This window comes from Castor canadensis, chromosome 15, assembly GCF_047511655.1.
Source record: "Castor canadensis chromosome 15, mCasCan1.hap1v2, whole genome shotgun sequence".
NCBI classification, from domain to species: Eukaryota; Metazoa; Chordata; class Mammalia; order Rodentia; family Castoridae; genus Castor; species Castor canadensis.
The window spans coordinates 78,785,219-78,852,751 of NC_133400.1; the positions used below are offsets into that span (position 1 = coordinate 78,785,219).

At 38.3% G+C, this 67,533-nt stretch overlaps 1 protein-coding gene and 1 pseudogene across 1 annotated transcript; one reads left to right on the top strand and one right to left on the bottom strand.

The window, feature by feature from the left end:
• Nucleotides 1–10,919: 10,919 nt before the first annotated feature.
• Nucleotides 10,920–49,731, bottom strand: Tmem236 (transmembrane protein 236). Its single transcript, XM_020180981.2, has 4 exons — nt 47,549–49,731; nt 33,682–33,754; nt 29,962–30,103; nt 10,920–14,037 (listed from the first exon to the last, which is right to left on the bottom strand). Exons 1-4 carry the CDS (start codon nt 47,803–47,805, stop codon nt 13,484–13,486), a joined length of 1,026 nt encoding a protein of 341 aa, XP_020036570.2. The 5' UTR covers nt 47,806–49,731; the 3' UTR covers nt 10,920–13,483.
• LOC141417753 (small nucleolar RNA SNORA48) lies at nt 42,632–42,775 on the top strand (annotated as a pseudogene).
• Nucleotides 49,732–67,533: the final 17,802 nt, after the last annotated feature.

The following is a 67,533-nucleotide window of genomic DNA, read 5'->3' on the forward strand; positions in this document are numbered from 1 at the left end:
TTCTATGCTTTCCATGACTTGTTTCTGTTTAGAAATCTGTTGTTATTCTGATATGCCTTTATATGTGACTTTGTGATTCTCTCTTACTTCTTTTAATATACTGTCCTTGTTCTGTATAATTAATGTTTTACCAAAATACTCCTTGGAGAAATTAATTTTGGTCTTCTCTGTTTAGTGTCCTAAGAGCCTCCTGCACCTGAATGACTCTCTCTCTCTCTCTCAAGATTTGGGGGAAATTTCCGTTTTTTACTTCATTTAAAATATTTTCTATGCCTTTAACTTAAATCTGTTCTTCTATGCCAATGACTCATTAGCTTGGTCTTTTAATGGTGTCCCGGCCGTCTTGTGTGTTCCATTCATATGTTCTTCTTTATTTTTATCTGAATTTGTCATTACTCTACCTTGTCTTCAGCTTCTGATAGTTCATCTTCAGCTTGATATTGTATGTTGGAAAGGCTTTTGACTGAGTTTCTTTTTTAAGAAAACGACATTTATTTTAACTTATAAACCATATCCACTTCACATAATAATCACAGAGGCCAGAAGATCATTTGGTATATAACAATTATGGGATATATGTAAGTTGCATATGAATGCATCAATAAGAATATTTTGTTTTTTAACTGTTTCATGCATTTACCATTTTATAAAAGCTGCAATATGTGATATAAAGGAAATTATTAGATTCATTTGGAAGATAAGGAAATTGAGCTGCTGTTTAAATAAATATTCTTGGGTGACCTTTTTTAAAATTTTATCTTAAATTAGCATACATTAAAAATACAAGGGGATTTCATTGTGATAATTCCACACATGCATACAGTGTACCTTGAACAAGTCCCCCATATTTCCATTCCCAACTGAGTTTTTTATTTGAATTATTGAGGTTATTATCTCTAGAATTTCTATTTTATTTTTTCATGATTTCTATATCTTTATTGAATTCCTCTTTCATATCTTCTTTATTTAATCGAGTTTCATATGTGTTCTCTTAGAAGTCATTCAAGCATTTATTTGTGGTCTGTTTATTTCCATTGATCATTCTTATAATCATTCTTTTGAACTCTCTGAGATGTCAGCCTCTTCCCTATCATTGGTATCCATTACTGTGCAGTTATTGACTTTGGGAGGAGTCATGTTGCCTTCTTTTTGTCATATTCCTTGTGTGTTTTCTGTTGGGATTTGCACATCAGACACCAAATTATTGGCTGGATTTTTTTTTTTGGTTAGAACTGGGATTTGAACTCAGGGACTCATGCTTGCGAAACAAGCATTCTACCACTTGAGCCACTCCTCCAGCCCTGGCTGGATATTTTAATCACCCGTAGTCTTTCAATTCCAACTGTTTGGGCAGGAATGTGTAGTGGCAGGGTTGAGGTGCAGTTTCTCACCACTGACCTGGGGAAAAGGGGAAATGTGTTGCTCGGTAGCCAACTTCACCCACATGTTCTGAGCATCAGGCCTAATCTCCACTACCACTCAAATAGAGAAAACCAGTTTGAGTCATTTATAGCTCCTAGTATGGGTTGGTGCTATGTATGGGTTGGTGCTATGTATGGGTTGAGGGTGGAACCACTCAAATGACATTTTTCTCTTCACAGAATACATATTCTTCTCTTCGGCCCATGTAAGTTTCTCCTAAATAGATAATATTTTTGTACTTAAATCAAGTCTTAACAAATATCAGAATAAAAAACTTCTTATATTTCATTAATCCACCATTGAATAAAACTAGAAACCAACAGCAAAAGAAACTATGGAAAATATTCAAACACACAAAGACTGAGCAATATACTGCTGAATGTTCAGTGGATCATTAAAGACATAAGGGGGGAAATAAAAAAACTCCTAGAGTCAAAAGAAAATGAAGACACAAACTATCAGAATATTTGAGACGCAGAAAGTGTAGTGCTAAGAGGAACATTTATAGGTATGCACTCCTATATTAACATGATCGTTCATTGTTTTTAAGTCTTCAGAGTAAATCACTCTCTCAAGATGTTACCTCATTATAACTCTGAGATGTGAGGAATGAAAAAATGTTTTACTTCTTTATTCTAGCCTTTGTGATGCCACTGTCACCAAAACCCCACACTGGATTTAAGACTTGGGGGGAAGTGTGGGTTTCTCCTGTAGGTACTAGGTCTGCCATTGTTATCTTGTGGCAGAGGCTTCAACTTCTCCTCCCCTTTGGGAGCCAAAGCTGGAGCTTCTGATTTTGCAGACTTACTGTGTCTACTTTTTTTTTCTCCATAATTTTTTTATTCATATGTGCATACAATGTTTGGGTCATTTCTCCCCCCTCCCCCCACCCCCTCCCTCTCCACCCCACCACCTCAATACCCAGCAGAAACTATTTTGTCCTTATCTCTAATTTTGTTGTGGAAAGAGTATAAGCAATAAAAGGAAGGAACAAGGGTTTTTGCTGGTTGAGATAAGGATAGCTATACAGGGAGTTTACTCACATTGATTTCCTGTGCATGTGTGTTACCTTCTAGGTTAATTCTTCTTGACCTAACCTTTTCTCTAGTTCCTGGTCCCCTTCTCCTATTGGCCTCAGTTGCTTTTAAGGTATCTGCTTTAGTTTCTCTGTGTTGAGGGCAACAAATGCTATCTAGTTTTTTAGGTGTCTTACCTACCCTCATTACCCTCCTTGTGTGCTCTCACTTTATCATGTGATCAAAGTCCAACCCCCTTGTTGTGCTTGCCCTTAATCTAATGTCCACATATGAGGGAGAACATACAATTTTTGGTCTTTTGGGTCAGGCTAACTTCACTCAGAATGATGTTCTCCAATTCCACCCATTTACCAGCAAATGATAACATTTCGTTCTTCTTCATGGCTGCATAAAATTCCATTGTGTATAGATACCACATTTTCTTAATCCATATGTCAGTAGTGAGGCATCTTGGCTGTTTCCATAACTTGGCTATTGTGAATAGTGCTGCAATAAACATGGGTGTGCAGGTGCCTCTGAAGTAACCTGTGTCACAGTCTTTTGGGTATATCCCCAAGAGTGGTATTGCTGGATCAAATGGTAGATCGATGTCTAGCTTTTTAAGTAGCTTCCAATTTTTTTTCCAGAATGGTTGTACTAGTTTACATTCCTACAAGCAGTGTAAGAGGGTACCTTTTTCCCCTGCATCCTGGCCAACACCTCTTGTTAGTGGTGTTGCTAATGATGGCTATTCTAACAGGAGTGAGGTGGAATCTTAGTGTGGGTTTAATTTGCATTTCCTTTATTGCTAGAGATGGTGAGCATTTTTTCATGTGTTTTTTGGCCTTTTGAATTTCTTCTTTTGAGAAAGTTCTGTTTAGTTCACTTGCCCATTTCTTTATTGGTTCATTAGTTTTGGGAGAATTTAGTTTTTTAAGTTCCCTATATATTCTGGTTATCAGTCCTTTGATGTGTAGCTGGCAAATATTTTCTCCCACTCTGTGGGTGTTCTGCTCTTTTGTTGAGCAGAAGCTTTTTAGTTTTATGAAGTCCCATTTATCTATGCTATCTCTTAGTTGCTGTGCTGCTGGGGTTCCGTTGAGAAAGTTCTTACCCATACCTACTAATTCCAGAGTATTTCCTACTCTTTCCTGTATCAACTTTAGAGTTTGGGGTCTGATATTAAGATCCTTGATCCATTTGGAGTTAATATTGGTATAGGGTGATATACATGGATCTAGTTTCAGTTTTTTGCAGACTGCTAACCAGTTTTCCCAGCAGGTTTTGTTGAAGAGGCTATCTTTTCTCCATCATATATTTTTAGTTCCTTGTCAAAGACAAGTTGGTTATAGTTGTGTGGCTTCATATCTGGGTCCTCTATTCTGTTCCACTGGTCTTCATGTCTGTTTTTGTGCCAGTACCATGCTGTTTTTATTGTTATTGCTTTGTAATATAGTTTGAAGTCAGGTATTGTGATACATCCAGCATTGTTCTTTTGACTGAGTATTGCCTTGGCTATTCGTGGCCTCTTGTGTTTCCATATAAATTTAATGGTAGATTTTTCAATCTCTTTAATGAATGTCACTGGAATTTTGATGGGAATTGCATTAAACATGTAGATTACTTTTGGGAGTATCGACATTTTTACTATGTTGATTCTACCAATCCATGAGCATGGGAGATCTCTCCACTTTCTATAGTCTTCCTCAATCTCTTTCTTCAGAAGTGTATAGTTTTCCTTCTAGAGGTCCTTCACATCCTTTGTTAGGTTTACACCTAGATATTTGATTTTTTTTGAGGCTATAGTAAATGGAATTGTTGTCATATATTCTTTCTCAGTGTGTTCATTATTAGTGTATAGAAATGCTAATGATTTTTCTATGTTGATTTTATATCCTGCTACCTTGCTATAGCTATTGATGCTGTCTAGGAGCTTTTGAGTAGAGTTTTTTGGGTCTTTAAGGTATGGGATCATGTCATCTGCAAATAGGGATATTTTAACAGTTTCTTTACCTATTTGTATTCCTTTTATTCCTTCTTCTTGCCTAATTGCTCTGGCTAGGAATTCCAGTACTATGTTGAATAGGAGTGGAGATAGTGGGCATCCTTGTCTGGTTCCTGATTTTAGAGGGAATGGTTTCAGTTTTTCTCCATTAAGTATAATGCTGGCTGTAGGTTTGTCAATATATAACAATATATAGCTTTTATAATGTTGAGGTATTTTCCTTCTATTCCTAGTTTTCTTAGAGCTTTTATCATGAAATGGTGTTGGATCTTATCAAAGGCTTTTTGTGCATCTATTGAGATGATCAAGTGGTTTTTGTCTTTGCTTCTGTTAATGTGGTTTATTACATTTATTGATTTTCATATGTTGAACCACCCCTGCATTCTTGGGATGAAGCCTACTTGGTCGTGGTGAATGATCTTTTTGATGCGTTGTTGAATCTGGTTTGCCATTATTTTATTGAGGATTTTTGCATTAATATTCATTAAGGAGATTGGCCTATAGTTCTCCTTTTTGGAGGTGTCTTTGCCTGGTTTTGGGATAAGTGTAATACTGGCTTCATAAAATGTGTTTGGCAGGTTTCCTTCCCTTTCTATTTTGGGGAACAGTTTAAGGAGTGTTGGTATCAGTTCTTCTTTAAAAGTCTGATAGAATTCAGCAGAGAATCCATCAGGTCCTGGACTTTTCTTTTTGGGGAGACTCTTTATTGTTGCTTCAATTTCATTTTGTGTTACAGATCTATTTAGGTGATTAATACCCTCTTGGTTCAGTTTTGAGGGATCATATGTATCTAGAAATCTGTCCATTTCTTTAAGATTCTCGAATTTATTTGAATATAGGTTCTCGAAGTAGTCTCTGATGATTTCCAGGACTTCCATGGTGTTTGTTGTTATCTCCCCTTTTGCATTCCTGATTCTACTAATTTGGGTTTTTACTCTCCTCATTTTAGTCAGGTTTGCCAGGGGTCCATCAATCTTGTTTATTTTTTCAAAGAACCAACTTTTTGTTTCATTAATTCTTTGTATTTTTTTTTTTTTTTGGTTTCTATTTCATTGATTTCAGCTCTTATTTTTATTATTTCTCTCCTATTTGTTTTGGGATTTGCTTGTTCTTGTTTTTCTAGGAGTTTGAGATGTATCATTAGGTCATTGATTTGGGATCTTTCAGTCTTTTTAATATATGCACTCATGGCTATAAACTTTCCTCTCAGGACTGCCTTTTCCATGTCCCATAGGTTCTGGTGGGTTGTGTTTTCATTTTCATTGACTTCCAGGAACTTTTTAATTTCCTCTTTTATTTCATCAATGACCCATTGTTCATTAAGTAATGAGTTATTCAGTTTCCAGCTGTTTGCATGTTTTTTGTCTTTACTTTTGTTGTTGAGTTCTAGTTTTATTGCATTGTGATCAGATAGAATGCATGGTGTAATTTCTATTTTCTTATATTTACTGAGACTTGCTTTGTGCCCTAGGATATGATCTATTTTGGAGAAGGTGCCATGGGCTGCTGAGAAGAATGTATATTGTGTAGAATTTGGATGAAATGTTCTGTAGACATCAAGTACATCCATTTGATCTATTGTATATTTTAGATCTTGGATTTCTTTATTGATTTTTTGTTTGGATGACCTATCTATTGATGATAATGGGGTGTTAAAGTCTCCCACGATCACTGTGTTGGAGTTAGTATATGCTTTTAGGTCTTTCAGGGTATGTTTGATGAAATTGGGTGCGTTGACATTGGGTGCGTACAGATTGATGATTATTATTTCCTTTTGGTCTATTTCCCCTTTTATTAGTATGGAATGTCCTTCTTTATCTCATTTGATCAATGTAGGTTTGAAGTCTACTTTGTCAGAGATAAGTATTACTACTCCTGCCTGTATGATGAAGGTCTTCCAGGCTTTCATCCTAAGCCTATGCTTATTTCTGTCAGTGAGATGGGTCTCCTGTAAGTAACAAATTGTTGGATCTTCCTTTTTTATCCATTTCACCCAACTGTGCCTTTTGATGGGGGAATTAAGTCCATTAACATTAAGTGTTAGTACTGATAGGTATGTGGTGATTCCTGTCATTTAGTTTTCTTAGTTGTTTGAAGGTTTGATTGTGTGTACCTAAGTTGGAGTTACTCTCTATTTTCTTTCTTTTTCTTTTCCTGTGGTTTGGTGCTGCCTACCCTTTCATGGCTATGTTGCGTTCCACTTTCTGTGTGTGGAATCCCTTGAAGAATCTTTTGTAGTGGTGGCTTTGTGGTCACATATTGTTTTAGTTTCTGCTTATCATGGAAGACTTTTATTGCTCCATCTATTTTGAATGATAGTTTTGCTGTGTAGAATATCCCAGTTATTTTCATTCAGTGCCCAGAAGATCTCACCCCAAGCTCTTCTTGCTTTTAATGTTTCTGTTGAGAAGTCTGCTGTGATTTTGATGGGTTTACCTTTGTATGTTATGTGTTTTTTCTCTCTTACAGCCTTCAATATTGTTTCCCTAGTTTCTGTACTTGTTGTTTTAATGATGATATGCCGTGGGGTAGTTCTATTTTGATCTGGTCTGTTTGGTGTTCTGGAGGCCTCTTGCATCTGTATGGGAATAGCTTTCTCTGGATTTGGGAAATTTTCCGTTATTATTTTGTTGAATATATTACACATTCCCTTTGCTTGCACCTCTTCTCCTTCTTCGATGCCCATGATTCTCAGATTTGGTCTTTTGATGGAGTCAGTGAGTTCTTGCATTTTCTTTTCACAGGTCTTGAGTTGTTTAACTAATAGTTCGTCAGTTTTTCCTTTAATTACCATTTCATCTTTGATTTCTGAGATCTGTTTTCTGTTTGTTCTATTCTGCTGGATTGGCCTTCTGTTTTGTTTTGCAGTTCTGTTTCGTTCTTTTTTCTGAGGTGTTCCATATCCTGGCTGTTTTCCTCTTTAATGTTGTCTATTTTCATCCTGAGTTCATTTATCTGTTTATTCATCGTGTTCTCTCTTTCACTTTGGTGTTTATACAGTGCTTCTATGGTTTCTTTTATTTCTTCTTGTGCTTTCTCAAATTCTGTATTTTTGTTGTCTTGGAATTTCTTGAGTTTCTCCTGTACATTTTGGTTGACCCTATCCAGTATCATCTCTATAAAATTCTCACTGAGTACCTGTAGTATGTCTTCTTTTAGATTATTCTTGTGGGCTTCATTGGGTCCTTTGGCACAGTTTATCTTCATTTTGTTGGAGTCTGGGTCTGAGTATCTATTTTCTTCATTTCCCTCTGGTTCCTGTACTAATTTTTTGCTGTGGGGAAACTGGTTTCCCTGTATTTTCTGTCTACCTGTCATTGCCCTTGGTTTTGTTATTATCCCTATACTGTGTGCAATTAAGTATTTTCTAGCTTGCAATAATAACAGTGGTGATATTTAGAATGGAAGGGTGAGAGGAGATGGAAAGCAATGCAGTGAAAGAAAAAGGGAAAAACAAATAAACAAACAAGTAGAAAAAAGAAAACAAACAAACAACAAAAAAAGCTTCAAAGATATAAACAGGGAGAGATAATGTACTAATCAACAGTAAGCTGAACAGGCATTAGAGAGACAGAGAGAGCATTGAAAATAAAAAATAAAAAATAAGTAAATGAAAAAAATTAATAAAAATAAATATTAAAAAAATCTCCAAGTTCAAATGCAATAAAGATTCAGTCGTAATAATTTTGGTGTTTGTCCCTCAGCCTCCAATCCTGGAGATGGTGTCTCAGAAGTAGTTTTGTTGTTGTAGCATCAAAGGGGAAAAAAACTAAACAAAACAGCACAAAACAAAAAAAACCCCACAAGGTGTCCCAAGTTCAAATGCAATACAGTTTCAATAAGTTTTTCAGCATGCAGGTGTAGTTTGGTTGTTGTCTCATCAAAGGTAGGGAGAGGAAAAAAAGAGTCTGGAGACAGTTCTGTGAATGGTATCTGCACTGTGGCTAGCCTGCCCGCTGCTGTCAGCCTGCTGTTGCTGGAGGCGTTATTTATACAGATCTCAGGAGTGAGCTTAACACTAGCCTAGCCCCTCAGGCTTTATTTACTCAGAGTTCTCCTGTGCACAAGGCACTTCTACAAGCTTTCCCCTTTCCAAGCACACTGGGGGAGGTGACACTGCACCAGCTTTCTCAGGCTTGCGTGTTTATTTACAGTTCACATGGGAAGTGTCCCTTCCCCCCTCTCCTGTGGAGTTTTCCTCCCACTGCCACTTTTACAAGCTTCCCTGCTCCTGGTTGCTGGGCATGTGCCACCACCCCTGCCTTCTCCAGCTGGCTTTTGAGGCATTTCCCCTCCCCCACTGTTTGGCACTCAGGGCACCCCACCCTCTTTGCTACATGTCTTTTTGTTGTTATTGCTTATTATTCAGTTTCTCTTTTTACCCTGGGTAAAGGTCGGTCTGTCCAGGGGGCTATGCTGATCTAGCCCAGGGTTGTCTGTGGGAGTATGACATACAGCTTAGCTCACCTTGTGGTCTGTGTCTTCCCAAGCCATCTGGGTGCTGCCATCTGGCAGCAGCGTGGGAGCCCTCCTGGTTTCTCCATTTAATGTGAAGTGGAGATGCTATGCGCAGGCTGGAGGTGTGGAGGGCTCAAAGTTTTGCCTCTTCTCAGTGGTTTTTCCTGTAAGGTGTATCTCCAGCGTCTCTCCAAGATTTTACTTTAGGAGGCTCGCTTTCTGCTTCCTCCCTCTAGCCGCCATCTTGGAATCCCTTTCTCCATAATTTTCAACTATCCTGTTCTTCATTCATTGCTCCTGCTCTCCCTCTCTCTTCGCATTCTGTGACCCTTCTTGTGGTGAGTCAATAGAGAAAGCTTCTACTCCACCATCTTGTCCCACCTATAGACTTGCAAGTTTTACAGTTCTATAATCGGTGTTTTATTTTTTTGTCTGGCATGGCACACAACTTCATAATATACTCGCTTAGCTTTACAAAGCAATTTAATTAGGTTATTTGACCCACTTAATACTTGGGAAAAAATGAGGATAAATTTTTAAAATGTATTTATAATCAATAAGCCATTGACACTTTCTGACCCACTTAATACTTGGGAAAAAATGAGGATAAATTTTTAAAATGTATTTATAATCAATAAGCCATTGACACTTTCTAGACATTAACCAATACATAAGTGCATAAATGCATAATGTTACTTATATTTTTTTAACAATTTGGAATGCATATTTTGTGTTTATTCACTTATATATTCTGAAACACCTATTTTGTAAGGCATCTAAAAATAGATGTTTAAAAAGAAAAAGAATATTTTGTAAAGAAGGAAGGCATTCCTGGAAATTCCATTAATATTCCACTCTCAGTGTAGAGAGGTTTTTATAGATATATGCTGGAAAATTAAAATTTGTATATATGTCAACTTTTTACAGCAAGCATTATTTATTATAGTAAATATTATCCTAAATTCATAAAAATCAATTTTTTATATATTTAAGACTAAATAACTTTTAATTTTTCTAGTCTTACTAAGACATTTTTGTGGATTGTTTATTCATAAAAAACATAATCTAATCTATAACAGGCACTCAATTTTGTCAAAGGAGTGAGTAAATGAAAATGTTCAAAAAAATCTCCAGAATAAATATAGTAATATACATACAAGGTGTTCAAAATAGTCAGTTGTTTACAAATCTTTTGTGTTCCTAAAATTATTAACCACAGGTACTCTTGTTTCATTTCCTAGAGAGTTACAGGTTAGGCTCTGCCCAACCTGAGGGGTGTGGTATCCTCAGCGGCATCAATCACCTGGCAGTCTTGATAAATACATGAGCAAGTATAATTTCAAGTTCATGAAATAATGACTTTTATGAGTTTGAAACACTTTTATAATACACGTGGATTTGGTTGTCAGTGTTTCTGTGTACACCTCTCTCTCTCTGTTTCTATTTTCTCACCTCCTGCTGTTTGTGTGTTAGGACCAGATTACTAAAAAGCCCAGTAGATGGATGACAGACAGCCAGGAAAGTTGAGTAAACACTTTTTCTCGTAAAGAAACAAGTGTCATGGCAAAAGATTTGCTTAGACATAAGGTTATAATTAAAGGTAAAAATAACCACTTTGGAAAATAAAGTGGTTCCAGCTGTAGATAGTGTATTTTTTTTCTTTTACTATTTACTGTATTCTATATGGAGTATGTAGCTATTTTTAGGCACTAGACCTTCTAAGCAGTGTATTGTTCTTTTTGAAAATGTAATCCAATATATTTTAATGCTTATGATGAGGAAAGGCTATTAATTTGTTTGCTAAGTCAAGTCCACTGCACAAGATGATCATTTGTTCAGCAAACAGCCCAGTGCCCAACACACACAGCAGCCATTCAACAAACTAATTTCTCTTTCCCTTCCTATACCTTATTGTAGTTGTCATTTAGTGAAATGGGGTGCTTATAGGAAAAGCAAGACTATAACATTCACACATTGTAATATCAAACATCAACATTTGGAAAGAATGCACAAAAAAATCCATCGAAGAATTTTTATATAAAAATTTTTAGATGGTACAATAATAATCTGATCATAGATAAACTATTTTTCAACAACTAATTTCAGATGAACTTGACATTTAAAAAAGACATAATTTGGCTCCAAATTTTACTTGGAATAAAATATAATATAGCTTCTTATAGATTTGGTCTTTTTTTTTTACATGCATACTTTTACATAGCAGAAAGTAAACTACTTATTAGGACAGAAAACTTATATGGACCTTAGTACCAACAAACATTATAAGCTACGAGAATTGTAATATAATTTAGTAACAGATTGTAGTCACACTGTAAAACTACCAATTTCATATCAGCACATTTGCTATGATGTCTACCACGTACCAAAGACTGGAAGTTCATAAACATGTGTACACTTAAATTAAATTGGATGCCTAACACTTTTCTTCTGATACACAATCTTTCATATGTATCTTCATTATTTATATCAGGTGTTGCCACTTCCCAAAATATCCCACACATTCAATTTCAAATAATAGCTACAAAGTGCCTTCTAAATCCAGATAACAACACTGTTTCTAAATTCCTATGTTAAGATAAATATACATTTATACAAAATGTTTTCATGCTTAGAAATATTACAAATTGATCACTTGGTTATAGACATTTCTTGATTAAAAAAAAGACTATCCTAGAAGAATTTGAAAGAAATTATTTGTTATATATACATTTTTTAAGTTATAAATATTGTTAAGTACCTGTAGAATTGACAGATGGAGAAAACAAGATATTCACAGGCTTTCTTTTAAAGATATAGATCAATGAGGAACTCAAGAAAAGTGAAAATGAAAGTCTTTTCTAAGGGAAAGGGCTAGAATTCAAGTTGTATGGGTTCCCATAGGAGGGGTTCTCAAACAATTGATGAATGGGTGATCACATTCACTTTAATCTCTACATTCAGCAGGGTGCTCAATTTTGAACACAATAGTACTTGATGACAAGTTAGAGCATGAGGTAATCTTAATATATTACATACTACTTTTCACAGATGCAAGGTTTAAAGTATTACTCCCAAAGTGTGGGCAAATATACACAAAAGAACAAAACAGGAAAATTTAAGTAATGCATGCCAGTTACTTGTTTCTTGGGAAAGTAGTACCATTAAAATACTTAGCACTCATCAAGTTATTATTGTTTGCCAGACAAGGTGCTGAGAAAGTTCCTTATCCAATAATCCTCTTGACCCTCTCTACTAAAGTCCTAGTATTATGTTCTTCTTTTACATGTAGAATCTGGGGCTCACAGTGGTCGAGGAACTTGGCCCGAGTCAGGTTTGGTAAGCTTTAAATATATGTGAGTGGATCTTGTCTTACAGTGTGAAAAAGACCACAAGACAGGGCATGAAAGGGAGCTGGGTGTGTATGGGGAAGTAGGGGAACACACAAGGTCACTTGTTCGTTCTTAAGCTATTTATTTCCACATATCATCCAGAAGACTGGCTATGGAAATCATTACTCTGTACACATAGTACTCTTACAAATCTCTCTTATCAATTGAAGATTCCCTGCTGTGAATATGAGTGTAACAATATAATGAAGACAAATTACATGATTTTATATATATAATTATTTTAAATCATCAATATATTCATGATAGAGTACCACACAAGGCAATTTTGACATTAGGGTTTGTACTTTTATATTACTATTATGATGGTTTCAAATTCCACCAGAAAAGTATTCTTATTCTTTGAAATTTACACCTTCAATTTATAGTTTCTGTTATAATAGTTCTGAGGTATCATGGATGTACCTTGACTTCATTATTCAAATAAAATTCATGTTACTACTGCAGTGCTAGCACAACAACTAAGCCTTAAACTGAGCCAGATATCTGCTAAAGTAAATTGCTTTACACACTAAAGCCAGTCAATAAATAAAAGTCACTTGCAATAGAATTAAGAATACAGTTGCAGGGCTGGAGTTCAGTGGCAGAGCAGTGGCCTTGTATGCCTGAGGCCCTGGGTTCTATACTAATCACTGAAAACAAAACAAACATACACCCAAAAAGAATGTAACTCCTTGCTTAAAGAGACCCTAAACTATGCTTTTCAGATTTTTGAACAAGTATAATTTAAAAATTATTCAGTGTCTTCAAGTGTTATGTCCCCAAACTAATTTTAATTAATTAATTCATGCAAGGCTCTTTAATTAATGTGATAAAAATCTCTTTCATCAGCTAACTTTTAGGGAAAACACATTCCCATTTTTTAAAAGGCTTTATTAAAAAGCGTTTGTGAAAAAAATGCAGTGTACATAATTAACTAAGAATGCAGTATACATAACTAACAGAAATTAAATTTGCCCATGGGAGCCAACCTGTAAGACTATAACTTTGCTTAAATTTAGCACCATTATTATATATAAAAGATGGATATGCTACAGTTATTAAAAATGTTTTCCTCTGCAATCAATTCATCATTTCTTGATACAGTGTAAAAGGTTATACTCCAGAAAAAAAATATATTACAAATGTGCATATATGCGTAACGAAGAGGTCTTGCTACCTTCACAGTTTTCTTTTTAAAATGGTGACATTTCAAAGGATGAGAAAAGCCTGAGTTTGGTTAAGTAACTGAAATAAACATAAGAGAATGTCACTAGTACATTTTTACAAAGGCCCAGTACAGGTGTGATAGTCCCTAGGGCAATGATTAAACTAAGTCTAACAAAAATAAAGGGTAAATCCTGCAGCAGAATGCCCAGAAAACTGAGAAGAGGGTTTTTGGGAGTGAATATCATTCGGAGGAGAGAAATAAAACTGAAGATGTAGACTGGGTACAGCCAGCCTGACTTGTACACAGCAGGGTGACCTGCCACACGCACCATTTCTACAGTGTCAGACCACAGTAAAAAGCCCCACAGGAATAGCTCCGCCCTGACATCTCTGTGGGACATTGTCCTCAGAATTCTCGAGTGAAAGGAGGGCTCCTGAGGCCCCACTACAGCGAGAACCTGGCTGTGTGGTCGCAACCCAATGGTGGTTTTGGCTGCAGGGTTTTCTTCATTTTGTCTCACTTGCTCCGTCACCGTTTTTATCTGTTGCAAAGACGTGTGGCTGTGCTCATCTTCGAAACCTGCAATGAATTGATTCACATGTATTTTAATGTGTAAAATTCAAAATTCTTAATTCAGTTGTTATTAAGCCAGGCCTGGTGGTACATGGGTGTGATCCCAGCACTCAGAGGCTGAGGCAGGAGAATGGTGAGTTTGAAGCCAGCCCGGGCAAGGTCTCAAAAACAAACAAATAAGTAAATAAATGTTGTTAAAGTGTAAAATTCTAAATTCAAGGTAAAAATAAAATTCTAAGTGTTTTCTTATTTGACACATGAACATAATAGGCTAGCACACTGAAAAAACAGAGGTGCACATGGTTCTTGGTGCCTTGGTATTTTCCTGAGTATGCATCCTAAGTTGCCTTTGCCATTTCATAGTAACAGCCATTATTAGTTAATGAGCTAAGCACTACTACACAGATTATCCTACAAATACAGAAACTGAGTCCTGGGAGAATAAATGAGAGTGAATTCACATACACAGGAAGGGGCAGAGCTGGAACTCACATCAGATTTATTTGACTCCAGCTGACTCACCCTTAATTTTAAGCTGCTATTACCTAGAGACAAGATATCGTGTGCTAATTACAAAGCATGCAGGTATGGTAAAATTAAATGAATCTAAAAGTCCACCAGTCAAACCTTGTCATTTTGTAAAATGAAACAGACTTGTGGGATCATTATACGCCAGTTCTCTAAGTGGGTTGGTGCTGAGAGGAAGGGAATCTATTTGACCACTAAAGAATCACAGTAAAGAGCAATATGCTGAATTCACGATTTGTAAACCGTTCTTTCCCAAAAGTTTTTCAAGTGGTCAGTAGTATTGATTAATCCCTGTACATGACTTTGAGACTGTACACAGTCAATACACCTGTCATCTAAATGAGGAGGACATTTGATTTACAGCCATTGCTCTGTGTATGTGTGTGTCTGTGTGGGTGTTCCTCCCTAAGTATTCATAGGGCATCAAGGTTGGAGATTAAATCTCCAGACCTACAAATCTCAAGACCTACAAATGGTGTTAATATCACTGCTTTTGTTGATAGTCATGGTGGTTTTTTTGTAGAGATAAAACTCAGTGCCTTGCACACACTAGGAAAGTGCTACGCTGAGCTATACCCACCCCCAGCCCAATGGCATTGTTTTTTATGTGTGAAAGGTAAAGCTTTCTTTTTCAAACATTTATCCACTTAAACACCACTTTGGTTGCTAAGACTTTATCAGCCTTGACTAAGTTTACCCAGCGAACATGCTGAGCTGTCATACTGCCTGATAAGATGGAATTTAAAGGCGGTCATTAGATTAAATAGTTCTAAAGGTCAAAGACACAAAGTCAATACAAATGTGTTGAACTGTATTGAGCTGAAAGTGAAAACATTTTAAAATAAATTTTGATTAATGACCAAGAAATAAGCGATTTTTAAAATGACACGTTGTTTTCCATACAATTCACTAGTTGTTTTAAAAACTGGGTATCTTTATAAACTCAAAAGATTACATTCTTAATAAAACACTGCTTACTTGCTTTGAATCATTCACAGGAAAATGCCAGCACCCATGACCCTTACATACACTTTTATCCACCTTCGATGGCACTGTGGCTTGAGTGAGTACCACCTCCACACAATGTTTAAGTAAGAGAAAAAAATAACATACTAACTAACTATTATTTTAAGATGTATAAAATGATCTCAGATGCTCACTTGCATCTCTCATTTATATTTTAAGAACATAATACAGAAAGTATGTACTTTTAGCCAGATGAGGTGGTACATACCTGTAATCCCAGCACTTGGGAGGCAGAGGCAAAAGGATTACAAATTCAGTCAGCCTGACCTACATAAGAAGTCTCAGCCCAGCCTGGACTATATAGTGAAACTCTGTCTCAAACAAATGAACAAACATATACAAAAAAAGAAGAAAATGTATTTTTTGAATATTCTAGGATCTAAAGAACTCTCTCGCTTCTTTTAGTAGAAAAAAACTATTTAAATGAAAATCCAAATTCCTTTGCCAACACTGAGCTCACGTTGATATAATGGGGGCTCTTAAAGAAAGATGGTAAATTCAGCATTGTTTCAAGACCAGAAAGTATCAGTCAAAGAAGTGATACACTGGTGTTTTCTTAACAGACAGTGAGTTATAATATCTGAAAATGAGAGCTATTAGTATGAGCAATGAATTCTTAGCTCAAATTTGATCTTGATGAGATACTAGGTCTCAATCCATGTGAATTTGACCAATTCATCTGGGAATTTTTTATGACTTCATAGCTCAATAGAGACTAGTTCAGATTTGGGGGTAAGGGGAATCTGCTCCTGTCCTTTTATCCAGTGAGAATTGCTATAACTTCTAATTAGAAAGCTTTACTGGCCTCCCAAAGGAGAGTTAAGAGCCAAGACATCTTTGGCTTGTGGAGTGGACCAGCAAGTGAATCTCTGAGCAACATAAAGGTTGTGTATGAACCCTATTCCTTTGACTCCATCACTGGTTTCCCCAACAAATTAGTGCTTTTTAAATTCCCATGTATAGCTGGGATTCTTTTTCTTAATGTTAGTTGTTAATTGTTCCATTTGGGTAAAACAGTATTTATTTGTGCAAAAATCCAAAAAAGATACAAGCTGAAAGAGAGCAAAACACTCACTTCCGGAGAGGCTCCCAGAACCCTGAAACAAGCAAAAATCTCAGTCATTCTGTGCAGTTCCCCACATCTGTGCCAGTGACTCAAACAACCTTTTGTTTTACTGTGTAAACTAAATAATTAAGAAAACACTGGGAGTGGGCATGGTGCCTCCAAGCTACTTGGGAGGCAGAGGTAGGAAGATCGATGTTCAAAGCTGACCTGGGCAAAGTTATGGAGGCCCCATGTGAAAAATGAAATCAAAAGATGGCTGGAATGTGGCTCAAGAGGTAGAATGCCTGTCTAGCAAGAATGAGGCCCTGAGTTCAAACCCCAGTGCCACAGAAAGAAAATATTATTGCCATAACAAATATTTAAATAAGTAACCCCTACCTAATTTTGCCTTATTATTTCCTTCTATTGATTTATTTCTATCTCTAACTTGTTCCCCAAAAGTTTTTGATTGCTTGCAGGGAGAAAAATATAACATATTATAACAAATCTATAGTGAGGCAGTTTTTAGATGACAATAAGAAAGCTATAAATAGAATGAGGAAAGACAAGATGGAGGAAACACAAGAAAAGGCGCCAAAAACACATTAGGAGTGAAGTTGATATTTGAAATGTCCTCATTAGACCTCTCACTGTCTTCATAAACAAACACATATTAAAGTGTTACACTCTGCCTAACCTAGGCATCAGCAAATGACATCACAAATAGCAAGGAAATAGTCCCCACCTTTATGACTCTATGTTTCCTGAATTCACACCAACATATGTAGAATAATAAATGGTGGAAGGGCTTTAAGAGGAAAGTACAGTCATCCCTGAGATTGGTTCTTGGGACACTTATGGGAACCAAAATACACAGATGCTTGAGACCTTTGTTTTAAAAAAGATGTATCATTTGCATGTAAACTACACACATCCTCCTCTGTACTGTAAATCATCTCCACATTACTAACAACACCTAATACAGTGTAAATGCTACATAGTGTATGCTATGCTATAACATTTAGGGAATAGCAATGAGAAAAATGTCTGTATGTGTTTCTATACAGATGCAGAAATTTTTTTCTGATATTTTTGCTCCATCATTGGTGCATCCACAGATGCAGACACTGGGTATGGAGGGCTGACTATAAGTTCTGTGATGAGAGACTGTCACAGAGGATCCAGATTAGCCTAGGAAGTCAAGGGCAGCTAATCTGAGAAGTGACAATAAAGCAGAGGTAAGAAGAATAAGTAGGAATGAATCACATGAAGAATGAACAAGAAATTAGTCAGGTTGTACGAATAGCATGAGTCAAGCAAAATCCTGCAGCTAGCATGAATTAGAAAAGTCTGAGGAGTGGTTAGGGAAGCCAGGAGGGAAGAAGAAGCTGAAAGGAGCTGACAGTTATTAAGTGGATTCTATATACCAGGCTCTGTTCTAAGCCCTTTAGATGCATAAATTCACTTATACAAACCCTGTGGTTTAAATGGTATTATTTTCCCATTTTAGTGATGGATAAACTGAGACAGAGGTCATGATGCTAGCAAGTTGAAAAATCAGAACTTGGGTTTCAACCCCTGAAACATTGTCTGTCACAAGGACAGATTAAATAAAACCTTTAGGACTAGGATAAACATTTTCAACTTTGTTCTATGTTCCATAGAAAGTCTTTGCAAAGACCTGAGCAAGAGAAAGACCCATTTTGAGAAGGGAAGACAGTGGCTCAAAGAGAACATGGTGAAGTCAGCAAACAGGCAGCTGATACTCAAGAAGCTGCTTACTCAATTCTCCAGAACAGGAGCACAAAGTTCTCAGAAAAAAAACGCGACTAGTTTTCATTAACAGTCTCTGGATTCTAGTTTTCCTGAGAGTAAAATATTCTAAAGGAAAATAATGGTTCAATCATAACACTGAAAGGAAAAACTCTACAGAAGATAATTAATGATCCTATTAAAGTAAGTTTTAAGAAAACAAATGAAGGACAGGAAGCTCTTTCAGTCATAACGCTCTGAGAGAGCAAGAGAAAAACCTGGCAATACATTATAACCCAGTCTAAGGTAAATATGAACATTATTATTTTGCCACTGTATATCTATGGGGGTAAGACAAGTAAGTTTTAAAATTTTTTTTGTTATCTTATTGTTACTGGGTGTACATTATGACATTTACCAAAGTTCTTACAATATATCATAGTTGAATTCACCCCTCCATCATTCTCCCTTTCCCCTTTCCTCCCATTCCTGGAATAGTTTCAGCAGGTCTCGTTTTTCCATTTACATAAATGTGCACATAATATTTTCACCATATTCACCCTCCTACAGTCTTTCTTTATATCCTCCCCCTCCCACTGGTACCAACCAGACAGGAACTGTTTTACCTAGCTGTTTTCCGTTTTTGGAAAGAGGCATTTTTCTTTGTTTAAGAGAGCTATATACAGTTTCCATTGTGACATTTCCATGTGCATATGTGTTATAACCCAAATTGGTTCATTCTCTCTTTTCTTCTACTTTCTACCTTAGGCCCTTTCTTATGTGATTTCAACAGGTTTAAAAATTCTATATTCATTCTTGTATAGGAAGTACATCAACCATATTCACCTTCTTCCTTCTTTTACCCTCCTTCCCTATCAGTGACCTCCCCTTAGCATGACCTGTTTTTTTGTTTTTGTTTTTTTTTTGTCTTTTTTGGTGCTGGGATCGAACCCAGGGCCTCACGCATGCTAGGCAAGCGCTGTACCACTGAGCTACATCCCAGCCCCTGTTTTTTATAACATTGCTTGCATTTGCATTGTGTCTATCTCCCACATACAGAAGATGAGTAATATTGCCAAGTAATGAATGATGAACTATAGAACTAATGTGGTAGCTATCATATCCAGAAAGTTAATATCTAGAAAGCACTTAAAATAAGTATCTGATACCTAGAAGAGTCACATATGTATTAAATAGAGAAAAACATGGCAATAGCTAGATCATTTACTGCTTTAAACTAATTGGAATAGAGTAGAAAATAACAATGTGTAGAAAGTAGTAGGAGTGATTGCAGCTTACACTTTGGTTATGGTTAGGGTGCTACCCAAGTATCCCACATATCTGAGGAGGCCGAAATAGTGTCACATTATAGTGTCTTAACAAGATCATGAGTTGATTTATCATATTTGCCTGTTTGCATCACAAAGAAAAGAACAAGATCATGAGTTGATTTATCATATTTGCCTGTTTGCATCCACAATATGTGTAGGTTTGGAGACAATGATGGCAGCTAGCAAGAGCTCACAGTGTGCACCTCTCCAATTCCATGATCAGTGTTCAGTGATATCACCTTGGTAGCATGAAACTGGTCATGGTGGGAATATTGACACTATGGCAATTGTCAAACACTACATATCAGAGTTTCCCCATATATAGCTCTGCCCCAAAGAGCAGCTGGTGAAACACTGACCAGAATTCAACTGCCTATTCTCAAAACAGTAAGCAAGTTTTCGCCAAACAATGATGATGATGCTGATGATAAACGCAAGACAAATGTGCAACCCATCCTCAGTTCTGGAAAAGTGCGTGAGCGAACATTTCTACCTGTGAAATAGTTATAAGGACTTGGTTTACAGAAGGCATTGTATTGAGATTGAGAAAAAATTTAAAAACCATAGGACCCAGTTTCAGTTCCCTACCATATATTGCATAAATCTGATATAAATGTGTCATTTCTAGATTTTATGCAATGTAAAATTTTAAGAGAACTTTTTTGTCCAAGGACACAACTGGAAGGGTAAAAGGTTTAAAGATGAGTTTACCCTCTACCATTACTTTATAAACTCATCTAACATCAGACAAAAATTGCTAAAAAAAAAAAAACTGATAATGTAATCAATTTTTAACTATTTTATTTTTGAGGAGAAAACTTTCTAATCTAAACTTTCTAATCTTCAGTTTTTCATTCAGATTGTATTGGGTCATCTCCATAGTTGACGTATGATTATGCTAGAGAATATTATATAATTTACTATATGTAGAGTTAGAAAATAATGATATCATATATTTATATTATTTATGATTCATATTTTTAGATATGTTTAACCAGAAATATATGATTATAAAATAGTGCATGCTGAATTCTTTGTGTTCTTTTATTCCTACCAGTTCTCTCAAATATTTCTTATATGTAAAAATAATGTATTGTTGAATATATTTCAGTAAAACAAATAGTAAGCTAAAATGTTGAAAAGCATATAGTTATTTCACTGCCACATACAAATAATTATAGGCTTTGGAATGATTTGAAATGCCTCTACAAGTATTTCCTATATATTATAAATATTTCACAGTGTTAAGTGCTCAGATGAAGACTAAAACTAGAAATCCCAAGCTGGTTGACAAAAGTTGACACAATGGAATGAACCTTATTCATTGCCTTCAGAGGACTTAGCTCAGCTTTAATTACATTTATTTGCAAGTGTGGTTTATTAACATCATTTTATATCCCCAGACCATGAACTCCATGTTTTTACTGTTGTACCCTCAGCACCTAGTTGAGTGCCTGGTATTGGTATAGAACTGATCCACCATGAAGTTTCTCTGAATAAAAGATAAGAGAGATTTTTTTCTGAAGTTTGCTAACATGCAATGAGCATCCTGTAGAAAACTTGCACAAGGGCAAGTGAGCCAAAGCATAAAAACTTGGCCCAAGAGCAAGTGGGCCAAGTTAAACAGATAGAAGGACGTTGGAGTCCTACACAGGGTCTACCACTCAGATTGTCCTCTGTCCCAATCTTAGAGAAAGCCCTTTAAGCAAAGCCATAGGACTGATTGCACTAACATGCCTTCAAAGACATCGAGAGATCATGGCAGTGTCGCATAGGGACCTGTGTAGCTCAATGGCAAGAAAAGATATAACATGGCATTGAGCCCAGCAGAGCAGGCTAGTGTGGTATAGCACCTGCATAACCCAGAAGAACTCAGGCAGACAGAGGGACAGCACCACCCTTAGCAGCAGTGGTTCAAAGCATTTCAGAGGCCTCCCAAGCATAGGTAGGGTCACTAATCAATGGAAGAAAAAAGGGCCAATGTGTGATTCCCAGAAGGCTGTGCTTGTGAGCTGATAGGAAGCAGTCCTGACTCTCCTCCCCCACCACAACAATAACTGATGCACACACCCAGAAGTAGGGGGACTTGGTGTCCTAAAATAGCAGTGGAATCAGAGCACAAGAGAAAATGGTGTTTTCATAGATAGGACCTCACCATCAATATACACACAATGTAAACAAAAAAATGACCAAGATTGTTTTATTGTTAATGATGATATGGAAAACAAGGCTTGATATTCTAAAGCAAAGAAGGCTTAATTGTTTATATTTCTTTATTCCTACCAATCTCCTTGAAACATTGATTTCAAAAATATCCTATAGCTTTCAAGTGTCTCATTTTACATACTGAAATTTCTCACAATTTTTTGCCCACTTAGAATAAAATTAACAGTTTGATAATACCTTGTTAAAGATGTCACAGTCAAATGGAGCCTGGACTCAAGATTTTGATAGCAACTGGTGTTCTGTGTCTGTTGGCACAAGACTCACCCCGGGAGAGTTTTTGGCTCAATCCACATGGATCTAATCCTGACAACTGGTACTGTATTAGAAGATATAAATCAGAAATTCTACCCTTCACTCCCTCCAGTCTGATAAATGTCTACTTATTTCTTGAGAAAGGGGAAAAAAAATCCTACAACTGATGTACTTTCCTGAAACTTCCTTCTTCTACATAGTGAAGGGAGGGAGAGGAAGGAAAAACCTTCCTTCTTCACATAGTTCTGCACACAGTGTTCCTCATACTCATCCCTGATGAGCACATTGCAAAACCACACATTAAAGAACCCCAGCTCACACTGGACTCATATTGTATAATAAGCTATTTCTTAAAAAGAAACAAAGGGGAACTCAAAATGCCATTCATTTTATTCTGGGGGAAAAAAAAAAACAAACAGTGCCCCAGCTTCTTGCTCCCCACCCCTTTTTAACCACTGTGACATCTCTTACATTCTATTTGGTTAAGATGTGGTTAGCTACATTTAAAGAAAATCTGGAAGGTAAGTTCCTTTAGGAATTTAGATTTGGCCTCTCAACATTTAACTTGATATTTTTCATGGCTCTCAGAGTTACTTATGGAGCTTTAAAAAATTACAGATGTCATGTTCTGTCTCTCCATCTGTGAATTGGTAAATATGTATGGTAGCTCACATGATGTTTTGAATAGTATCTCCTGGTGATTCTGGTGGGTTCCTACTGGGAAGCACCCTCCTAATTAGTCAGAAATTAAAGGACGGGCATGGTGGTTTAAGCCTATAATCCTAGCTACTTGGGAGGTAGAGATCAGGAGGATCTTGGTTTGAAGCCAGCCAAGACAAAAAGTTCACAAGACCCCATCTCAACCAATGACTAGACATGGTGGCACACACCTGTCATCCCAGTTACACAGGGAAGCAAAAATAGGAGCATTGTGGTCTAGGCCTACCCAGTCATAAAGCAAGATCTTATCTCAAAATAAGATCTTTTTGCATTTTACCAATGCAAAAAAAGGGGCTGGCAGTGTGGTTAAAGTGATAGAGCACCTGCCTACCAAGCATGAGGCCCTAAATTCAATCCCCAATACTGCCAACAAAAAAAAAAAAAAAAAGAAAAAAGAGAGCAAAAGAAAAATAGAGAAATAAAAGTTCAATAAATATTATTCTTGCCATTCATTTAAGAAATTGCATCGTGTGTATTATGGGGCTGGTGTGTAGTTCAGTGACAGAGCATGTGCTTAGTATATGCAAGACCATGGGTTTGATCCCCACCACTTAAAAAAAAAAAGAAGAAGAAGAAATTGTGTTTTGATAAGTCAATAACAAGAAGTAACTCAGAAAGGAACAGTTCCTTTTCCTTCTTCCATTCCTGCTCTGCAACCTCCCAAATCTGGATCAGTCCCTTGGTTCTATCTTTTCTACAGTCAATGCCCTGATTCCTGAGAACCATCGAGGAAAACCATAGAATCTTGATTCCTGGTACCACTCACTACTGTTCCTTCAACACTGCTCATTCACCCATTACCCTGTCCCTAGCTTCTTCATTCCCATTTCCCACATCAGCAATTCCAGGGCTTCCCCTGGAGTTCAGATTCTCTCCCTCCCAACATCTTCACTGTTCTCAGCACAAAATGCACTTCCTGTTTGTTATACAAAGAAATAGGGTATTTGTGGGTGGGAATTGCTCCCATTTTCTTGTTACTATAAATCCCCTGGAGAGTTTTCCAAATCACTAGTGCTGGAACCCACTCCAAAAAGTATGATTTATTTATCTAGAGATGCAGTCAGGCTTTCAAAAAAATTTAAGACACTTTAGTGGATATTAATGTATAGTCAAGAATGAGAAAGGACTGCTCTTAACTTGAGATATAAAATGAAGTTTTCTTTTTCCCCTCCCAGAGATCTGATTCTGTTCATATTGGTAGGTAGTGATAATTTTTAAAGCATTTTATTGTTTTCTTTATGATTTTTTGTTTTATCTTTTTTGTTTTCCTATTTCTTTTCTTTTTTTAAAATCTTTTTACTTTATTGTTTTCTTATGCTGTAACCATCAGAAAAAAAGCAGACAGAAATACAATACAGGCATAACTCTAAAAGCTTTGCCATATCAAGTAAATTAATTTGTTGATGATCATATTAATTTATTTTTGAAATTAACAAATTTGCTATCCTATGGATAAATAACTTTTACTTATAGTAAAAAAACAAAGTCTTTTAAGCATAGTGTCAAAAACTAAACCAATAAAGGAAAGATTGGTAGGTTAAACTATGCCAAAATTAAAAATTCTCTATGTCAAAATTCCACAGTGAAATTAAAATGCAGTTGATAATTCTGAAATATGCTAAATCTGTGACAGGGCCAAGCTTACCTCCCTTAACAGTTATAGAGCTCATGAATCAGTAGTAAAAACAAAAATGGATAGATCAGCAGAAAAAAGGATCAAGAACATAAATCTTTGATTTTAAAAATACAAATTGCAAGCTAGGCATGGTGGCACATGCCTGTGATTTGGGTCATGAGTTGAGGCCAACCTGGGCTACATAGTGAGACACTGTCTTGAAAAAGTAGAAAATACAAATTGCCAATAAACCTATGAGAAACTTGTTAAACACAGCTACTCCTTTTAAAAAGGCAAGTTGTGAAAGTAATAGGATCCAATTTTGCCTGTGAAACTGGCCAAGATAAGATGGAATTAATTACATGGTTGAGGAGAAACAGGTGTTTCCTTACACTACTGCTCGGAGGGTAGATGAGAGCATTCTGTAGAGAGCAATTTGACTACTCACACCCACAGCCTTAAAATCTTCTATTTTGACTCTGAGCCAGGAACTCTGCAGCTAGCCTTTTACCTAAAGAAACTATCCTCTGTGCTGCTGAGTCTCTGTCGCACTTGGCCCAAGTCTCTGGGATTAAGGAGACTACACAGAAGGAATTGGACCGGGGCCCTTGCGAGCAGATTTATTTGAAAGCCTCACCCTGCCAGCCTCATACCTGGCACTGCTCACTACGTGACAGTGGAAACCACCTCCTTTGCAGAGCACTGAGGGTTTCCACTCAAATAGCCTGTTGATCTCATCCCCAGCTAGTGGTCTCTGGCTAAGCAGACAGCTTTCATCATAGCCAAATCACTCTTGCCATAGCGTACTGTTCCCCTCAGGACCCCTTCTGTACTTCTCCATATGTGCGGCCAGTCCATAACAGTCACTTTCTCCCGGCAGCATTGTTGCCAAGGAGCCCAGGCATGAGCAGATGCTCTGGGTCCTCTGAGGACACTGTAGTCACCATCCTGATAGCATTCAGATCTTGTCCAGCTGCAGTTAACTCTCTCCACCACAAGCTCTGTCTGGCCAGTCACCTCTCCAAGTGGCTTCTGACTTTCCACACACAGCACAGGGCCCCTTCAAACACAGACCACCTACACCATCGGTATTGTACCCATGGCTTGTCATTGTACCCTCCCCAAGTCAAACCCATACTGCCTTACTCATTCCAGCTATGCTCTTTCCTAACAGCAGTGCTTAGCATAGCAAAAACCAGAACAAATCTAGCTGTCCAATGATAGAGAATTGGCCAAATACATCATGATTCATTGATATAACTGAATATTATTCAACCAATAAAAATGACACAGAAGATGATAGAATAACAAGAATGACACTCATTATACATTGTTAAGAAAAAAGGTTAAAAATCACTTTTCTTAACTGAAGAATGTATAAGATCTTATTAGGTATAGCGCTCTATTTTGTAGGTTTATGGTTGATATTCTTTTTGTTTTTCTATTTCACAACCTTTTCAAATAGATAGGTATTGTTTTGGAAAAATAAAACACTTCAAAATGGAATGTTGAGGGCTAGGTGTGATGACACATGCCTGTAATCCAAGGTACTTGGAAGGCAGAGACAACAGGATTGTGGTTCAAGGCCAGCCTGAACAAAAAAAGTTAGCAAGACTGTCTCCAAAAAAAAAAAAAAATCCAACATAGTAAGGAAGCAGAAGTAGGAGGATCACTGTCAGAGACTATCCATAACAAAAAGTATGGGATCTTATCTGAAAAATAAATAAAGCAAAAAGGACTAGAGATGTGTCTCAATTGGGAGAGCCCTTAATCACAAGGCCCTGAGTTAAAACCCTAGTACTGCCAATAAAAGGGAATGTTGAAAAAGTTGTGTTTTTCATCAGTATTGTTGCCTGGAACCTTTACGAATCCCATCAGGATGGGCCTGCTCTAGCTGGAAGGCTGAACTGGCAGACAGCAGCAGCTCTCTGCTTCTAATGGTGCTGGCTACCCCCCTTAAGGCTCTTCCCACAATAGGTACAGCTCATAACTCTAAACAAGTCCTAGATTAACAGTTTTCTGACTTTCTATTCCAGATGAAATAATAACTCCTAAACAACCAAAAATTGTGTCGATCTGGTTGAAGAAGGAATTAGGACCTCTAGAGACTTTCCCAACTTGCCGCCCCCAAGATTTTCTCTCCTCCTTTTACTTAGTAGCTCTTGAAGTAGTTTTGTAGGTTTCCAAAATGCCAATTTTGATAAACAGCCATTGTTGGTTTTAAGACAACTTCCATGCCAGCAGAAAGTCTGTTGATTCAGGGTCTGAAACCCAACCAAAGTTATGTTTACTTCTCAGACATGCCCACTCATCACACTCACACCTAACTTCCTGGAGGCCCAGCCTTCCTTTGATGTAGAAAGCATTCTTCACCATGTGTACTCCTGCAAGTCCCAGATCACCCCTATAGTATTTTCTGACCTCTGACACCTTAGACAAAATTAAGTTGTCCGTCACCTGTGGCCCCATAGTACTATAGCACTTTGTAACATGGTGTCCATGCTGAGCTACAAACACTATGCAAATGAGCCCTCATACCTTAACCATGGACACTCATGTGTGTGTGCTGGTTTAGATGGGGATGAGGAATCAGGTGATAGCAGGGAAGGAAACTGAATGATGACCATGATTGGGGTTCAGACAATAGAATGTCTATTATGCCCGATGTAAGGGGAAACTGAGTCCCCCATCTCAAAAGAACTCTGTCTGTGCTAGAATCAGTAGGAGAGGACATGGTGGCTTCCAGTTGAGAAAAATGGCCATTCCTTAACATCCTCAGAGATCAGGCAATTTGTTAGCACATGTACATTTTGGGAATAAAAAGCTATGCATTCAAACGAAAATAGTCTTTCTAGTACTGTGTTTGGGACCTCTCTAGACAAGTAGAACTTGGTGGAAAGAAGTCAATACTCCAACTGGCAGACAAAAGTTAATACATCTAAAGCACTGGCAGCACAACAGTTCATATGCCAGAGACAAGTGACTGCAGGACAGATGGTGTTTAGATTAGAGGCTTTAGCAGGTACAACAAGGTGTATGTGCATGGGTATGACAACTAAGAGCAAAGCAGGAGCAATGGAACACTCAACCAAATGATAAGAACACAAGAGACTCACCTTGAATCTGGTTTTTTAAAAGAAGCTAGAGCAAGATGGTGGAGAAAAAGGAAATGGAGGTCCAGTCACTAAAAGGAGACTCAGCTCGCAAACTTCAGATGGGAATGCTAAAGTGCACTCATTTGTACCCATAGACCAGGAAGAGTGGAGGACATTCAAGCTATACAAGTATTCTTGTCATTTGTCCTGTGGCTGGGGATTGGTGTTAATAGGCACTATGTATGTCTATGGAATTTTCATGCATCAGAGATCTATGGAACAGAAAAATATTCCCATGGAAGTTCAATTTACATGAAATGATGCACTCAGAAATTGTAGCATTGTAATCACTTGCTACTGTGGCATGGGAAGTTAAGAGAAAGAATTCTTTGGTTCAGCATATTTCATATATAGAAAAAAATTCATTAAAAATTTGGAAAAGGAAAAGCTACACAATGATTGAAACTTTGTAGCTTAGAATTAAGACAGTAAGGGTAATTCAAGGGTGTCTATAAATCCAAGCATTTAGATTACCTTAGTTTCATCTAGTATGAAGTGAAAACTGCTACAAGCTAACAGATATGCATGCATTTCAAGCTGTTTGGACAGAGCACAGAACACACTCACTTTCCCATTTTCTAAACCTTATTCGTCAACCATCCCTATCCTATTTCTTTGATTCTGAGGTACCACATGTAATAATGCCATATTTAGAGCAATTTATTTTGGTTCAGGTTTATCTATTAAGATTTGTATGTTGCCAAGGTGTGTTAGCATACGATTGGAATCCCAACACTTAGGTAACTGAGACAGGAGGATCCCAAGTTCAAGGGCAGCTTGAGTTAAAAGTGAGTTCAAGGCCAGAAAAGACATAGAAAGACTTCTTTAACAGGAGAGAGATTTATATATTAACGTATTTGCATATTAAGTTAAATTCCAGGAGATAAATGAGAACACCCTCATGTATCTAAAATTCACATAATTTCTTGTATTGTTATACATGAGTTAAAAGGAGTGTAGGAGACTATTTGATTTCAAGTTTGCATAAAGATCAAATGCATGTAACGTTAATAATTACAAAGGTATTTCAAGCAAATGCTAGATTTTTGGGGAAGGTTGGGTTTTTTTGATAGTGCTAGGGTTTGAAGTCAGGGCCTCATGTTTAATAGGCAGGCACTCTAGTACTTGAGCCATTCCACCAGTCTTTGCTTTTGTTGTTTCTGAAATAGGGTCTCACTTTATGCCCAGGATAGCCTGAACTGCAGTCCTTCTATTTATGCTTCCCCTGTAGTTGCCATCTCAACTACTGGTCACCTGTGATAAACCTAACAGTTCTTCAACAAGGCGTAAAAGGACAGGCTCAGAATTCCTGGTGGCCTCCAACTCAGTTTTCCTTTCAATTTGAGGAGTGAAAGTGACTGGAAGTGAGGTGGTTGTTGACCCATAAGTGACTGAGTGACTCTCTTCATTGTACCTGTCATCAAGCATTCTGCAGCTCACTCAACTGCTCCATTCACCCCACCCATCTCCCATACCTTTCCCATTTCAAATGCACAGCCCAACAAAATCCTAGCCATACAGAAACTATAGCACACAAACATTGCAAATTAACCCATGTACCAGCACATGAAATTAAATGAAAGTTGAAGGAATTTATGACTGAATAAAGCATTCAACTAGCAAAGTACTTTTTAAAGGCTAATCTATGTTTAATTTCAATTTATTGCTTTAGAGGAATGTGGCATATCTTGATTTTATTAGTATGATCTTTGGCTTTTTTATAATCCATAATCAGAAATACGCAATTTCCTAAGACACAACTGCAATAGTCATATTAATTCCTAAAGCAAAGTATTCCAAACAAAACACCTTTTTTATTGTTTGTTTTTGAGATAGAATCTCACTATGTAGCCCAAGCTGGCCTCAAACTCAGCCCTCTCCATCCTTGACCCCTCAAGCACTGAGATTTCAGGTGTGTACTACCGTGCCTGACTCAGAATTTTTTTTAACTCATCTAAATATAAGGATTTAAGAAAGTTCCTAGAAATATGTAAATCTATATTCAGTTACTTAGATAATTTTCTAGCTAGCATAAATATCAGTCATTGGTATTAAGTATTTCTTAGCTTTACTACCAAAATGTAAAAAAGAAATAAGAATAACTGTCAAGCAGGGTTAAAACTGTTACATTTAGACATCTTAATTTCTTAATCTTCTATCAGTAATGGTAGCCTTATGAAAAGATAGGTATCATTAAACATGTCATCAGATAACAGAGCAGTAGAAAAGTGAAAGATACATCAAATTTAAAAAATTTTTGATATTCAAAAGAATACTTACTCTTTTGACTCCCTCTAAGAGGGTATATCCTCAGTTTTTCAATAATATCAACCAAGATCAAGGATAACAGAACCAGTGACACTGGCAGGTCAGGTAAGGAATCTGGCAGTGGGTCAGCAGAGACATTGAAGTTCTTCTGAACCTGTTTTCAGACAACCATTTAGACTCATTAAATTACTGTGCTTTTTCAATTCAAAGTTCTTTTAATAGTCTGCAAGCAGTGCTAATTTAATTATAAATACATTTACTGATAAAATTTAAAGTTTGGTTTTCTATTTCTCAGGTCTTTAGCTTCAAGAGGTTTTGAATCACTTAAAGCTGTAGTAAGGATTCATGTAAGTGGAAGAGTTTCCAATTAAAGACAAAGCTTAGCAAATGCACACAAAACATAATAGTAGGTTTCCAGTAACAGTCAAATGGGTAATTCCTTCCACCAAGACTACTAAGCAGTTTCTGAGAGTCCAGAGGATACATAGTGGCAATATATAGTCTTGGAAGACTCTTGTTCCAAGAAAGGAGAGTCCAAGTAAACATAGCTGGGCTTTCTTCCTAAATCTGCTACAGATGTCTACAAACAAAACCTGTGACAAGGATCACATTAGCCAAGCACCGGTGGCTCACGCCTGAAATACTATCTACTCTGGAGGCAGAGATCAGGAGGATCATGGTTTGAGACCAGCCCAGGCAATTAGTTAGCAAGATCCCATACCAAACAAAAATACCCAACACAAAAAAAGGCTGATGGAGTGGCTCAAGTGGTAAAGCACCTGCAAGTTTAAACTCTAGTACTGCCAAAAAAAACAAAGCATAACATTAATTTTGAAATACTGAAAGTTTTCTCTCTGAGCTCAGAAACCAGACAAAGAAACCATGACCATTCCTATTCAACACTGTACTGGAGGTCTTACCAGCATAATGAGTCAAATGAAATAAACAGTGTAAGTATTGAAAAGAAAGAAAAAATATATTATTATTCATAGACCATATAATTGTATATGGAAAAAAATCCCCCTTCATGCATTATTTCCACACACCAATGGCCAAGAGGTAGAAAAGATTTTTTAAATGATATCATTCAATGCAGGCTTGATCAACATTTTAACTTTTTGTGGAAAATGAGAAGCCAATTCTAAAATTTATGTGGAAATATAAAAGTCAAGAAAATCTAGAAGAAAACAAGAAGATAGGATGATATATTCTTCTAGTTATTTAGAACTATTATAAACCTCCAAGAATTAAGACACTGTGGTGTTTGTAAGCACAGGGATAGAAAACTTGGCAATGAGACAGAGAAGAAGTCCAGACACAAATCATTTATATGCACATGTGACTTACAACAAATGTAAGACTGCAGACAAACATGCAAAGATGGATTTTTTTACTAACTGGTGCTCAGCCCATGGATAGTAATTGGAAAATAATAAAACTTGACTCTTAAGTGCACAATATAAGCAAACTCAGTTCCAGATAGACTGAGAGTCTGAAAGAGAATGGAAAATAACCCAGACTCCAAAATATAAGCTGTGAGAATATCTTTAGAACTTTGAGGTTCAGATTCACAGTATGACAAAATCTCAAATAAGTAACTGGAAGCATTATTCATACAGGAAAGAAATTTCTACATTGGACTGTTTTTTTTTGCAGTACTAGGGATCAAGCTCAGGGATTTGCACATGCTAGGCAAGTGTCCTACCACTGAGCTGCATCCCAGCCCTTGATTTTTAGAGCCAAGGTCTCACTATGCAGTCCAGGTTGGTCTTGAACTTGCAATCTTCCTGCCTCTGCTTTCTGAGTGCTGGGATTACAGGTGTTATACCACCAAGCTTGGCACATTAGACTATTTTTAAACTGAGAACTTCTGTTCATCAAAAGATACCAGTAAAAGTCTGAAGGTAAGTCACAGAGTATAAAGGTATTGCAATAAATGTAACTGACAAAGGAAGTGTGTAAATAACACAAATCAATTTTTTAAAGATAAGAAAATAGGCAAGATGGAAAGATGCTAAGCCTCACTAATTATTGAGGAAATGAAATTTGAAAGTACATACCCACCAGAATAACTCAAACAAGATTTACAACACAAATGTGTGGCGCAAGTGTAGTGTACATTCTCTGCCAGCGTGTTCTCTACTACAGAGATTTGGCCATTGTCTTTGGAAATTTGTTTGATATTGTCTTTTACAACTGAACACTTGGATATCTTCTGACTCATCCATTCTATGCCTATGTATTTAACTAACTTAAATACATGCATATGTGCACAGGAGACATGCTCCATCATGTTCCCAGGGCTGTTATGTGTACTAGCCCAAACTGGAAACAACTGAAATGGATGGACATCAAGAATGGAACTGATAAATGAATTGGGATATTGGGCTGAGGGTGTAGCTCAGAGGTAGAGCACATGTTTGGCATGTACAAAGTCCAGGGTTTGGTTTCCAGCACCACATAAAAAATAAGTAAGTAAATAAATTGTAGTATTTTAAAAAGACGCAATAGTCTAGAGCAATGAGGGTGAATGAACTACAGCTATACACAAATCCATGAATGACCCATCATAAATCATTTCATAGATATATAAATAGAATGTAAAATTTGACTTGCCCTTATAAAATATTCAAAAACAGGCAAACTATTCTGTGTTAGGAGTCAAGTAGAAGTTACCTTTGAGGAAGAGGGAAAAGGAGTCATAGCACGTAGCATGGGGGTGGAGTTGGGCAAGTCATATTTCTTAACCTGAGTAGTGTTTGCACAGGGATTTGCTTTGTGATATTACATAAATATTGTGCATTTATGTTTGTGCACTCACTCACTTGTGTGTCACATGTCAGTGAAAAATTTAAGAAAAGGAGAAAAGAAAGATGTGTAACAGGAGTGAGTTACCATCTAAAATAACCAAAAAGGGTCAAACTCGAGATATACCATCATTTTGCAATAGTGGTGTTCCTCATAAAAAAAGAAAAAAGAAAGAAACTTTTGAAAATCTACTAAGATCCTGCTTTCCTATTTTCTAACATCTTGTAAATTAATCTTGTAATCCCAGAATGTAGGATGCAGAGGAAAGAGGACTGCTTATTCTAGGTCAGCCTGGGCTACATGGGGAGTTCTAGGCTAACCTGAACTACAGAGAAAGATCCTATATCTAAAAAAGTAAAACCATAGAGAATTCTTGTTTTTTACTTTCTTGTCTAACAAAGTTCTAACATTCTATAAGTTTTGCTTGCTATATTCCTGCCTGGTGGATACCCACTGGAGTCCTTTTGAAACCTTATTTAATCAAAATATAAACTTATTTTCAAATAGGTACAATGTGCCTTAAAACATTTATCAGTGGATATCTTATCTAAGATGTTAGAGTATAAAGGTTGTTCTTTAGGGCCTTATCAGATTCCACTTAGAACTGAGGACAATCAAACAAAACATCAAGTTGGTAGAAGAAACAAGACAAGATCAACTTGCAAATTCCTTACTTTTTGATTTTGAAATAACATTCCCTGCCTCACACAAACACAAAAGTAATGCTTTAAAAAAACTAATGAATGCTCTACAATCACACTGGTAACAATGATCTTGATAATTTAGATATATAATACACAATTTAGAAGGAGACTGGATTAAATAAACTTTAAGGAATCTGTTAGGCTCAGTGCTCTCTCAAATTCTAACAAGATCGTTTAAAATCTCAAAAATCTTGCAGCAGAAGAAATCAAAATTCCATACCTCCGTCACTGCTACAGAAAAGCTGAAACTGGGAAGCGTGGTGAGCACTACACACATCATCAGAACAGGTCTCCTAGCAAAGGAGAAAAAATAAGCAAAAGCAATAATACACAGATCAACACTTCCTGTTATGTTTTGCTAATTTCGCAGTTCCTCTTGCATTCATCTATAGCTTTTCTAAGAAGCTTAAGCACTTCCCCATTTCCATTTCCCAAATGTGTGAGTATGGCAAAGAGGAACATGTGCAAAAACTGATTTATGTTCTCGTACGAAGGGGCAAGAGGCTTCCAGATAAGGCAAATAATTAGCAAATCGTACATGGCTAAATGCATCACAGTACAAGTCAAACCATATTCAACATTTCCATCTTTCATGACTTAGAATCCTACCCAAGAATCCTACTCTCTGGTGATCAACTGGGGGAAAAAAATGTGGTTTTCTTAAATTATAGTATCTCTCATGTTGTAAAATTGATTTTCATAAAATATATTTAGGGATATAAGTTATTAAATCACTTAAAGATCACTTGGAATTTTTTTAAAATTTGGATTTTTAATAAGGGAACCAAAAAACACACACTTAAAAATTACATAATTTTTCCTTGGATTTTTTTTTTTTGTTTTGAGACAGGGTCTTACTGTGTAGCCCAGGCTCACCTCAAACTCAAGATCCTCCTGCCTCTGCCTCGAGTACAGGGATTACAGGCATATACCTCCATGCCTAGCCAAAAATTACGTCATTTTCAAAACTTGATATGTTTTTGCCAACCTAGATTTTCTTTTTTATTAGGCACACCATTAAAAGTATAAATTCTCTGATAAGCATTCCTAAAAAGAACAACTCAAGCAAATGGAACAGAATCAAAATCTATAGAAAAAATTTAAGAATAACAACTGCTTGTGAAACTTATTTTTTGACTACTTCTTAAATCTGCATGATCCATCATGCAGACTGAGAATTAATACATTTATTAATATAAATATAACATAAATATAAATATAATGTAATATAAATATATTTATATTAATATAAATATAATACTGCATCTTATGACAGGGAAAATAAAAAGGGATGTTTAGCTTTTTTAATTTATGGGAAGACAAGATACTCAAAGCTTTTTTATAATGGAATACAGAAATACATATTAACTACATTTATATGTGTGTTTCTAAATGAGGAAGTTTGGAATGCTTTCAAATTATTGACAATTTCTCCTTGACTCTGTTCCACTCCCCTCTCCCAGCCTCCTTGTACATGTCCTCTGAGTAGATGTAAGTTAGTCAGGGAGACTGCCCCTCTCTCTTGCCTGGACCCAGTATGACCTGACCAATACCAGTTATAATGAGATTGAAAAGCTTTGCTTCTTTGTCTGAGCCCAGATCCAAATTTCTGCAACACAAGGCTCCCTATGTGGCATTAACTAAACCATGCATAGGGTCCTCTTCCTCCTACTTGACCTCTAAAAGAAAAGAATGCCCAAGGGATATTTTTGGGCCTCCTCTTCAACTAAATGAACTATTCTGATTATCTCATCCACTCCCATAGTTTTAGATACCATCCATGACTCTCATATATGCTGGCCTTTCTCCTGTGCTGTGGATTTGTATACCCAACAGTTTAACATCTCCACCTGGATGTCAAAGAGACAATTCAGACTCACCTGTCTGAAGGAGAATATGAGTGCTCCCCGTACCTAGTTCAATGTGTCTTTCTATCATGTCTGACTTACTGTCCAAATCCATTTCAGATCCATCCTCTACTAACACCATACCTCATCCACTATTACCTCTCTTCTTCAACATTTCCTCACTGGTTCCCTATTAGTGCTTCTATTCTTGCTTAGCAACATTTCCTCATATTTTAAAATTGAAGTCATATCTTTAAAATGTAAAACACATCTTGTCACTGCCCTGCTTTAAAACCTCCAATGCTAGGGGAAGGGGAAATGTGTGGTTATTATTTAATGGGCACAGAGCTTTAGTTTTTAAGATGAAAAGTATTTGTGGATGAATGGTGATGGTGGTAGCACAACAAGGCAAATGTATTTAATGTCTCTGAGCTGCATACACAAAATGATTATGGTCATATATTTTATGTTATATATATTTTACTACAGTATTTTTTTAAAGTCTTGAATGGATTTGAATTGTAATTAGAATAAAATTGAACCTTTTACCCTAGTTCATGTTCTCCACAGAAACAGTTCTCTCATTTTTCCTTCTCTCCTCATTTAAAATGACCTGCCTTTCCCCCTACTTAACTTCAGCCATTCCAGCCTTCTGGTTTTTCCAAGATCCCACCAGGTTTGCCCCACCTCAGTCTTACACTGTCTTTTCCCTTTGCTGGAGGCTCTCCACCATATCTGTTCTATGTCTGGTTCTTCATTGTCAGCCATTTCTCCCAACTTGGCCATTTTTTTATCACTTTCCATATACACAAGATTTACATATTCAGCCCTGATGACTACCTGAAATCCTGCTGATTATTTTCATATGTTTGTTACTTATTACCTTCCTCTTTCCTTATCCCCTAATGTAAATTCCTTATTTACACAAGACCTTATTTTAACTGTTCACTACTTTATCTCTAACATCAAGAACATTGTTGTAGAATCATTTTTTTTTGTATAATGAACAGAAATGTAGGGAATCCTAAGGTCCCTCCTCAAGAATAAACTTAAATGAGTAAAACAAAATACATAGACTGTGCAAATTATATTAAAATTATCCAGATTCTTTTCAAAGAAATATATTCAGTATCCAGTCTTTTATAGAATTATATACAGTTATGTAACTTACTTTGAAATTCTTATATAGTAATATATGTACCTATACATATGATATATGTACATAAATAACATAGGTACCTCTCTCCCCCAACACTTTGAAGTACTTAAGTTCTAGTGGAATATGTAATTACTTGCAGTTCCAAGGTAGTGAAGCTCAGCTAGCATATTCTGAAGTATCTGATAGAACAGTTGTATGATATGAAAAGATTTGGGATAACAAATATGGAAAAAATCTATGTAATAAAATTACAGGTCCTAATAACACTGTTATAGTTTATTACAAACATTCATATTGGGAAAAATGTTAGTCTTCAATTTGAGAATAATGAAAATACAGATAAAAATTGTTTCTCACCCAAGTTCAAGAACTCAATGATGCTAGAGAATGTCTGGCACATAGTGGTAGTCAATAAATACTAAATCAATGAAATATACCAATCCAAGTCCATGTCTTCTTTAGTCAGAAATAATTTTAACCTATGATTGAAAATCTTGAGTTACTTCTAAGACTTGCTTAGAATTTATTAATGAGAGTAACGAATTGAATGGTGTACTCTCCAAAAAGATATATTGAAAACTGAACCCTCAGAGTCCCTCTGGATGTAACCTTATCTGGAAATGGAGTATTTGCAGAGATAATCCAACTAAAATAAAATCATTAAGGTAGGCTCTAATCCAATGTGACTGGTATTCTTACAAAAACAAGGAAGTTTGGTGAAAACATTCTTTAGGAAAACATAGGAAGAATGCCACCTGACAATAAGGGCAAAAACTGAAGTGATATATGAATAAGCCAAGGAATGCCACAGACCCCAAAAGCCACCACAGGCACAAGAAGGGTAGGGAAAAATTCTCCTTCAGATCTCTCAGAAAGACTATACATCTTGGTCTTTGACTTTTAGACCTCAAACTGTGAGACAATAAATTTGCATTGTCTATGCCGTATAGTTCATGGTACTGTGTTATGCTATTTCTAGGAAAGGAATACAGATTTGGCTACTAGAAAAGGGATGCTGCTTCAAATACTTGAAGATGCAGAGGTGACTTTGGAATCGAACAATGGTTAGAGGCTGGAAGAGTTTTGAAATGTTCAATAGAAAACACCTAGACTGCTAGTAGAAGTATAGATATTAGAGGAAATTCTGGTGAGGGCTCAGAAAGGAAAGAAAAGGGCTGTAGAGAAAGCTTTCATCTTTTTCAAAAAGAGACATATTGTTATGAACAAAATGCTATTAGAAATAGCAATAAAGATGCTTTCGGTGTTTAAGATGGGGATGAGGAACAAATTGCTGGAACTAGGAGAAGAGGTCTCTTTTATAAAATGGCTGAATTGTGCTCTGTTAAGTAGTAAACAGACCTTTTAAGCAATGAACTCAGATCCTGAGCTGAGGATGTATCTAAGTAAAATCTTAAAGTCATGATTTGCTTTCTCCTTGCTACATATAGTAAAAGAATAAAGAAGGAATTGTTTAGCAAGCAAGAAACTAGAATTTGAATATTTGAAAAATTCTCAGCCTATTCATATTGCAAAAAACATGTTTGAAAGGTAACACCAAGATTCTGGCTTGTGAATCCAATCAACCACTTTCAGTAGGAACACTGCTGACCTAAACCAAGGATGAGCAAGATGGGTTGAAATGAAGGAAAAGCTGTTGGGTTTCTGGAACTCTAGGGAGTAAACCAGATTATAGAATTATTTGTCTGCAAACATGTTATCCAAAAAAAAAAAGGAAGAATAACTCTGATTCAGAAGCTGGAGAGACCGATGCTGCAACCCCAGGCCCAGTAGTTCCTTCTTTCTTTCAATACAGAGGGCGGGGTCACCAATTAGGCCCTGGAGTTGGGGTCATCAGCTTGGTGGGCCTGGAAGGTCAGCCCAGAGAACAGAGTATCCAGACACAGAATTTTTTTCTCAAGCCTTAAAACCTAATGGAATTTCCCCTCCTAGGTTTTGAACTTGCTTGGGACCTGTGGCTCCCTTTCGCCTTCCAATTTCTCCCTTTAGAATGGTAATGTCTATCATGCTCCATCATTGTATTTTGTCAGCATGTAACTTTTTCTCTGGTTTCACAGACTCATGGATGGAGAGGAATTTTGATCCAGGCTGAAGCATTCTCCCAAGTCTCACTTATCACTGATAAGGATGATTTATATGGTAAGCTTTGAGATCTTGAGTTGATGTTTAGATGAAATTTTGAACTTAGAATTGATGCTGTAATGATTAAGAAGGTTTTTTTGGAGATGTTGGGGAAAGTGAATCTATTTTCCACATGGGAAGAACATGGATCTTGTGAGTTCAGAGTATAGAATGCTATGGATTGAATTTTGTCCCCTACAAACAGTATGCTTGCACCCCAGTTCCCAGGACTTCAGAATATTAATATTTGTAAATAGAGATAATCAAGTTGAAATGGGGTAGGATCATGGAGCCTAACCCAAAATGACAGTCGTTCTTTTAAAATGGGCAAATTTGGACATAGACATGTACAAAAGGAAGACTATGTAAGGAAAATGTCACATAAAGATGAAGACAGAGACCAGGGTGATGCATCTATAAGCCAAGGAATGCCAAAGATCACTAGCAAGCCACCAGAAGCTAGGAGAGCAGCATGGAACAGATTTTCCCTTTTGTCTCTCAGAAGGCACCAACCTTGTTTGCACCTAGATCTCAGGTTTCTAGTCATTAGAACTTTGAGACACTGTATTTCTTTTAAAGTGAAGAAGTTTGTGGTACCTTGTTATAGGGACCCTAGAAAGCTAATACAAGTAATCGAATTTATGCTAGAAATATCATAGACACATCTTTGAAAGTCTACTCATGCTCAGCTATGGTACAGATCAGCTGAAGAAAAGAACTGGTGGACATGTGTAACTGCCAGATGAAAAACTGAGAGCACTAAGACCTTAGTGGACATCTACTAGCAATGAGAAGGACTCTCTCAATAGTGGGGCTCATGAAAAAAGGGCTGAGTTTAGGCACAGTGGGTTAAGCTTCCAGTTTGTGCAGTAAGAATTCTGGCCCTGAGGTCAGTCACAGAGGAAGCATGGCATAGGCAAAGGACAAATAATTACTTGGGAAATGACTCTGCTCAGAAACTTGTGAAGATTCTCTATTACCTAGCTCATCAAGTCCAAGTTTCCAGACCTGCCTGTTTTTGAAGCCTCCCCACAATGTGATCTTAAATCCCAACACATAATAACATTACCTCTCTACACTGCAATTTCATGAGTCCATACTGTGTGCCAAAGGTGATAGAAAACCATGCACATACATCACTTGAACCCTACAACCAGCCTCTGAGTGATGATGAAACTGATGCTGAAGGTATAATTTCTTTCACCCAGTTCCCTCAGTAGGGAGTGAAAGATGAGCTCTAATCCAGGTCTTTCTGACTCTACAACTCACACTCCTAACCATATGCTACCCAGGTCATTTCTCCCTGATTGCTCCTTGCTAAGCAGTTGATATTCTCCAATCCCTTAAAAAATATGTATGCTTATTCTTCTGTCGGTTCATTATTCATCCTCTTCCTCTGTCTTCCCACTCCTATCTTTTCAAGCTCAGCTCAAACCAAGCTTGCCTTGTGAGACCCTCTCTGAGTACTCTGAGCACAGTGTTTTCCTTCTAAGCCTGAGTCCACACAATGCATGTACTGGAAACTTGCTGAGCACAAGGCTGTACCGTGGCTGATGGGGTAGGGGAGGGAGGGAGACAGAAAGAATGAATTAAAAAAAAACACCTCCCCCAACTATCAGTGTTAAGTTTTGATGGTATTCTCCAGACCAATAATATTTTAGTGTGGGGAGGGTGTCACATAAAATTTAGTGATTTTTTTGGCATAATACTTTATATTACTTTCTAATTTTTTTATGTGCATTCTCCACAGTAGACTACAACATCCCTGATGTAATGCCTAATATAGTTGGCTATCACCCTGTAGTATCCTGCAAATTGCAATAACTAGAATGAAGAATTTGTATAGGGAAATAATTTGGACCACTAGGCAAAGGTCAGAGGATAGATGGTCTTGAATGCTATACTAAGTACCAAAATAAAGTGACTGGTACACCTGAGGTCAGCCTGTAGACAACCCTGCCAGGCAGTCAATAACTATTCAGTAAATATTTTAAAATGGATTGCATGAATGGAAAATTGGAATTGGAAAGAAATGCATGTAGGTAAAAATGTAGGTGCTTAAACAAACCCTTACAGTGGACTATGATGAAGATGGCATGTCATCTCATTTGCAGAAGACACAAAGTCAAGTGAGACTCCCATCTTTCAGAATGACACAATCAGGATATTCTAAAGATTTCAACTGACTAGAAAGATGGCTAACACCAATATAGTGATATTTAGTGGGGATAATAATAAACTACTGAATTCAACTACCCTTCCATTTGTCCACTTGCCTAAACTGTGTTAAATGCATGAAAGCAAAGACCCAGTCTGACCTCAGAGCATTTACAGGGCTGTAGTTGTTGCCAAAGGATTGGGTGAAGGAATCTTGCATTGAAAGCAAGGGTTGGGGGTGGTTTTTTTTAAATATTTTTATTAGTGTATAACAGTTATACACTAATAATGTCAACTGTTATTGACATTTCCAATATACAAATATTGTACCCTGGTTTGGTTTATCCCCTCCATTATTCTCCCTCTTCCCCAACTCCTCTTCTTAAAATGACTTTGATAGGTTTCAGTGTTCCAGATTCATACATGTGTTCTCCAGTTCCATCCATTTGCTTGTGAATGACAAAATCTCATTCATCTTTATGGCTGAATAATATTCATATATATATATATATATATATCACATTTTCTTAATCAATTCATCAGTGGTAGGGAATCTGGGCTGTTTCTATAGCTTGGCTATTACAAATAATGTTACAATAAACATGGGTGTTCAGGTGTATTTATTATATCCTCACTTACATTCTTTTGGGCATAGGCCCAGGAGTGATATCGCTGGATCATCTGGTGGTTCTACTTTTAGTTTTTTGAGGAGCCTCTGTACTCCATCCTGCTTTCTATAGTGGTTGTACTAACTTACATTCCCACCAACAGTGTTTAATCAATTGTATTCTTAGTAATGAAACCAGTGACCAAGTAGCCAATAAAGTCAGTAGTATTTATTTGGATACGGAAAACAATAGCTACATCAACAGGATATCAAGGTATCAATGAGATATTTAGACATCAAAATGGCAAGCAGCATTGCAAAGAGATTTCCCAATAAAAGACATAGAAACCATGGGACAAGAATGACTGATAGAATTCTGCACACTGGAAAAGAGAAAACATCAGAACAGCATGGAACATAGATGAGATAACAGAGGGACATGACTGCCTTCAATTGTCAAAAAAAAAAAGTTCAAGCAGCTACAGTAAACTCAGAGAAATCACCCCATGGACTCATTTTGGGGAGTTGTCATCATATAAGTGGCAGTTTATACTTTGAGAGTGAATGAAATGCTCAAAGAGTAATAAAAAGGAGAAGTCAGAGAGCAATGTGCAAAGTTCCTGGCCGTGGTCAAGTTCACTGTTATGTAAAGGAATGGCAGAGGAGGGTGAAGTCCACAGGAAGATGAGAAGGGAAGCTACATGGTGGCAGGTTTTGTCTCTACATAAGGAAATAAGGAAGACTGCTCTAGTAATTACAGCCACAGAAAATAATGGGTTCCTTATAAAATTGGAGGTAGATTGTCTAACCCTATTGTGAGAAATAGTGTAGACAGTGAACTCTAAGATTTCCTCCTGCTTTGGTAGTCTGTGGAATAATGTCAACATTTGCTTCTACATGCAAGGGGAAGAGTAGATGTTTTAGGGTGGGGCAGGATGCTTTTTTAAAGAATGCATTCATATGCCACATAATGACATTTCAGAAAATGAAAGGTCATACATGACGGTGGTTCCAGAAAAGATTATAATGAAGCTGAAAAACTCTTATCACCTAGTGATACTGTAGTCAAAATATTATCACAGTGCAATGCATGACAACATGTTTTTAGCGATGCTGGTGTAAGCACGTATATTTTACTGCCAGTCATATAAAAGTATAGCGATATAAGTATGTGCTGTACATAGCAATGGATAATGACAATGAGCTAGTTTGTTACCATGCTACACTTTGATTGTTTTCCTTCTACAGAAAAAAGTTTCTGACCCCCTGGCAATGCGCAAGGAGACACCTCATTGGTGGTGTTGCTCTTATGTCAGTCAGGAGCAGAGCAGATGACAGTTCTTTGTTCATCCTAGCTTGATGCCTGGATCAGTGGCCAAAGCTGTTTCATGCCTAGGGCACAAAATAAAATAAAAAAAGAAAAAAGTTTCTGGGAGGAAAGTTAGGTAGGCAGAAATAGAAAATTGTTAATGAGTACAGAGGTGCAGATGGATAGAAGGAATAACTTCTAATGTTCCACAAAACATTAGAATAACTATGGTTGATATCAATTGGCTGAATATTTCAAAATAGCTAGCAGAGAGGATTTTGAATGTTCCCAATGCAAAGAAATGACAAATGTCTAAAGTGACAGATATGCCAATTATCCTGATCTATTACACATTGAATACACATACTGAAATGTCATACTATGTCCCAAAAGTACATATAATTACTATCTGTCAATTAAAAATAAAAATATATTTAAATTTTTAGTTAAAAAAAGTTTAGCTGAGCACGGTGGTACATACTTGTAGTTCCAGCACTCAGAAGGCTGAGACAGGAGGATTGTGAGTTTGAGGCCAGTCCTAGGCTATATGGTGAGACCCTGTCTCAAAAAAAAAAAGGACTGGAAATGTAGTTCAGTGGTAGAGTAGCACTTGCCTAGCATGAGGAAGGCCCTGGTTTCTATCCCAGCACTGCAGCAATAATAGTAAGTTTACCATAAGACAGTGTGCTATGTTATGCCAGCAAGCCTCTTACATCTGTGTTTACCACATTCTCAATTGTATCAGGAGACACATTTCTCAGAAATCATTAAGCACATGTAACTCCACTGTCCTGTCAACAAGGGCTGGGAGGGAATGAAGGGAAGAAAGGAAGCAAGTAAGGCTAAGTTAATTAACAAAACTCTCTGCATGTTCCCTTGAACAAAAACAATCAGGACAAATGGACTGACATTAAATCTAGTTATAAAAATGAGTGGAGCCATGCCAGAATCTCAAGCATATGGTGACCCATGGTCTCTTTGGAATGAGTGAGGCAAAAGAGATGAAGTAATGGAATATGGTGACATATTGCATATGGTGGGAAAAGAAAAGCTACTCTTCCTGATTTACATAAGGTAGGGTAAAGGGCATAAAAGAGTAAAGAAGAGAAACCCTGCAGTCAAGTATGACAAAATCATTATTCCTTGAGTACATAGGAAGGTGACAGTTCCAGGAATGTTCCTGGAAGAAGTGATATTAATGCCAATGTTTAGTTAGCGGTACCTTCCCAGGACCTCAGGACGTGCTCAAAAGAGCAGGTTCTGTTTCCTACATTGCATGGCAGCCAGTCTGTGCGGAGATGGAACCAGTGCTGTGCATTTCACATGTAGATGCTACTCTATGGGACGGGGAGGTGCTCAAGAGACAGAGGCTTGGGAGCCAGTCTTGGCTCAACTATTCCTGGCTGTAAGAACTCTTGACTCTTGTGCCTCATTTTTAAAATGGAAGCTATAAGTTTTCTTATATGTAAAAGGTAGGGAATTGACTAAAATAATCAATGTGTTTAGAATTATGCTTAGTACATAGGAAAAGGTCAATAAATTTTTGCTCTTATTTTATTATGACTGTTCCTTATGCTGCTACTACTCCTACTACAGGTGGACAGCAAAAATGTCATCTAATTTGTTAAGGACTTAAGGAAGGTAAAGTGTTACTCCAGCTATTGGGGTCTTTCAAACTTGGCATTTCCCAGAATTCCTGACATGTTGAGTACTGAGAAGGACGGAAGGAAATACCTCAAATACAGCTCTGGGTCCCCAGACCACCTAGAAATTGCCATCAATCCTCCAGGATTATCCTGACCCAGTGGTTTCACACATGTATAGATCTTCCAGGAAAGGGTCTCTTACTTACTGGAATATACAGTTGGGTGGTTGTATTAAGTGAAAATAATAAATGCAGATTAAGCAATGCTCATTGAGTGCTTACTACCTGCTAGGCACTATTCGAGAAACTTTACGTACAGAATCTTATGCAGTTTCTTAAAACAACACTCCAAGACAGAAACTTGATTGTTCCTGTTTTGCTCTTAAGAAAAGTAAAGCTCCAAGTATTTAAGTGACTCACACAGTTCTCACAGTCAGTGTCAAAGCTGGGATTTGGGTCCAGGTCTGCTCTTTGTTAGCTGTATTTCTGGGGCAGACTCTTTACTAACTCATGGCTCCCTCTCTCTACAGACAAGCCTCACAGGGCTCATGATGCCAACATGGAGCTTCAGGAAGGCCCTCAATCTCACCGACATGAAATCTGTGAATGCTAAGAATCTATCAAATTTCTAATAAAAACTATTTATTATCCTACAAATGTAATTCATACTTTCAATCCCTACACTCTACAGTAGCAATTATTTTTGTATCATCTTCATTTAGCAATTAAGATAAGATACCCTATCATATGTATTACTACATATAACATCCAAATACACAGCTTTGGGAATCATATATAACTAATACCAAAATATACACCTTCGGAAGAAATGTATCCTAATGACTTTAAAAGAGTCGCATTTTTCTCAAAACATACTTGGCATTCAAAGTGAGGAAGAGTAAAGGAAAAATTGCCTGAGATGGAGGCAACTGGATGGACTCAGACAGATCTGGGTTTGATAATCTGAACTTCAGCACTTACTGCATCTATCTCTTGACAAAGTTAATCATTTCATTAAATTTCTGTTTCTTGTCTCTAACAAGAAAAGGCTAACACTTACACCACACTGGGTTGTCATAAAGTTCAAATATTGTAGCATAGTTCCCAGAAAAGTATTTAGTGGTTGTTTCTTCTCTTCAATGCCATAGAATGATAAAGATAGTGTTCATGAAAGAGGCCATGAGGAAATAGCTTCATAGTTCACTGAAATTATAGATAAAATGTCCTTTCTATATACCTATCAAAACACTGTGGTGAGACACACCCACAAACAGAAACTAAAGACTAGGGAAGGATTTCCCCAAAGAAATCTCTGAAAAACGTAATTGTGGTAACAAATCAAGACACTAGCACAGAACGAAACACCTGGACCAGATATACAAAAAGAAATCTGAGCAGACACCAGAGGTGACTAGAATACAGCATGCTCTGGGGAGAGGAAAGAAAGGGCTAGTTCTCTTCCTTAATCTCAACTGCCCCAAGATATTGGTACCTTGTCCTTCAAAGAGATAGTGTAGGGTAGTGGTTAGCAGTATCACTTATGGAGCCATGCAGACCAAGGGCCAAAGTCTGATTTTTTTCACTCACTAGTTGACTGGCTTTGGAAAAGTTGCCTAATCTGACTCATCGACAGCTTCCACTTGAGAGCAAGAATGATAAATTCATTAAAGTATCTACTTCTCAAAGTAAAATACTGCAATAAGAGGGTATAAAGTGAAAAGAGATCTATATTTAAAGTACTCACTACATAATAAATGATACATAAAGAAGAAATTACAGCTTAATAATCAGAATAATAGTGATAATCATCTTAAGTGATGTGCAAAGGTTGCTGCCTAGATGATGTTCAGAGCATAGTCCTAGAGATTTGAGCAAATGTGAAAAAACATCAATTGACCCAAGAGCTGTTTCTTGGGCTGTAGTGGGCCAGCTTCCCTCTGGTTTATTCTTGATATCATTTCGACCGTCCACTATTCCCTCAAAATTCCTGATCTAGCCAAGGGTCTTGGACAGTCCAAGGAACAACTAAGGGGTGTGAGAGATGGAGAGCCCAGCTCAGCTCCAAGCTACCCCATTGGTGACTCTGGGGCTCTGCCTGGTAAAAAGCATGCCAACCACAAATGGTATGATCTCTTTACTAAGAGAACTGAAAGTCCTCCAACAAAGTTCAGGAAGCCAGATGTAGTCATCAGTACCTGAAGAACGCTTCATGAACTCCACCCACGCTTCACCTTTCTCTTTCAGTACTACCATCCCTAAGATATTTCTAGCTATATTGCATCATGTATTTTTTTTTACATTTCTGTCCTTATTTATGTAAAAATTCTCACATCCTTGCTTTTCAAATGTCTTCTATGTTGTTCAACTTCAAAATAAAAGATCAGTAAGAATGAGAATTTAACTTATCCAAGAAAATAAAGAAATCCCAGATGAGTAAAAATCAAATCAGAAGATCTACGAAGAAAAGCACATTAATCATGGATTACTTGTTCCCAATCTCTGTACATCGATCAGTATAGTTTTTGGGAAACTGCTAGTTAAGCCAAGCATTAAATCTTGATTTCTTTGAAATATTTCTATATTGTTGTGAAAGTATTTTCTCCATACAAAGGTAACAGAATTTATAAATATAGTAAAGTGGTATTTTTTAAATGTAAGGAAAGGAAGTGGTTGCCTAAGACATTTTAGTTGGTTAATGGTCAAATTGTGCCTCAGACCTATAAAACCCAATGTAAACATTTAAAAACAGACATTACTTTCAAGTTTATGTAAAATTCTCCATTATCATCTTGTGATGATGATTTGTGTGACTTAATTCTGATAACTTTATGCAGTTTAGTATGTAGATAAATTAGGTCTACATTTACTACTTAGGGTGTCATGGACTTAAAGTGATACCAATCTTCCTAACACATGTAATTTGTTATTGCATGTTATTATATGTTATTAAATAACCATCAAAAATGTAGAAGATGCTATAAGGTCAGCACATTTACAGAAACAGTGATTGTAAGTCCACCATTAATCCTACCTTCTATACTTGTGCCATGCTCACATTCTTACATATAATACCAGAAAATATTTGAAAGGAGCCCAGGGTTTCCCTACTGAAGAATCTTTTACTGCCAGGTGTGGTGGTACATGCCTTTAATCCCAGCATGCTAGAGGCTGAGGCAGGAGGACACCATCTCAAAAAAAAAACCAGAAAAAATTGTTTTACTTACCATCCTGTGATTCTTCTGTAAAGATGACGCTTCTTATATAAGAGAACTTTTATGGGAACCCAAATTAATAGAGTCACTGAAGCCACATAGGCAATAGAACAGGAAACAATCAGCCAATAGTGTGTCTTGTCCGAGCTTTTGCTTGTCTTTTGGTAGGCAGTGGCAAACTGTTCCATAATCACAAGGGTGGGAATGCAGAAAGCAGCCAACTCCAGAAGCTCAAAAAACACCAACTTAATTAGCTTTCCCGAAGCCATCTCAAGGAAGAACAGGTGGTAGAGGACCTGGAGAGCCTCCTGTGATTGTGAGCAGCATATGGACACACGAAACTGAACTAGGATCAAGTTCCTTGTACTCCAATCACTAGCCAGTGAGTTTATTCTTTTATTGACCCTTATATGGTTCAATGATCTTCTAACTTAACAACCATGGTCTCTTAAAGAAACAGGGCCATTGTGTAAATGATCACTAAATGTATTTACACTTCCATCATGAGAAGCCAAATGAACTCTAAAGCAGATCTTAGAACACTGGTTTAAAAATGGGGGGGATTAAGTAATGTTTATTGCTAATTTTAGCACAAAGCCATTTATATAATATTCAACCCTTATTAGGGAAACCATTGGAATAATAACATTTTAGATTTAAAGGAGAAGAATAGATATCATCTAGTCCCCTATGTTTATACCTAAGAGAATTCAGACAGAAAGGGAGATACTCAAACTCTGACTCTTTTTTCTTCCTCATTTTTCTTCAAAATGCTTGAAAAGCAAGTTTGGATTCAGTTTGTCAATTTCCTAACCAGGATCCTTCCTGATACTTATGACATTTATTTATTAAGGTGCATTGATTAAAATTATTTTACTTCACTGCTCCGGAAACTAGCATAGTGCTATTAGAAACCTGTTATCAGGATTAACACATTAACAGCACTCTGCAGCTAGTCTAAAAGCATATCAAATACTTAAAAGACAATTGTGTCCATGAATATCCCTTCTTCAAAAAACATATTTGAGCACCTATGATGAGCATTTTACTAGGTGTTAGGGTGTGAAGTGAAATGAATGACAGAGATTCCCACACTGAACACACTCATAGACCAATGGAGAAAACAAACCTATAAACAATAAGAAAGAGCAAAGGTCAGGAGAATACACTAAATGTTGTGGTCATTCACAGGAGAACTTCATCTTTGGGCCATGGGAAAAGGCAGGAAAGATAAAAGATAATCAAGATGGATGATGGGTGTTGGTGACATTTCAGAAAGAAAAATAAAAAGACAAGCAAGTTGTGTTGATTAGGAAGAATCTGGTGCTGCATAGCAGATAATAAGGGATGATGGTGTTAAAAAAAAAAACTCAGTCGGGGCCTACATCATAAAGGTTTTATGAAGAAATGGGGAATCCTGGCAGGAAGTGAGAAAACAGTGTTTTCTATATACAAGGATCATCAGTGTTGACATGGATGAAGGACAGAAGGGGCTCCACCAGGAGGCAGGGAAGGTAGCTGGGAGACAGAGTAGGCACAGCAAGAAGCCACAGGCTCAGCCAACACAAACAGAGTGGAGGGATCAGGATGGCATTGCATCAGCAGGCCCTGACACTGGTCCCTTCTGTTATTATTATTATTGTTGTTGATACTGGAGATTTAATTTAGGGCCTTGCACTTGCTAGGCAAGCACTCTATTATTTGAGTTCTGCTCACAGCCCTTTTGTTTTTAGTTTGTTTGTCATGTAGAGTCTTGTGATTTTTCCCAGACTGGCCTCAGTCAAGGATCCTCCTACCTCCACCTCTGAAATAGCTGGGATTACAGATGTGACTCATGTGCCTGGCATGACTCTAGTCCCTTCTCTAAACTTGCTTCTGTAGATGGCTTTCCCCTCCCTTGTCAGTCTGATGCAAACCAGCATCTCTCTAGGTTTCTGTCTCTCCTCTAATTTTCTCCTGGTTCATGATTTCCCTTCACCTTTAATTTCAGAGATAACACTGATAGCATTATCATTCATGTGACATGACCTGCTGTGCTCTAGCACATAGAATGCTCTGATTACTTGCTTGTTTTCGAGAGGGAGGAAGGCTGTGATTCTTGTTCTCTGCCCACAGAGAGCCCAACGCCATATCAAGAAATGTTGACTGTGTTAATATGTCATCCATGGAACATTTACTGTGTACAAATCATGTGATCCTTATTGGAGATGACACAAAAGCACAGGTAAGACTGAGAGTGTTTAGAGAGAGTGTGGGCAGGTTAGGGCTGGGAAGAGATACATTGCCCACAGAACTCCATCCTCCTTCTCCAGCCACATGATCAGACAGATGGAGTGTCCAGCAATCAACATAAGGCCTGGCTTCAGTTGAGTCACTCAGATTTCCAACCCTTAGAAATGTGAATTAAGAAGCATGGGGAGAATTTAGTAAGTGGTGCTATACAAGGTCATGATTTTGATTCAGAATTAGAGGAAGCCAAAATTAGAGGTGCTAGAACCATTTCTGGCATACTGTTAATACTAGTAACTATCTGATGAATGAATGAATGAATGAGTGAGTAAATGAACAAATGAATGGACAAATGACTAGAAGCCAGGCAGTAAGAGAAGAGAAATCAGTACCTGAGGATGCTGATCTGAAGAGTAAAAAGACTGGATCAGATGGACAGGGAAAGGCAAGCATGCCAAGTAAGACCCATCCCTCCAGGTGCCTCAGTGTTTGAATGCTCTGTTCATCTGAACTCTTACAAAGGGAGTCTTTGTTCTTTGCAATAAAAAAGGATTAATAGCTCTTTACAATAGCTAACATATGGAACCAGCCTAGGTGCCCAACAACCATGATTAATGATAAAGAAAATGTGGTACATACACAATGGAGTATTACAAAATTATGTCATTTGTAGGAAAATGTGTGGAACTGGAGATTATTATGTTAAGCAAAATAAGTCAAGCTCAGAAAGACATATATCACATGTTTTTGCTTATATGTGGAATCTAGACCTTAAAAAATAATGAAATGATTTTAGAAGGGAAATTGTTTGTGGAGGGGAGCCAGCAGGTAAGATGAGGGTGAAAAGAAGAGAGTGATAGAGATGTGACTGTCATAGAAGTATATTATGTATATGTGTGAAAACAGCACAACGAAACCCACCAAAAACTGGCAAAAGAGAGTGGAGGATTCAGGGTAGTTAAAAAAGAATAATATAGATAGGGTGAATTTGATCAAAGTACATCACATGCATATTGTAACTATCAGAATGAAACCCTTTTACATAATTAATTTATGCTAACTTAAAAAAATTTAAAGGACTTGAGCATAGGATAAAGGGGCAGATTTAGAAGCTGAGGCCAAATATCACTCAGAAACAACATGCATACATGCTGGATGATTCAAAGGGAAAAAAAGTAGAGTTCACAGGGAAGGCTTCCTGGAGGAGGTGAGCTGGGGCCTTTATTGATCTTTTCGTTGATGTGAAGCAATGCCTACATACTGCTACAGCCATCTTCTTTGCAGGGTACATTGACATTTCCTTTGAAAAAATTTCTAAGGAGCTGTCAGAATAACTCAAGGGGCAGAGTGCCTGCCTAGGAAATGTGAGGTCCTGAATCCAAACCCTAGTACCACCAAAAAAAGAAAAAAGTTCTAAGGATATCCACAAGGGAGTAGGGGAGGTTGTGGGAGAGAAAAGCAAGCTGCAGATACCATGTGTAACAACCAAACACACAGTAGCACAATCCCTTTTTTGTTTTCAAATATTGTAGTTGTAGGGCTGAGGATACAGCTCAGTGGTACAGCACTTGTCTAACACACTCAAGGCCCTGGGTTCAATTCTCAGCACCACAAAAATAAATAAAATGTCGTAGATGTGCTTGAGAGTTTACAAATCCAGAAAGTTTCTTATCAGGTTGTTAACAGCGCTGTCCCTGGGGAAAAATGGGGGAGGTGGGGTGAAGGGAATTTTTATCTTTTATTAATATTGTCATAGTTTGAATACTGCACAAGCATAAAAACTAGAAAGTAATTTTAGACTAAGAAAAAAATCAAGTTAAAAGATGGTTGCAATTTAATAAAATTTTTTAACCTCTCCTTGATCAGTTTATGTCCCCATTGTTTTTCCTTAAAGCAAAAGCCACATAAACGAATTTCACTTCCACTTATCCTTTTAATGGTGGTACTAAAGAGGCAGTAAAAAAGCCAAGCAGCAAGCTGAGACAGGGGAAAGGTATCAGTCATTATTTCCTGGCTGGGCACTGGGGCTGAGCTGGATTGCTTTCTCTTGCTGTGGTAGGAGAAGGCTGAAAGGCATGGCCTGTATCTTGTGACTCTTCCTTTAAGTGTTTTCTTTTCTGTGCACCCTTTCTTTACCCACTTTGTCCACACACTTCCTTCTTGGGATCAAAACACCTTTAAGCTCTTCTATAGTAGCATTTATTTATCTCCCTGTATCATTGGTTTACATATTGGGTCCCCTAAAAAAATAAACTCCTCAAAAGTAGGGAACATCTCCTTTCATCTTAGTATTGTCATTTCTCAGTCCAGTGTCTAACACACAATAGACCCTTACCACATATTCATGAAGGAATGAATAAATAAATGAAGTATAAGAGAAGTAGGAGGTACTTAGAGAAATGTGTAGCGCTTTGGTAGTAGTTAACTGTTCTTTTATTCCAAGGAAGTGCTGTCTCTCACACTGACATTTCTGAAGGAGAAATCATGTGCCATCTGTCCCAATATAATCCATGCATTCAGCCCAGAAATCAATTTCCTTGCTTGGTCCCCCCTTACCCTTGCAGTGTGGAGTCCCATTTATAGCTACCAGTCTCCTTCCTCCATATAGCTCCTTAGGGTCCCAAGGAAAGATAGACAAGACAAAGTCCTGGTGGATTACAGAATCAACTAATCTCTCCATGTGCATATTCCATAATGGATTTGAACACTAACAAAGGAGGCTGGAGAGAGCTGTCTGGTATTTGTTTGGTCAAAAGCATAACTTTCAATAATTTAAGTCTTCAGCCTTTTTGAAGTGTCATTTGCCTGAATTATACTTAAGACACTGGCAAGTGGAAAAGGTTCCTCCATGAGTGACAGCTTGACAAAGAAAAAGAATGCCATTATGCCACAATTAAGCTAGCAGGAAGAAATAATGCCAGAGCCTGACTTGGAAACACAGGAAAATGAAAGAGGGCTTAAAAGGTACCTACCCTTCGGTGGGGACACATTTACTCCAGTCCTGATTTGTTCCCTTCTAAGTCCCCTGACGAATCTGCCATGCAATTGTACTGCCAATAACTGGAAGGACATGGAGGGGGTCATTTTCAAATCACCCAAATTCTTTACTTGGATTAGTCCAATACCGATTTGAAGGACCCTGTGCCTTAGTCGAATTTCATGCTGAGTTTAAGAACTTCCTGCTAGAAAACACATTTGATTTTCTGAGCTGGATCCCGGGTAAAACAACTGAGAGTCTTGTGGTTAGAGTTCACTTCCATGTAGGAATGTTGATGCAGTGTTTTTTATTTTAGTAAGCAGAAGATATCATTCTGTCCAGAGGAACACCTGTTCTCTACACTTCCAACTGTCATTTCCTTCCTGCAGGCAGGAAGTCAAAAATCGAAATTCTCTAAAATTATTAGTGAGATCATTTGTAATCTCAAGGTTTGTTCATTGTTTTCAGCATTGGGTCAGTGAAACAAAATGTACAAATGGTCAGGAATGTTCTGGCACATTGTGGTTTGTTTCCTGTGATCATATGGTGTTGATGTGCAAAAGGGCAGGAGCTGGTGGCGGTCAAACTGCTTTCGGGATCAAGCTGGATCTACAGAGAGCCTGGGGAGGAGGTAGAAGCATTTTCCTGGGCCTAAGTTACTGATTATTTACAATTTCTAAAGAGCTGCTGATCCTCCTAAGCAGGTGCTACCAAATAAATCACCTGAGGGGAACTGAGTGAGGTGATGACACCCTCTGTTGTATGCCCTCTTCACCAGTACTGTACTATCATGATGTGAACCGTACTAAATTCATAGATTAGGACAAAGTATGTTTTCACTGTCCAGCTATTAAATAATACAAGCAATTTTATAAGTGCAAAAATGATACTATATTCACTTTTGTAACCCTTTCCTAACTGGTGACTCTTCTTGAAATTAACAAAATGTAAAGGATGTCCTTATTTTTAAAAAATAACTTTGTCCCCTTGAAATGCTTTTCTATTAAAAGAGAAAGAAAAATGAATGAAAAGAAAGAAAATGAACGCAGACTTTCCATTCTACAATATGGCCATCATACAAATTTTGTGATGGGAATTGTGCTAGAAAATATTCTAAAAATGACATTAAAGTACAAAAGAACTCACTGCACTTTTTACAATGATTCTTAAATTTTATTTTTCAAAAGACTACAACAATCTGAGTTAGATTTTCAGTATTAAAAAGTAACAAAAACAAAAAATTTTCCCCATACTCGGGGTTTGAACTCAGTGCTTTGCACTTGAGGCACTTCACCAGCCCCAGACTAACAAATTTAAGCAAATGAAACTTAATTAAATGCAGTTACAGCCCTAATCAGTTAGCATACATTCATCTCAAAACTCACAAGGATGCTTTGGTCTAAATTTTCCAAGTTTCCCACTGTTGAGAACTTAAGTTTGCAGTTCTCTATTTTTTCTTACTTGTTAAAATTGCTTTAAATCACTCCTAGTAGTCTTGCCTATAACCCCACAAAATAAGGGAAATGATACTTAGTTATTTGGTCAAAGTTGTCAAAGCAGTGAAATTTTCCAACTGGTTTGCCTGCAGTGCTCACTAACTCCACTGGGTGGTGCAGGTTTTGTTTTAATCACAATTTTTTAAGATGATATTCTAAATGATAGTGTGGGTTTGGGATCTTTTAACCCAAAATAATCTAAAATTATCCTTTTTTAAAATTTAGGCTACAGGGGTTTGGGCATCGCTCAGTGGTCTAGCACATGCTTAGCATCCACGAGGCCTTGAGTTCAAACCCCAATACCCCTACTCCTTCCCCCCCCACCAAAAAAAAAAGACCCGTAAAATAAAATTTTAGGCTATAAAGGTATTAGATTTGTGAGGATAGCATACTGTCTCATACTATGTAAGTTTTTCCCTATTAGTTTGATAAACATTTAACGAGGTAAGTTAGTGCTTCTCATCAAAAACACCCAGTGACCTCCCTTGTCTCATTAAAATAAAAGCCCTGGGCTCCACCATAATTTTCAAGTCCTTACACCTCTCCTCCACCACCGTTCTTTGTGACTTAATATTCTATTACTGTTCCTTTCATTTCTCTGCTCAACATCCTGCAAACACACCAAGCATAAAACCTTCATCCCCAGCTGTTCTCTTGGCTTGAAAAGTTCTCCCCGAATATCCAAAAACAGTCAGCAACTTCACCTTCCTTCGATCCCTCCTTAAGTTCTCAGGCAGACAATTTACCTAAAAGCTCAATCCCCTTCTCCTAAATCCTGTGTCCCTCTCCCTGCCTGTGTTTCTTTAGATCACTTAACACTAGTGTCAGGTTTATTTTACTTATTAGGTTAGTTTTCCCTCAACTAGAATGTAAGTTTCTTGAGGGCAGGAAGTTCCACCAATTTTGATCTTTCTTATACACTCATGCCTAGCCTAGTACTTGGTACATAGTAAGAGCTCAGCAAATCTTTGCTCAATGAGTGACTGAATGAATACCCAAATGAACTGAGTGGACTGTTCACTGTGCTGAGACTGGACTTTCCAGGATTTTAGTTAGATAGACAGATCCACAGGTCACTTCAACAGAAACACAGTGACAGACTTCTAAGGAATTACAGGAGCAAAGAGGAGAGACATTGATCAACCTGGAGGTTCAGTTAAAAATTTCCCAATTAAAATTGGCACATTCTCTGTGTTTATAAAACTAATGGTAAAAAAAAAAATTACAAGTTTGAAGATCTAATCATCTTTTATTTGTGCTTTATGAATCATGACATCATCTTCCATAGAAATGAATAAAAGCATCAATGAACTGAGCATTGGAGATTGGCTTTCTGGGCAGAAAAAGGCTAAATAAAATAACGATGAGGAACAAAAAGCAGGTTGATATTTCAAATCACTTTCCTTATAGTGTTAAACCACAGGAAACTGCCTTATCACACTGGCTGAGTTTGGCAAAGCCCATTCTGACTGGTTGCTCTGAACCTGTTTTTTGAAAAACTGGCCCATTTTTTAAGGTTCAATTTAACTATATGGCACCTGGCACAAATAGTTCCATTCTGGTTTGCTGTAGTCTGCTGGGGCCTAGCATAGGAACCTTTTCCAGAATAGTGACCTAAATTTTATTTAACCCTAATCCAGCTGGATTCTTTCAAAAGTTCTAAAAGAAAATACTATTAAATTTGTTATGAAACATGAAATAGTCAAAGCCTACATCTAATTATCCACTCATGAACAATGTCAGTCCCTATCTCTTCTTATGTTACGTTCATTACCAAATTCTTTCATGGTGTATATATTTTATCCCCTATCCCTACTCATTTATGATGTCCTTAGAGGTGGTGACAAGATCTTGTTGGTTTGGGGGGATGGCAAACAACCAGTAATTTGCTTAGGAGAACTTTCAGGGCATATTGTCACACCCATGGCTATGATTGATTGTACAAAATGGAATGGAAGGAAACTTAGCAAAGGGAGAGGGTACACGAATGAAACAAGTTTTCAAGTTCCCCCTCCCCACTGAGTCACATAGGACACAGTTAATTCCTCCAGCAACAAGTATGACAACCCATAGAAAATGTTGGCAACCAGGAAAGCTCCTTAGACTCTCAGTGCTCAAAGATTTTCCAGGGGTGGGGAGAATTAGGTGGGGGTGAAGGGTTGGGGTAGGGTTTGATCATGTAAGCATTCACTGCCTGAAATGTACACATTTCAGTCTCCCAAAAAGGAAAGCAGGTGTTCATCATAAAAACATATCGTTCATGCAAATTATTTAGGTACAGTGAGACATTTTGTTCAGTTCTGGGAATGGTGGAAATCTTCCCCAAATCCAAATTACCAGACTCCAGCCAAGGACCATCCTTGCAGGCCTTTGAAAAGACAGTCGTCTAGTATGTGATGTTAACACTTTTCTGCCCACTTACTTGTCCTTTGACCCCACTAGTATTCATCTGGTGGGTTCCATTTTCGACTTTATGCTATTGTTGAAATGAGACAGTGAGAATTTAAAAAATTATGGTTATATTTAAAACTCTTCATATGTATGTTTTTAAAACTGTATTTCTACTTTAATCTTTTGTTCCTATATTACTTAAATTTGGATAATCCAATTTCATGTAAATAAATAAAATGATTATCATAATAAATATTTAAATAAACAAAATGTAATACAATGACTTAAACACCACCACGGAAGTAGAGGCCCAGATATAAATTCTATTTCCAATGTCTACTTAGGATCTGACCTAAGGTACCTAAATTTATCTATGATCTAATCCTCTTTAATGATAATACTTGAAACTCGTATCACAGAACCAGTGTTAAGATAGCTGACAGATTGACTTAGACTAGTAACAAATCTATTAGTCTTCAATAATTAAAAATTTTGATGACTGGACGAATCTAATTGCTCATACATCCAATCAGCTCATTCTGCTGATTTGATGCTACAGAACGTTTTGGTAAGTCCGTTGAGGTGAGCCCATGTGCTTTGGCACTATGTTGCAAGAATGACTTCTGCTGTGCTACAACAACCTGGCCCCAAATCACACTCTACAAACAAGAGGCCAAGTTCTTGGGAATAGAGAAATTGATATGCCTGAGATACATCATTGGTCTCCTTAGCATTTTTCCCCCTGTAAGATTGCAGTGACTATACTACATGAACTCCTGGTTAGAGTATTTCTTAATAGACTGCATTTTGAAGAATATACAATTTTAAAGGAAACCATATAGGTTCCTTTGATTTTAATTATTCATGTGTTCAGGAATAAAATCTGTAAAACTCTGCCCATTTTCACAGCCTATGGCTATAATGAGAGTAATGAGACAAGAGGTTCAATCAGTAGGGTGGGGCAGAATATGGGAAGCCTTGAATAGCGGGAATTTTAACTGGATTCTATGGGACAGCACTTCAGAGATCAATGGGGTCTCTGAAGAACCTAAAGTTATATGCAAAACTCTGAGCAGGATCATTTTTCTGGAATGAGCATCCATAGATTTCTTCAACTATTCAAAAGTGATTGTGACCTCAGAATATTTGTAAAGCCTTAGACCAAATGAGTAAGGAGGCTTAGTTCAAAAGGAGGAAGGTTACATGGTATTAGCATTTCCTAAACTAGCATGACATGGAGTTTTAAGAGCAGCTTCCCAGCCTCATCCCAGACAGATTAAATCAGAATCTTCAGGCAAATGGCCTAGATGTCTGTGTTTCTCCAAGATCTTCATGATGTAATCTGGAAAATATGCTCCAGCATCCATAAAGTTTATGCCAGGTTGGACATTTTGCAACTCCATGATTTCTATGGGCTATTGGTAAAGGTATGTAGCAATTCTCTGTATCTTGAGAGATGATAAAAAATGGCACCACAGAAAGTCACTTTTGATGTTTCCAGAAGGTAAAGCTCTGAAGTTCTTTGCATGGAATACTCTTCTCCAGTAAACTCAATTGAAACCTTTGAAAAATATCTTGATCATTGCTTGGATGTCTCATAATAGACAAAGACATGAAGGCAATAACTGTCCCCCTTACACATAATGCCAGAAAATTATCAATAGCATGCTCTTCCTTCAGATTCTGCAGAGGTCCCACTTGTTGGACAAACTTAGAATATTTTACATAATAGCTATAATGTTTTTCCAGGTGACATGAAAAAACAATAAATCAGAAATTGCCTGTCCTGTAACATTATGTTCTTCCCCACACAACCTGTCCAAAGACCAGAAAATCTTCAGTTAATGTTTATTTTGGATTACTCAAGATTCAATCTCAGTAGCACCACCTATTGATAATTTAAATTCAGTACTTTATGTAAGTTCTTAGCAATGTATATATTGCCTGGAAAATATCTAGAACATGTTTGGCTTTTCACAAAATAATGTGCGTGCTAAGAGGAAAATTTTTAATGTTTTTGCAAGTGACAAATCAAATTACATTAAATTACAGTGCATGCTGTGATTCAAATATGTCTCTAGCATGCTGGCTCTTCCTTTGCCTCCCTCCTCCAGAAAGCTCCCATCTTTGTGTATTCCAACTGGGCTCAGCAAATGACAGGACTGGCATGAGATCAGAGAACAATAGAAGAAGCTGGGGTCTTTACTCCCACAACTCCTACCATGTCCCTGTTTCATGCCTGCCAGGACATTTACATTTCTGTCATTCTGTCCCTCCTATAAAGGTCCAGCTCCCACTAGATTCCTTACACTTGCCACGTTAATACTTGCCCCTATGGAGTTGCTTCAATGTACTTTGTTCCCTAAGTCTTAAGTAATGAGTTCCTTCATGGGAGCTGGTACGACTGAACCTCCTGAGTGTAATCCTGTTTCCTCCAGGGCCCTGAGTGGTGCAGTGAGCCTGAGTACTGTGAAATTCCATTCATTCAACATTTAGTAAGTGAACAATTGAAAAAATCTTGCCCTTGGTACATGGAAGACACAAAGAGGAAAAATAAATACCATTTATTGTCCTGAAGTTCATGTTGACATACATAAAGAGGGCTGACTAAAAACTTTTTTTAAGAAAAATGATTCAGCATAACTATTTTAATTTCTATAAATAATTTTGTTTATCTTAGGTATAAAATAGGTATTATGTTTCTACAGTTCTTTACAAAGCCTAACCTAGTCAGAGAAGAACACTGAGGTTTATTTAAAATACCTGAAATGGGCCAGTTAAAAACCTAGAGCTACTTATTTATACCTAATGTACACTTTTTCATTCTAATGAGGTCTTCTCACATGCAAATACTCTCATCGAAATCCCTCTGTGGGACACACATGCACAATGAATACAAAGTTCTCCATTGGTACCAAGATCCTGGCAAGCAGGAATCCACTTCATTCCTCCCTGTGGCCTGCAGAAGTTTCAGGATAGTCTCACACACTAGAAAGTTAAGCAACTGTTCAATGACAAGATGTGAGACAGCACAGCAAGGCAGATCAGAGTCCTAACTTTCTTTACCTAGGTGTGAGTCCTTCCAACATTCCAGCAGTGTGATCTTAGCAGAATTACTAAACTCTCTTGCCTCTGTCTCCTTGTGTGTAAAATGGGAACATGAATATTACTGAGCAAGTAGGCTAGGCAATTAACTAAAATTAGACAGTATAGCTAGGACAGAGGGCTCCTGGAAACGTCCATTATGACCTCCCTGTAATCTTAAAGTCTGGAAAGAAGAAAAATCAGGATGGACCAAAATGACAACACTACAAGGACTAAGGCATGACTAATCAGAACATTGCAGGCATGGTCAACTGGAATGCTGTTTTCTGCACACTTAGTTAGCATAGAGATTGAGCAACATTCTGGAGAAAATGGATAAAAACTTTAGACCATATCACTTCTCTGGCAATCTGGGATCCCTCCTAGCTCTGGGTACTCTACTCTTTGCTATTTTTCTATCTCAATAAACTCTCCCACTTTGATGCATGGATGACACGCACAGGAATTTCAGATGCTCAGTGTTCTTGAGCCTGCTCTGAGAATGAAAGCACAGACAGACTCTAACAGCAGAGGTCGGAAAGATTTTATTTATAGAGAATTTAGTTGGAGAAAAGAGAAGAGAAAGACTGCATATTGGAGAATGCAGGGGGACTGGGAAACCGGTGATCCCCTGGGTCAGGTTGGGGAGTGGGGTTTTATAGCCTAGTTTGCATTGCCTGAGGGTGGAGATGCCTTTCAAATGCAAACAGGCATTTCCTAGGGAGGAGAAGTGTCTCCTTGACCACTTATTGCCTTTTGGGACCTCCCACAGTCCGTCCTTCAGTCCTTCATTCCCCCCTCTCAATGGTAGCCCTAACTGCTGTTAGGGATAGGGAGGATGAAGTCTGTTCAGTAACTGCTTCCTGCTGACAGGGGGCGATGAAGGGGCCCACAGTGCCAGGGCTGACCACGAGAGGAGTTATCAAGGGGACCACGGTAGTAGGTCGTTTTCATCTCCACCAGAGGCCATTTGTAGTTTGATGGATTCTAGGTGAGAAGAAACAAACTTGACAAGTAAGTTTAAAATGCAAGGCCCAAACACAAGCAAGAGGACAAGGGCAACTATAGGCCCCAGAAAGGGTAGGAACCAAGTCCTGGAGGGGAGCCAGGATTTTATTTGTTCCCATACCTGAGTAGAAATCTGATTTTCAAGAGATTGCTTCCGGAGCCATTTAGCCTGTTGGAGAATGTAATCTGCACATTCCTCTACAATGCCTGAAGTGTTTATGTATGTGCAACAGGAGGTATTGGCCATGGCACATACTCCCCCTTGTTTAGCCAAAAGAAAATCTAGGGCCAGGCGGTGGTCCATGACCATACAGGCAAGGGACGACAAAGACCTTTACATGTCCTTAATGGCAAGGCCTACCTGGTCTGAGCTGTCCTCTACCACTTTGGTTAGGTTTTTTGCAGTTACATGATTGGCAATTACCCCATAGCTGATTCCAGCTAGGGCTGCAACTAATGCTGCTATCCCTAAAACCATTAGAGTAGTCTCCCTTATATCCCTACGGGAAGCTGTTCCTATTATAGTTAGCATTTCTCTTTTCTTCCAAATGGCTGCATGAGCATGCAGGATCAGGAAGGCATACTTAGAATCTGTATAGATGTTGACTCTCTGTTCTTTTGACAGTTTTAGGACTTCCATTAGGGCCACTAATTCTGCCAATTGAGCACTCGTGTTAGGAGGAAGAGGACCTGATTTGAGGGTGCCAAATTCTGTCACCACTGCAAACCCTGCATTGTTAGAGTACGAGGCCGACCACCTTCTGAGAGGACAAAGGACACTCAAGACAAAGGAATTCACAAGGCGAGGTTTATTTCTAGCCAGCTAGGGTCCAAGCATCTGCCTGATACAGCAGGTTTCAACAAGGACCCTGAGAGCAAAGTTTAAGCAGGTCTTATACTCTTTAAAGCATCAGTCATCATCACATAGGAATTCCTCATGCCCCTGGGGTCACATTTTCCTGATCTTGCCCACATCCTGATCTTGCCCACATCCTGGTGGTGGGGTAATATTATTTATTGGGAACTGGGGAAACACCAGAGGCTTACTTATCAGGTTACAAGGAATGCGTTCTCCCATAAATTAGGGGCTAGTAGTGGAATAGAAACCTAAGGTTTAGATAAGAACAGCAGGGGAGTCCTGCTTTGGAAAGTTTATTTACAAGTGGAGACAAAGAAAGGCAGAAATGGGTGCTTATCTCTGCATGGTGCCTTTCATCTCGGTCCCAAACTTTTGCATGGCTCTAATGAGCAATTCCTCACAGCTCTGTCTGAGGTTACAGCTTTTAATTGACAGTTTACCATGGTTTACAACCCTGTTTCAAGGCTATCTTCCTCTTCACGAGGTTACCCAAGGTTCATGCCAGTTACAGCTGATTTCTAGGCTAGGTGGGCTGCACGTTAAAGTACCCCAACAGCATATCTGACACCATTCTTGACAAAGGAACTGCCATCAGGGTATAATTCTAGATCTGGGTTTTTTAAGGGCCAATCAGTTAAGTCAGGTCGGGCAGCATAATTTTCCAAAAGTACCTCCTCACACAAGTGCTCAGGATTTCCCTCTGCCTCTGGTAGAAGGGATGCAGGATTTAGGCTCTGACAGGTCCTTAAAGTTATTTCTGTTCCTCCCAGAAGCTGGGCCTGATATTTAAGTAGGCGGCTGTCAGATAGCCAAAGTTCTCCTTTTGAGTTTAAAATTCCCCCTAGGTCATGTGGGGTATAAACCGTTAGGGGGCGGTTTAGGATAAGTTTCTGAGCTTCAAGCACTAGAAGGCTTACTGCAGCCATTGCTCTGAGGCATCCTGGCCATCCCTTGGCTACCTGATCTAACTCTTTGCTTAAGTAACCTACTGGCTGGGGAGTGATGCCCCGGAGCTGAGTCACCACGCCCAAGGCCAGTCCTCCCTTTTCATAGACATATAATTGAAACTTGTCTTGTACTGGGAGACCCAGGGCAGGAGCTGTCATAAGAGCCTTCTTTAACTTGTGGAATGCATTTTCTGACTTGTCATCCCATTCAATAAAGGGCTGGGTATCCTTCTGTGCTTCCTTAAGGATTTGATATAGGGCCTGGCTAGATCTGCATATCCCAGGATCCAAATTCTACAGTATCCTGTGACCCCCCAAAAGGCCCTCAATTGTTTTAGAGTTTTAGGTAGAGGAAACATCAGGATTGGATGGATTTTGTCTTCTCCTAGAGATCTCATTTCTTTCTCCAGGACAAGACCTAAATATGTAACCCTAGACTGACACAATTGGACTTCTTCTTTAGAGATCTTATAACCTCTATCTGCTAAGAAGTTTAGTAAGGACTCAGTGGCTCCTGAAATGACAAGCTCATTTGGTCCACAGAGCAGGAGGTCATCTACATATTGTAACAGAGTAGCTTGTGGGTATTGCCATTCTGCCAAGTCTTGGATTAGTGCTAACCCAAAGAGGTCGGGGCTGTCTCTGAATCCCTGGGGGAGGACAGTCCCCAAGTGACCTGTCCAGATTTTCTTGTGGGGTCCTCAAAGGCAAAGATAGGTTGACTTTTAGGGTGTAAGGGAATGCAAAAGAAGGCATCTTTTATATCCAGGACAGAGTAGTAAGTAGTACCCTGAGGTATTTGGGCTAAAAGCATACAGGGATTTGGAACTACAGGAGAGGCACTACTGCTTTGTTGATCAGGCAGAGATCCTGGACTAGCCTCCATTTGTTAGGTCCCTTCCTGACACCAAGAATAGGAGTATTATATGGGCTGGAGCATTCTGTTAGCAGTCCCTGTCTCTTTAAGTCTTTGATTATGGGAATTAGCCCCTCCTTAACTTCTGGCTTTAAAGGATATTGTTTTTGATGAGGAAACCAGGAGGAGTCCTTGAGATGAATTAGGACTGGGGCAGTTGTTCGTGCCCATCCCACAGTGTGTCCATCCATCCACACCATGGGGTCTACTTGTTCCTCTATTAGGGGCAAGCAAAAGTACTCTCCTGGGGGTAAAAGAAGCTGTACCCCCAATTTGGATAGAAGGTTTTGCCCTAGCAGAGGATTAGGGGTTTCTGGGACAATTAAAAAGGAGTGACAGAAATGGAAATCTCCCCAGGAGCAGGCTAAAGGCTGAGTGAAATAACGTTCTAGAGGCTGGCCTGATATGCCTCGAACAGTAATTTTCTTGGAGGACCTGGGTCCGGGAAAGAAAGGAATAGCTGAGATGCTGGCTCCAGTATCGATAAGGAGGCTGACCTTGTACTTAATTTGGAGCTCTTCTGCTTTTACAGTAGTTACAGAAGTCTGTATGGGAGGCCCTGGGACCCGTCATTGGGTGGGAGGCTCTGACCTCGGTTCCCCTGGGAACCAGGGACAGTGTGCCCTCCAATGTTTTCCCCAACAAATGGGGCAGGGTCCTGGAGGTAGCTTTCTCCCGGGGCACTCCCTCCTAAAATGGCCGGCCTGTCCACATTGAAAGCATGTCCTTGGGTTTGGACTTCACCCCAGGGGAGCCTCTGAGCGCTGTGATCAGAGCCTCCTGCCGCTTATCCTTTCTCTTTTCCCTTTCCAGGTCCTTCCTTTCTTTTTCTAAGTCCCTGTTATAGTATACAGATGTGGCTACGTGGACCAATTGTTCCAGATCTCTGCTCCCTTCAGCCACCAATTTCTGAAGCTTTTTATGGATATCTGGTGCTGACTGTGTTAGAAATTTATCTTTTAGGATTTCCTCTTCCTGTGACTCTGGTATAATGTTGGTATGCTTTTGTAAAGCATCCTTAAGTCTCTGTAGGAAAGCTACTGGAGTTTCTAAGGGTCCTTGCTGTACAGCTGTAACTTGGGAGTAATTAAGAGGTTTTACCTTGGCTCTTCTTAGTCCTTTAAGAACGCAGTGGCTGAAATGGTTACGGCTCCATTCATCCTTGTCATTTTCAGGGTCCCACTTAGGGTCATACCTAGGCACTGCCTGATCTCCTGTTGGAATTGGGAATCGAGGCTCCCTTCTAGGTATCCAATGTCTTTGTCTTTCTTCTCCCTCCCCCTCCTCCTCCTGTGAGGGCCCAGTAGGAGACAGGCTGTAGGGCTGCTTTTACCTAAGTGATAATTGTCTCCAGCTGTGACTGCCTGATCTAGAACCCGCTGTTTCTCCAGAGGAGTGAGGGTCTGCGATACCAATAGCATTACATGTTCCAGCTCAGTTCAAAGTTTTGGCTGACTTCTCTAAATGCCTGGATGTACTGATCTGGATTTTCTGTGTAATTTCCTAAATCCTTTTTTATTTCTTTAAGTTCACTCACTCTAAAAGGAACATGAGCTCTGTCCCCTCTAGGAATTAACTGGAGGGAGTAGAGTCCTGTGGGACAGCATCTAGTGTGTGAGGTAGCTGGGTAAGGGGGAAGAGGGGGAGCTGATGGAGCATTAGATGGGTTTTATTGCTCAAGGGAGTTTGGGGGCTTTTTGCAATGGGTTACCATGGTCTGGGTATCTAGCCTGCATTTGTTTAGCCATTCTGGGTGGTGTCTTAGGAAAAAGAACAATTGAATGTACAGAACTTCGGTCCATTTTCCCTCCTTTTTACAGAATATATCTAATTGAAGAATGGTATTATAATTAATGCTCCCTCCTTCTGGTCATCCTTCCTCATCCCTCAGAGGATACTGTGGCCAAGCCTGGGTGCAGTAAAACTTGAGTTAATAAGTAGGCAAGGGGGGATCCTTTCTGGATCCTTGAGGCTTGATTTCCCATCTAAAAAGGGAAACAAGGGAAAATTGGTCACCTTAACAGAGGTTTCTCCTTTTATCTAAGCGTCCCCAGATGAGGAGAAACTCTAGTGGGAGAGGGCGTCCTGCTCTCCCTTGTTCCTTCCACTGCCACTCGTGGGTAGAGTCGTGGAGGATTTACAGATAGATATCTCAGTTGCACCCACCCCCCCGAGATGATCTTCTACCAATCTCTCATCTATTTTGACTCGCCTGTTTGCCCTGCGACCCAGGTAGGCCTAGTTCTCCTCTATCAGCTGAACGCTTGTAATTAAAAAGTAACTCTATCAAAGTAACCAAGAGGGCTTGCATGGCCAGAAGGAGGACCCCTTTAGAGGCATGGATGGGGACTCTTGATGAAGTAGACTTTTGTTCCCCTATATATCCTGTGAGGCATATATGCTTTCTATGAAAGGAGAGAGAGCATCTGGAGGCTTTTGCTCTGGTAAGGGGCAAAAACAGAGACCTGAGTTTTTTGCCTTTTAACTGTTTTATTTTTTCTTTCCCTGAGGGCAGTCTGCGGAACCTGTTTAACTAATCTGATGCTTGACAAAGACAGTCAAGCCTAAATTGGAGACTAGCACTTTCTGATGCCTGTAGGGATTTTTCCCAAACTCCCTGAAGAAAGAAGCTCACTGCTATTTACAGCAAAGGCAGGGAGGGGGACACTCATCCTGAACTGCCTGGGAAAGGGGAAGGAGAGGCTGAGGGTTGAGGAAAAAGAGAGTTTCCAGGCTCAACGCATGAGGGATTATTGATCATCCCTGCTGTCCAGGTCGATCCTGCCAAAGGCAGTACTGAAGCACTAGAAGCAAGAGGTGACCTCCACTCTCGGGCCATGGAAACCATGAAGAAAGCATGAGAGATCTGATTGTTTGCCATGGACATAGATGGAGAGGTCCACCTTTGGGGCCTCAGGACAGGTCAGGAAGTTGCATCTCCAGCCTTTGGGTGACACCGGGGAATGCCCCGGCCAGAACACCTTTTGTGGCTTGAAGACAAACTTTCCTTTCCACTGGCTGTTCTTGGACCTCTCCTTAAGCTGGTCAGATCTTGAAAGAGAGTGTTAGCGTTTAAGGAGAGGAAAAAAGAAAAACCCTTGATGCACTGAAGTCAGGTTCCGCCCATGTAGCATTGGCAGTGCAGTACAAACCCCTGCCTGGCCTCTGAGTTTCCTCAAATTGCCTGCCGTACAGCTGTAGTGGGCTCGGACCTTTTCCTCAGTTTCCCAGGGAAGAAACCCTCCTTAACAAGACAGAGAGAGAGAGGGAGAAAAGGTTGACCTGAGAGTTCCACCATAGCTAGGCCGTAGTGGGGGGTCTTTCCTGGAAAACAGACTCCACCGGAGTGCCGGACGCTCACGGTCACATTCCTAGGCAGTCTTTCCCAGTTTGGCACAACCTATACCGACCTCAGGTGAAGGCTGGTCCCTTCATGCGTTGCCAAATATGATGCACGGATGACACGTGCAGGAATTTCAGATGCTCAGGGTTCTTGAGCCTGCTCTGAGAATGAAAGCACAGACAGACTCTAACAGCAGAGGTCGGAAAGATTTTATTTATAGAGAATTTAGTTGGAGAAAAGAGAAAAGAAAGACTGCATATTGGAGAATTCAGGGGAACCCAGAAACCGGTGATCCCCTGGGTCAGGTTGGGGAGTGGGGTTTTATAGCCTAGTTTGCATTGCCTGAGGGTGGAGATGCCTTTCAAATGCAAACAGGCATTTCCTAGGGAGGAGAAGTGTCTCCTTGACCACTTATTGCCTTTTGGGACCTCCCACAGTTCGTCCTTCAGTCCTTCAACTTCACTGGCTCTCATTGTGATTTTCATTCTTCAAAATTGTGACACAAAGACTCTGGGTTCAGACAGAGCACATCGATAATATTACTCTAATTTAAATGAGTTATTTGAAAAGCTCTTAGACTAGTGCCTGTCCCAGGGCAGAGGCCATGTAAGTGCTTGTTGGATGTATCATATTACAGTGTTGCTATCTTTTATACCACCTGGAGGTGAGGCAGGCTAAAAAATAGGAAAAAAAAGTTATTGGGACTCAGGTGCCATGTGACCTTTCCTCCTGGCAGTTAGGGAACTC

What these genes read in the sequence shown, in the direction of transcription:
- Tmem236 (XM_020180981.2), bottom strand. Translation starts at nt 47,805, where the DNA reads ATGGCTTCGGGAAAGCTAATTAAGTTGGTGTTTTTTGAGCTTCTGGAG. An exon ending in TACAGAAGAATCACAGGATG is followed by an intron (nt 33,755 to 47,548) that starts GTAAGTAAAACA and finishes CTCCTTTGCTAG; the next exon opens with GAGACCTGTTCTGATGATGT. An exon ending in TTTCTGTAGCAGTGACGGAG is followed by an intron (nt 30,104 to 33,681) that starts GTATGGAATTTT and finishes GTCTGAAAACAG; the next exon opens with GTTCAGAAGAACTTCAATGT.